At 43.4% G+C, this 72,089-nt stretch overlaps 1 protein-coding gene across 1 annotated transcript; it reads right to left on the bottom strand.

Moving 5' to 3' along the window:
• Positions 1–12,730: 12,730 nt before the first annotated feature.
• Positions 12,731–53,332, bottom strand: LOC8052696 (disheveled-associated activator of morphogenesis 1). The gene is made up of 23 exons (XM_029972493.3): positions 53,069–53,332; positions 52,764–52,853; positions 50,134–50,202; positions 47,940–48,028; positions 46,199–46,334; positions 44,983–45,180; positions 42,322–42,536; positions 41,375–41,441; positions 40,263–40,380; positions 39,335–39,464; positions 38,184–38,310; positions 36,607–36,729; positions 35,282–35,462; positions 34,461–34,576; positions 31,927–32,043; positions 31,141–31,338; positions 30,022–30,128; positions 29,849–29,937; positions 26,246–26,460; positions 20,896–20,957; positions 17,626–17,818; positions 15,838–16,008; positions 12,731–14,039 (listed from the first exon to the last, which is right to left on the bottom strand). The coding sequence occupies exons 1-23, from the start codon at positions 53,300–53,302 to the stop codon at positions 13,713–13,715; spliced, it is 3,372 nt and encodes a 1,123-aa protein (XP_029828353.3). The 5' UTR covers positions 53,303–53,332; the 3' UTR covers positions 12,731–13,712.
• Positions 53,333–72,089: the final 18,757 nt, after the last annotated feature.

Here is a 72,089-nt window from a genome sequence, read left to right as displayed (position 1 = left end):
ACTTGGCACGGGCCACGCGAGGAAACTCGCCGCTCGCAGCAGGAGCAACCCGCTTGCGCGCGCGTCCGTGTAGATGACCGCAGCCTCATGCTCTTTCCTAGCTTGCGCAGTTTCTTTGTTTAATGCGAAAGCATTAACTGGTCATATGAAGCGAGCTGACGTCATCAGTTCGAAGCGCGAAAACGGCACCTAGTTTTCGCGATCCCCATAGGAGCGAAGTAAAGCTGATGGATTTCGCCTTCGGTTCCATTGGCTGGCGCGCGTCGACGGGGCTCCCATTGGCCGCTGGGCTCGTCAATTTCCACGACCGCTCACCCCATGGCGCTGCGTGTTCATCAGCGCGCCGTTAACATGGAGCGTCCAAGGTCAGCGTGCCCAGGGGAGCACGCGCGCTGGCCGGCGACGAAAAGTACGTAGCAGACGAAAAAGGGAGCGGACAAGCGGCTTGCATGCTTTCGCATTCACAACTCATAAGAAGTGCTTAGGTGTACCTCGAGTTTTTTTTTTATGCGAAAGCGTTAACTATTTAATGGAGCAAAGCCGGCGTCGTCTGTAACTAAAAAAAAAACGCGAAAGAAATGCCCATTTTTTCATTGGATGAGCAAAATGGCTCCTAAATAGCCATTGGAGACCGATTCATGAGAGCGCGCGCTCGGCCGGCGCTTTCGTGTCAGACGTTGCCGAAGGGGGTGTGGGCTGCTACCACTTCACGAGAGTGCACGCTCGGCCGCCGGGCGCAACCTCGGCCGTAGCGAAACGTGGCCGTCCACGCCAGTACACCGCAGACGAACTAAGGGAGCGGAAGGACGACATTCACGCTTTCGCAGTCACAAATCATCAGAAGTGTTGAGGTGTCCTCGGAATTGGAATTGTTTCGCTGGCTCGTCAGGGGTCGTGACGAAACTTCCAGCGCACCACGGCGCAGCGTTGAAGTTTGGGTTGTGCTGGGCAAAGGGTACAACACATCGGAGTTGGACGCACACCCTCGCAGCGCCATACTCTCCAACCCGCAGTTTTATCAGTCTCCAGAGGCTTCCAGGAGGCGCAGCATGTGTCGACGGCCACACGCTCCGTTGTTCGCATTTCATTCGAACCTCATAGTATACGTACTGTTGCAGTCAGCGTTACTCGATCAACTCAGTTGGAAAACCCGCACGGAGAGCGTGATCTCTTCTCGTACCCCTCAGCCGGGCTCAACGCTGTTTGAAGCGCCAACCTTCTTGCTCGCTACAGGCCCGTTCACACGATGCATTTTTCTCGCGCATCTAGTGTCGCGCATCTAGTGCCGAGTCCGAAAAGGACGCGCGCCCTTTTCGGACTCGTTCAGACGGCGCAACTATTTCGCGAAACTACGTTTCGCGACACTAGATGCGCGAGAAAAATGCATCGTGTGAACGGGCCTTACGGCGAATCTTGCAACAGCAGTTAAAAGCACGGCCAAAGCGGGGCAAGAAGGATGACGCTTCAAACAGCATTTCCGAATCTAGGGGTTATCAGCGGAAACTGCCGTGTGTCAACGCATGTCTTAGAAGGGAACACAATCTCCGTGGGAGTTTGCCGACTGAGTTGATAGAGTAACGTTGGTTGCAGCCGACCACGCAGCAATTGTTGTGGCTTTTTTGGCGCGGAATAGCCATCTCAAAAATTACAGCGTTAAACTCTACTGCCGCGATAACGCACAGCTAACGATACGACTGGCTGAAGCTTTCCGATGAAACAGAACCATATACCGCTAGAGGTCGCCCCGGTCGGGGCTTGAATTTGGTCTGCCCAGTTCCTATCCGGAGCGTAAGCTCGTCTGCTTGTTTTGCAGGGGGTTGTCATGACGTTTGAACGCCGAGCCCTGATTGGCTCCGATTGGAAGGATAGTGGGTATACCTAAAGGCAGCTAGCATTGAAGTCTTCCCACTATCCTTCCAATCGGAGCCAATCAGAGCTCGGCGTTCTGACGTCACCACAACCCCCTGCAAAAGAAACAGACGAATTTGCGCTTCGCATTGTTGTGCACGATAATGTAATACAAACAAAGGTTGCCTCAATATGGGTCCTTCTAGTATTATGAAAAGACGAAGTGCACTTTTTTACTTCTGTTAGCACACTTTCTACCAGCTGTGTGGGACTATCGCAACAGTAAATAATAAACGTCAGGTTAGGGTTATTGGATGGGTAGATGATATTGACTATGCACTTTGTAATGGGCGGTAGCTTGCGCCACATCGCCTGAAAAAATTGTTTCCTCTTCTTCTCTCTCCCCCCCCCCCCCCCCCCCCCCCTTCGTTCCCTCTACATCCCTGCAACTATCACCGGGTCAGAGGCATGAACCACCAGGCTGACCTTTCAGGGATCGGGCAAATACAAAATAAAAGAAAAAGGAAAACGCACCCCCGCCTTCTCCCAACGGCGACGGCGTCACCATTTTTCCTCTTGTCAACCTTGTTCTGGTTTTTTTCCAAAACCCAGACCCACCTAAAGATAAGGTTGAGACTTTAGGCCGGAGCCTCGAGGGAGGGAGTCCCGATTTTCCTCTGTCCTCCCTGTCTCCAGTTGTGCTAGTTGTTTTTACCAATTTCAGTTTTCACTAGACTCCTCCCCCAATGCTCTAACCTCCTTTTCGTTACCTCACCCCTTTTATAATCCGATTTTCCATCGTCTCCACCGAAACTCAGGGCCCCCTCTCCGTCTGTTCTCCCTTCAGGGAGGGCAGGTTTAAGCCTCTTGCACCTCAAAACCAGGTGTTGAATAGCTTCGCTCTCCATTCCACATATCCAACAAACTGTACCTATATCTTCGAATTTTGGCCTATAAGTCTTCGTTCTTAGTACCCCTATTCTGGCCTCGAACAATAAAGAGCTCCCCCGAGATTTATCAAACAAAGTTTCTTTCCTTATTTCCTGTTTTTGTAACCTATACGTAGCTAGAGCTGATTTCTCCTGCATACTTCCTTCCCACATCTCTCTCTCTCTCTCTCTCTCTCTCTCTCTCTCTCTCTCTCTCTCTGCATCCTTAACTCTGTTTTCTACTGACTTCGTTTCACTGCCGGCTGTAAAACTTTGTTGCCGAGCTTTCCAGTCCATTTAGTCCAATTTGTGTTCAAGCTTTTCATGTATAGGAACTCGTACACCTTAGCTGCCCACCTCATCTGTTCCATATCTGTTAGCCTGTGGTCAAACTTTACTTGTTGCCTCTCTGCTCTCAAAAGATGCCCAACCCATATCCCCCTGTACCCCTTTATTTCGTGTGTTACCATGTGCCCTTAAAGCTTACCTGCCTACACTCCCTTGCCTTACCCCTAAGCTTGACTGTACTTCATATTTCATACACAAGACTGCATTACTGAAAGTCAACTCTAGCTGGTACTATATTACTCCCTTCCATACCCCCTCACAACTTCGTATTTATTAAAGTTCCACAGATTGCTTTGTGTTTCATAATAGGCGAATTTCTTTTCCCCTTCTTTATTACAATATCTTCATGTTCCTTCAGATATTTTCTTCCCTCATTTAACCACACACCCAGATATTTGTACTTTTCTACATGTTCTATTACAGTTTCTTACATCTACAGAGGTTTTCCCTTCGTGTCGTTATGAGCTAGTATCCCAGGCTTGTCCCTACTGAAGTTTAGGCCGAAAGTTCTCGACTCTCTGCTACAAGTACAATGTCATCTGCATTCATCGGCCCTGGTAAAACTTGAGCTACTTTTTTCCTTCCCCCCGTGTAAGTCAGATCAAATCCCAGATTGCATTGCTCTAATATTTTTTTTATTTTCTTTCATTTGACTAAGGTATATCATAAAGAGCAAAAGAGACAATGGACAGCCCTTCCTAAGTCATCTTGTTATTGCTTCTGGTTTTGTGGTTCCGGCTTCCCAAATTATAACTACCCTGTTATCTGCATATATCGGTTCTAGAAACTTAATCAAATTTGTATTTATTTCATACCTTTTTTAGTTGATCCCTGAGTTTTGCCTGATTCACATTGTCGTGTGCTCCTTTATGTTAAAAAATGCCAGCCATAAAAGCCTTTGCGTTGTCGTTGCTATCTCTATGCACTGCGTGATTACGAATAAGTTATCATCCAACCTTCTATTTCTTCTGAAACCATTTTGGAGCTCTCCCAGTATCTGCTTGCCTTCTGCCCATTCTTCTATTCTTCTCTTTACAATCGGCATAGCTATTTGGTAGATTACTGATGTTACTGTGATTGGTCGGTACGATGTGATACTGTCTTTGTCTCCCTTACCCTTATATAATACTCTAATCCGGCTTAGTTTCCAATCACCGGGTACGTCCCCTCCCCTAACTATTTGGTCAATCACCTGTATTAGCTTCAGTTTGCTTATTTTGCCTAACATTTTAATCAGTCTCATTGGTATACCATCTGGGCCTGTTGCAGTTCGAGCCGGGACCTTACCTTCTGCTTTATCCCATTCCCCTGTGGTCATCTCAGCTAAATTTCACAATACCCCTCCTCTTGTGCTATGTTGTTGTTACTGCTCCTTAAAGCCTGATTTGGTTCAGTTCCAAAAAATCTGCTTTTATTGTACATCTAATGCGTTCTCGTGCCTCTTCCCCCTCTATCGTTGTCCCATGCTGTGTGGTCACTACTGTTCACATTTCTCCGTTCTCTTCCCCTGTGCTTGAATATGTTCCCAGAACCTTTTTGCAGCAAGTCCCCCCATCTGGATGCAAAAGTAGCCTTTCTTTGCCCATCTGTATTCTCTAGATGCCTCCTGGCGTCGCGCCATGGCTGCCTTAACTTCTTTATCCCACCAACTTTTCGGCCTTCTTCTTCATTTCATTTTCATTTATTATTCCTTGAGGGCCCGTTAGGGCATTATACAAGGAGGGTCAATAACACACTAATAATCATAGATTAAAATAAATTAACACTCACAGAGAGGAAGTCAGCATACAGATGAATCAAAGAACAACAAATACAAGTAGTTATCAACATTACACAATATTATTCATATTTTACGGTATGCACTGTAAACAGTAAAAAGAAAGAAAAATATTAGCAGATAGACATGTTTGTAAGTTCCAGGTAATTGATCAGTTCTTCGGCAAATCTATCAGAGTTAGTTTCGGTTACAACGCTATCGGGTAATTTATTCCAGTCCCTGATTGTCATGGGCAGTTAGGAATTATAAAATGATACAGTTGAACTAAAAATCGGGCGAACTTTGCGGGAGTTATCATGGCGGAGAGATATGCTGTGGGGTGGAAGGAAGAGGGATGTTCTAATAGAGGCATTGTTATAGTATAATTTATGAAACAGGGCTAGTCGAGAAAGAATGCGCCTAAATGAGAGTGCGTGAAGGTTAGCTTTGCTTCTTAGGCCTGTTACGCTAGTGAAACGAGAGTAGTCTGAGAAAATGAACCTTAAAGCTCGGTTTTGAATTGCCTCTAATTTCATAACTAGGTAATGCTGCCATGGGGACCATACAGAAGACGCATACTCTAGACGAGATCTAACAGACGAGATCTTCTTCCTAGCTTAACTTGGTATTTCTCAATACCCTCTTGAAAATACTAAGTGCTCGTTCGTCCATCCTTTTCTGGTTGCTTGGATACTGTATTCTCAATTCGCTTAGACGCTTCTTGCAATTACACATCACTTAAATTAGTGATATAATCCTTTCGATTTTGAGTGAATATTTCAGCTTTTAATGTGCCAAATGTGATCTTGATTCTCTTATGGTCACTCCCTAAGCTCTTCGTGCCCTCCTCATCTATTTCCATGCGTCCTAATTTGTTGTATAGCTTCCGGAACATTAAACAGTAGTCAATTGTTTAGTGCGAGTTGTTTCTTTCCCATGTTATTTTTCCGTCACATTTTACCTCAGCGTTACCCAGTACAAGATCAAGGGCTTCACAGAACTCGTCTAACATCCTCCCTGTTGTATCTGTATACCCATCAAAGTCTTCTAAGATAATTATTTCCTTTTGGATGCCAGTCTCTCTAATGCCCCCTGATATACACATTGGGTGTTGTGTATTTTCGTCCCTTGCATCGGTCCCTGTTTTCAGATACACAAAACCGAGTAGTGTGTCCATTCTCCCAATATTGCCTTTAACTCACATGTGTTCCCTGCAGCTTTCCCGTACCTTTTCCCAGTCTTGTCATTTTACCAGCACCCCCATTCGCCCCCTCCCTTCCGTTCCCCTTTACTCCAGTTGCATCCCATCCAAAAATAGCCTGATACGTATGGTGGTTCCTCCATTCGGACCACTGATCTCTATGACACTTGCTGGATCGCGCATTCCCGCTTGGTGGCTGCAGCGCGAGTATGGTGCCTGGAGCGCGGCTCCAACTGGTGTGTTTAGCGTCCTACCCCGCCGATACATCAAAAGTGGTACCGAAGTGGTAGCATATGACGTCACAGAAGCCGGCGTTTCATGCTGTTGCATGTCGCGATCCTGGCTGGCAGTTGGTCGTAGAAATTCTGGCAAAAAGCACAAGCGAACGCGAGTGTCGCTGTCGTCACGGCGTCCCAACTTCCGGTTGCTGTAGCTTCCGTGGATTGTCACACTGGAGAGCGATCTGCAGCAGAACAGGCGTCTGCCACTCCCACCACCGCTGCTGGGACGCCGCCAGGGTCGCGACCGGCGACAGCATGGCACGTGGATAACGTCACCAGGTGGAAAAACACTCCAGTCGGAGACGCGTTCCATCGGACGGCCATCTTGCATGTCGAAATGCGTTTTTGGAGCATTGCGAAGGCTGGCGGCAGCGTGCTGAAGACACGTTTTCTACTCGTTCGCCGTCATTCGCCGAAGAAGTTCTTTAAAATTCTGTGTAGGCCATGAAACTTGCCGTTGAGAACATGTGGCAATTTTTAAGGAAGCGCAGTGCTGCAGGAAAAAGGCGCAACACGTCGAAAGCAAGTTTCGCCGATCTCGCGGCGTGATCAAAGCTTCCTTGGCACTCCAAAGCGCTGCGTCTCTGTGCCTTCGCAAGCTTGGATAGCGATCAAGAATCGACACCGTGCGTTCAACTCAAACCATGGAGAGTGTCTGCAATTTAATGGTGGTGTAATATAGGTGGCGGATTATACACATTTTCGCGTTTAAAAAATGCTTATCATATCGGAACAAAAGGCCTGAGGTACACCTAAGCACTTCAAATGAGTTTTGAATGCGAAGGCATGAATGTCGTTCTTCGCCCCGGAGCCGCTTCTGATCCTCTCGGCGCCGCGGACGGCGGCCGCATGTGATCTTCTCGGCGCCTCGGCCAGCCTCGGCCGTTTCTGCTTCGACGCGGGCACGCAGCGCCATGGGGTGGTACCACTGATCTCAATGACAATTGCTGGATCGCGCTTGCCGCTCCCGCAAGTGAAGCCACCGGGCCTCACTCGCTTGGGATACGATTTGCCGTTTTTGCTAGCCTTTGCTGCGGTTTTCCAGCGTGCTGACGACACGTTTTCTAGTCGTTCGTCGTCATTCGCCGAAGAAGTTTTTTGAAGACTCTGTGTATTGTTGAGACTTGCCGTTGTGAACACGTGGAAAAGTTTACGAAAGTGCAGTGTCGCAGGAAAAAGGCACAACGCGTCGAAAGGAAGGGCTGGCGGCGTGTTCAAAGCATCCTTGGCACGCCGAAGTGCCGTGTCTCTGTGCCTTCGCGCGCTTGGATACCGACCAAGAACCGACGCCGTGTGAATGTGTTTAGCGAGTGCAATGTGCGTGAAGCCGTATCAAAAGGTACAACTCGTCGAAAACGTGTCGCCGGGGTCGCGGCGTGATCAAAGCTTCCTTGGCACTCCCAGTGATGCATCTTTGCGCCTTCGCACGCTTAAATACCGGTCAAGAATAGACGCCGCGCCAAAGTTCTGAACGTGTGTCGCGCGTAGATGCCTTTAGATCATTTATATATATCGGCCACGGAGTTCTGGATCGTCCAGCTGTTCCGGTGAGTTGCTATCAATAAAAGGGGGAGATCTGTACGTGTTCTTATGTACTATATTAACCATGGCTGTGTTTCAAATCTACTCTAATAGATTCCGTGGGAGCACGAATAGGGCAACGTTGTGGAGCCAGGGGGGTTTTCGAAAGCAAAAGTACAAGACGGCGAGAATGAAAATCTTTGAAGCGCGGCCGATATGGTCGTGTGCAATCTGTTGACCAATTACAATTAGGCGAGCCGCGCTCAAACTTCAAGTGCAATTAAGTAGGTTGATAATAAGCCAGCACTGATCAGTGATGAGGAGCTGTTGTGCACGGTATTGTGTAAATCGTCTAAGGACGAAAAAAAGACGTACCTTCTCCCCATCTTCCGTCGCTAGTGGACGCTGGATTAAGCTCGTTCCTAAACCGCGAGAGGAAAAGAGCTGATCCAGAGGCACGAACAGCTTCACGCACATTGCACTCGCTGAACACATACACACGGCGTCGGTTCTTGGTCGGTATCCAAGCGCGCGAAGGCACAGAGACACGGCACTTCGGCGTGCCAAGGATGCTTTGAACACGCCGCCAGCCCTTCCTTTCGACGCGTTGTGCCCTTTTTCCTGCGACACTGCACTTTCGTAAACTTTTCCACGTGTTCACAACGGCAAGTCTCAACAATACACAGAGTCTTCAAAAAACTTCCTCGGCGAATGACGACGAGCGAGTAGAAAACGTGTCGTCAGCACGCTGGAAAACCGCACCAAAGGCTAGCAAAAACGGCAAATCGTATCCCAAGCGAGTGAAGCCCGGTGGCTTCACTTGCGCTGCAGCGAACAAGCGGGGAAGCGCGATCCAGCAATTGTCATAGAGATCAGTGGGTGGTACTAATTGAAACTGAAGCGCGTCGGCTTCATATCATTGCCGTTTTGAGTGGCTTTCTGCGTGGTTCCAAAGCTGGGGATGCCTCAGATCGCGGCTTCGGAAATTTTTCTGCCGTTTGGCGCGGCTGGTGACGTCGGCTCGCTCCAGGAGACATTTAATGCTTTCGCATTATTTATTCTTCGCGTAAAACCTTCAAGCACATCCAGGGCTGTTTATAACCGGATTTATTTATACCCTTCATGGCCCGAAGGCATTACAGAAGGGGGTGGGCATAGCAACAATATACAAACAAAACAAATAAACCTAACAAGGGAGCTAAACAGGACAAAAAAATATATGATTTGAAACAATACACACACAAACAAATTCACTTAACAAAGGAGTTATAGAGGGTAGAAAAAATAATTGTTAACAGCTGTTCGAAAATCGGAGCTCTCGGCAATCTCGACTACAGCTGCGGGAAGGCGATTCAAGTCCAGTGACGTTTTAAGCAAAAAAAAAAAAATGAAATATTGATGTGTGACAGTGAACAATGGTCGACGCGCGATGAGATATAAGATGGTTGTATTAACAAAAGCTGGCGCATTGACGTGTTCAGATAATAGATCTTGTAAAATAAGCACAAGTGTGACATTTTCCTGCGAAGAGTTTACGTTGAAAAACCACCCATAGCCTCATAGACCCACGGCAAAATTTTGGAAATTTTATGGCACCCATAAACACGTACCCCGATCTAGCAGTTGAACATACTTGAAGCTCTCTGGTGTATTTCGGGTTTTTATCGGAGCGACACTGATCTCTGCTGCTAATAGTATTGAAAAATAGTTTGCCGTGTTTTTTACAGCAATCGCAATACAAATCTCGGCTCAGTTTTGCGTAAAATCCTCAGGATTTGATACGGTCACGTGTATTTGGTGGTCAAAATTGTACCGCATGGGCGGCAGTAAGGGTGGGGGCGAAGGGTCAGTTTTGCCCTGCATATGGGATACCAGTTCCTTGTTGATAATAACGGGTAAGTAACGCCCATTTGTTTTCTAAAGTAACGGTGACGGTGTTGTCTTACTTTTGCAGGACGATAACGAAACGGAGTAATGTTTTAATTTCTGACAAACTAACAAGCAACACCATTTCGGTACTTTTTTTCGGTAATGGGCAAAACACTGCTTCATAGGGTTGATGACTCCACAAGTTGCATAAAAGAAGCTTCCCCGTCTCGCCCATTGTAAAAGATGAAAAATAAACAATGTTAAGTTTTCATGGAGCCGCAGAATCTTTTTGCCTTGCCCGATGGGGCACAAGTTCTAAAAGATATACTTTTGGACCAGCAATCCACCTTTTGCCAAATATGTGCTGCCATCTAGACACGCGACTTGGTTCGAGACCAAGTTTGACTAGAAAACAATGCAAGCGGAAGGCCCCTCCGATCCGTTTGACACCCAAAATGTCCCGCTTGCCCATTGAAACGCTGTGACCTAGAAACGGCCCTCCCATACTTTGCCTCCGTGTCCATCATGGGTTATCGTCGACCCGGAGTTGATACAAGAAATCATGAAAAAGGTCATGTTCTGTGCTCCGTCCTATTTGTTCATTCTTTCCTGTGTAAATTGAAACTCATCAGCACGCTCGGTTTTTAATAGTTCTGCCTGTATTTTTGAGTATGTCTTGTCTAAACCCCAATTGTGCGCGGTTCCCAAGTCTTCAATCCGGTTGCTTTCCTGGAAGCGGCCCTCTTCAAATCAAAGATGAGTTGTGTGCTCCGTCCTATTTGTTTATTCTTTCGTGTGTTGACTCAATTTCCCCCTCTCCTCGGTCAAAAGGAAGAGAGGGAGATGGTACCAAACCATTTACTCTTGAACAGACTTTATCCAAAGGTCCATTCTGAAACTGATGGATTCTCACATTGGCCGGCTTCGGTATGACCAGGTTTTGTTCCGGTAAAGACAGGACAGCACGGCTGCCTAAAGCAATGGCCAAATTACCCCTTTTTTTAAGGCGAACGAAGTAATGTGACTTAATTTTGACTTTACGGCACAACATTCGAGTTAGCAACAACGGAACAATGAAATTGTTCTGCTGTTTATACAGGTAAACTGCATTCTTATTTTTAGTGTGAAGTCAATCTCATTAATACACACGAAGAGTCATACACATATGCAAGGCTTTATTGTACATGTCTCCAAAGGCAGCACAGACAACAATCAACTCCAATATGTCGCCAGCAATAGACACTGACTACTACTGCAAGAAAAAAAAAACGTATCTGTCAAAGTGTATACAACGGATGCCTAATAACTGGCATCCACACAGCACGGTACAAAAGGTTAGTGAAACTAGCTGCCTGACTTAGAAATCCGACACACCAGCACTTGCTGGTTGTATAAAGTAGCAAAAAAATCGGCTGCGCTTCATGTTTGGACTAGACACTGGGCATTTACAAAAATTTCGATGAGTGATAGTTGTTAGTCGTGATCCCCATCGCGTTATAAAAAAAGAAGCAGAATTATATCAAGAGAAGCCACAAAGGCAAAACATTTTAAGGCAGAAATTTGAATTACAAAAACGTGCTGCCCGACTGCGGTAGCGATGGTTGTAAGTTCGAAGTATAAACTGGCTGTTGCAAACGCAGAACGCACTTGGGAGTTTGTAGTTTTCAGGTCGTAAGAGGCGGTCTGCAGAGTTGCATATCAATGTAAGTTACGGCAGTCATTGAATGACACTTGGGTGTGGACTTCCAGAAACTGTTTATGTTCATTTGTGTACTATGTATATACCAAAAAACACAATTTATAATGCTGTTGTCCAGACTGCTATAATGGAAACTGTTTTCACAACTTGTGCAAGTGCTAACATTGTACGAAATCATACTGCAGTAAAAAAAATGTTATCTTCATAAGACATAAAAGGAAAGTTTGATTTGTTTTGATCATAAACTGTACTTCTTGAAGGCCTGTAAGTATCTCAAGGTGTGACTTCGTTGAAGGGCAACACTGTTTTTATTTTTGTTATTGTTGAATGAATTCACAAGTTCTCAATTGGCTTTCCTGTTTCATTTGTCCTAATCAAGTAGTATTTCGTTTTCTGTCAGACATTCATTTTGTCTGGGCCTGCTGGATGGTCTGGCCGTGAGGGGGCTGTCATTTTGTTAGGCATGTCAGTGCCTTTTGTGACGGCACCCCAGACAACTGTCCTACCTCGACGGTTGTCTCAATAAACTTTGATTGAACCGTCCATTGGTACTTCATACTTCTCAATGTAAAATTGCCAATCATCTCTAAATGTTGAGAATTAAACAGAATTGCCCTTTGAATTCTTCACAAATTAATATTGCACAAATTCACCAAAGGAATGCCTATTTTGCCACACCCTCTCAGATAACCATGTGTCAATTTAATTTGCTCGGTGCAGTGAGTTGGAAACGGACTACAAGATTGAGGCACAATATAATTGTAAGGCAAGTAATTTTCAGAATTTTTAGATAAACAAAACACAGAAATAACCTTTTCTCGTACATTTTACCTGCATAATCTGTTTAAAATAGTAAATTGAATAGGGTTTATTCAAAATGTGAATTCATCGAGTAAGGTAAATTTGATCAGTAAATGCAGTTTCAGGTGAGATAAGAAGCATGAGTGTCCCTTCTTGTTGTCACTAACATTTTTTTTGCAAGACTGAAATAGAAGGTTACTGACAATGTTAGTAAACAAGGCATGTTTTGCATTTAAATTTTTTTAACTTTTGCAAAAAGGGGACTCATTAATATTTAAACATTATTTATTTAAACAATATTATTAGTACCTCATACTACGAGAGGATGACGCTACAATTCTAGTAGAATACAGAAAAAAATTAAATGCACACTAGAGAAAAACTAAATAAGAAATTAATGCAAGTTGTCCAGACCAGTCAGTAAAACTCCTTAAGAACAAATACAGCAAAATAATACACACACACAGAACATATATATGGCTTTCACATACAGGAAGTGTTTTATTTACAAAAAAAGAAAGCAATTGTAAAGGTCTAAGAGCTTATAATCTAAATATGCAGATGAATAAACTGTGTATATGAAATGACTACATTAAAATCTGCTGAACCATATTATTAGTGGCCTTTCTTTGAATATTTCATTGATAGAATTTATTCATTTACATATCTAGATTATTTACAAAAAGTAAGACAACGTCCCACTTATCCCCACATAAAGAAGTGGGTACTCGGCAAACCTGCCTAAAGATGAGCTTCTCATAGCAGCGTACTTCACTTTGCTGTTCATTCACAAAATAAACAAAAAAATAATGTTAAAACTATCTACAAGAAACATGAGACTATGTTATCTCGAAACAACTTTTCCTTCAGTTTTGCAACTTGCCAACACATTTCAAAACACCACACGGGGACAGATTACTGAGATTCCTTCTTTCATGTTTCGTAATGGGAGCACCACAACGGACACTCAATATACTCACACCAACAGCTCGTAGCAAAGTGACGAATTGAAGCAACCACGGCTAAAGCTCATCTACATAGCAAAACAAGATGCCAAGCTACCGAGTGCCCAAACTTGCCGCTACAGACTAGACCGTATGACTTAAGCTTTCACGAATCAATCCTGTCTCAGCTAGTGTCATCGCTGAACCCGCATTTCATGTTCGATGCACTCTCATTTTATTCGGCAGTCAAAGGGCCATAGCAGTGACAACACAGGCACTGTTTATCTACACGAATGAGCTGAAATAAAAACTCTTCTCTCTAGACATCGAAGAGTACCAGACTCCTTTAAAAATTCCTGAAACAAAGTTTCGGCATCGATTGTAGTCAGACGCCAAAAGTCGTGAGGCGCACGACGATAAAATGAGCCAGCCGTTCCCAGAAGACCACCACAGCCTGCCAGCCGGTATATCTACAAAGACTTGGTGGAGGATTCAGATGTGCGACAGCCTAAAATTCACGACTTTAGCTTTCGCGATATGATACGGTCCCGGCTGCTGTCGTGAATTGCTGTTCCTCCGTTGACGATGTGTCCGTTGTCGACCACCATCGACGGATTCGATGCGGGGCTGGTTCCCCTGCGTCGGTTGCGCCTCACCTTGGAAAACTCGTCGCCGAAAACGTCGCCCGTTCGAAGGGCCGAAATGAGGTCGTCGAACTCTCCTTTGTCGTCGGAACTACCGTTCATGGCTTTCACTCCGTTCAAGGTGCCACCAAGATGCGTGCCATTGGCGCGCAGAGCTGCCAGACCACGTAGAGCTGTGCCATCCTTGCGATCTTTCTTCTGTGAATAAAAGGTAGTGTTGCAGCTTCATTTCTGGTTTCCGAGAGCCTACTGATCATGTAAATGGGGAAGTATGCCTAAGCGGAACTAATGTCTCACTGAATTGTCAGCGTAAATCCTTAGGTAATTACAAAGCGCCCAGCCCCCCCCCCCCCCCCCCCCCCCCCCCAGAAATTTTTTTTTTTTTTGAGAAAGTAAATTGTGCAATGTGTCAAATGCTTCTTCTCCACCCAAATGTGGTGCTAGCGGTTCGAAGCATATGCCCAAGTTTCAGAAATAATGGTTATCTTATGCAAACGTTTTAAGTGATTTTCTGAAATTTTCAATGAGAAAATGGTGGTCATAAGAGCCTTTGAATACATGGATTCACTTACTGAGAACGGGCCCCATTTTCCCAATGAAATTATAATGTTTCAACTTTTGGATGAAACATTGGTTAATTCTGAAACATGTCATCTGGTTCAGACCGCTAGCGCTACATTTCGGCGGAGAATGAGCATTCGGCGCTCTGTAGTTTAGTTTTCTTGTAAAACAAACACCAAGTTTTCATTTTGTAAAAAGGGGGGGGGGGGGGGGGAGGCACATTGTATAATTCAATCATCTTCTATCCTAGAGATTTTCAAGAGGTTTACGGTTTAGTTTGTTGACTTAGAGGAAGTTCCAGTTAACAGGCAAGAAAACCGTTTTGAAGAACTGGTAATTTAAGAAAAAAAAGGTTTTGTAATTTCCACTTATTACAGTTTGATTTCAGGGATCTCACTTCGATAGATATCTAGAGGAGTCAGTTTCTTCGTAAAACCTGTGAAATATTATGAAATTTTCACAATGTTTGCTCTGTGCAGTGTTCTAAGAGCTTAGATGTTTTTCTCACCTCAGTATATTAAGGTTTATTTCCCACTGTGCACTGCTGATCTATTGATAAAAAGTACAAGGCTGGCTTGATTTTTAGATCAAGCAGTAATAACATCTATATAAGAACATCAATAACCAGTAAATTTCCCATAACATTTGAAGCCTGAATTTGATACCACACTTTCAAGGATATTCCTTCAAAATTACACAGTGGTGAGTTGGGCTAGGGCCTTCAAATTAATTTCCAAAAGCAACTGAAATTAATACTGTATGGCATGACAATGACACCAGTAGCACACTTCAAAAGGTGAGGATGGCACGAATCTACAGTACACCTTGAGTGAGGACAAAACCCTAGTTAGCTTTGAAACTCACTAAATTCCTTAAATGGGCGCTCCGGCAGATTCTTGAGTTATCCAACCTAAACACATTTTCAGAATAGCCATGCTTCACTCTTTCAGCCTACTTGTCTCCAAATTCAAAATAGTTATTTAGAAAATGGCCAATGGAGGTGATACCAAAGCCAACATTCAAATTTTCCCGCAATTTCCGGTGGGGCGGCGTCACATGTTGTATTACTTGCAAGTCAAGCGGGCATCATAAAAAAAAAAAAAAACATATTTCGCGCATGTGCTGGCGCGAGCTTATTCAGCATTCATTTTACACCACCAGACTTCCTCTAACCCGTCGGGAACAAACTGTAATGTCCCTACTGTTCCCACATATTACTACATCTGCCGTCACAGTTCTAGTTTCGTCAGTAGAGCGAGTCTCAGCCTTTCAGACCAAACTTAAGACTTCAATACCTTCGCAAAAAAATTATTGTGACTTGTTTTTTTGCGTTACTGGTTCACACGTGTCTATTAATGTGTTGAAACAATCTTGAGGCAAATCAGGGGCTCTAAATTTTGTCTTAAAGAACCAGAGCAGAGTAACATTGGTCTACCTCGGCCTCCTGCTTGGTGCGACGCTCCTCGTCCTCCTTCCGCCTCTTGAAGTTCTCATTGTCGTTGCGGGCTTCGCTGAACGACGTGAGGAAGGAGTCGAAGATGCCAAAGAACTCATCAGGAGGCATCTGCAGTGGATCTTCGCCAAATCTTCGCACAGTCTTTTCGTACTGCATCAAGAAATAAAAGATGTGCTGAGCTTGTTGATCATGTTCGACTGAATCATAGAGACACGGTTGTGAACAAAAAAATAGTGATGCTCAATCACTGACAGACATGATTTGGTATGCAAAGGGTGTTTAAGGAAACAAATGGAAGGGTAGTGTGATGTGAAACGTTTTCGAACCCTCCCATAAATGAGAATAGGAATGACTGCAACTTTCTTCAGAAAGAAATACTGAAGTAGCTGTTATTTCATAGGACCACCTAAGACTATTTAAGAGAGGATATAGCATTTAGTCGTTAATATTGTATATTCTTTTATTGAATATTACCTCATTTTAATGGATAAAGTAGTAATATGGTTACAAGTACTACACCTATGTCCGAGCATTTCAATGCATGATGTACCCCCACAAACAATATGAGCTGAAGCGCCCCATTCAGCCTTTTTCTGCGTCTGAGGTCCCCACATGAACTACTGTCTCTTAAAGGGAGACACTACCTAGGGAAAAAAAATTTTGGAAAAAAGTTCATTTTGAAAAATGCCGTATTTACATCCACCAACATCTTGAGTATTCCCAGAATGTTTCATTAGTTTACACTGCATAGTTAATTTTTTATAAATTTTATTTTGTCCAGCGGTGCTATAGAAAAGGTAGAGGTTAGAGCACTTTGAATGCATTTTTCTCCATTCCACTTTTTTGGCATAAATTTTAATTTAGGAAAACTATTGTTTGTTAATGGGACAAAAGAAAAGACTTACTCATTGTTTTGCCTAACTCAAATTTTATAGGCAATGTAACTGTGGAATTGTTTTTTAAGGGGGGATGCTGGTCTAACTTTTTGTTTTTTATAAAAGATGCTAAGATTTGGTCGACGACATAAAAGGCAAAAACCTTATTTGATTTTTCACTGCGGGCTTAGCATAAAATAAATTACTTTTTGGAAATTTTGTTTTCACAGTTGCTCTCTCCAGGCATTCTGCTGCAGATCTAGTGAATAAAAACATTGGATATTATATTAGTTTTTTAACTATAGTTTTCCTGCAAACAAAGTCAGTGTGTTCCTTATAGAAACAACTATATTTTTCTTTTACAATTCATGTACACAGATGAAACTTTGCACTGCATTTTTACTCACAACCGCCAGTATATACTGTAACTTTCATTCATGTTCAGCCAAAAGTTCAAAAGTCGACTCTCTTGGGTAGTGTCCCTCCTTAAATTGTCAAATAATGGAAAGTAAGGACGCCCAACTTCGCATTCCATTCCTAGTTCGAACCACAGCTCTCTCAAGAACTGGCCGGTATGCCAAAGAAGATGAACGACTGTTTCAGCTCATTAACATGTTATCCGCCATAGTACCTCAACAGTATAACAAGATTCTAAGAGCCAATTTCGGGCGATACGTGACACACGACTCCAAAGGTAATTTTAAGTTCAGTGCGACGCCTCACTGCGAGATATTTTTGGCATTTGTGACTAAATCCTCAACATCTGAAAACTTTAATATGCTGAAGCTGTCCTTGTAGCACAAGTTAAAGATTGATAAAGGCCTCGACTTCACACTTCAGTATGTAATATTTGCTATTCCTAGTGCATCACCCTGACGCAATTGTAGCTTACCCTAGACTTCATGTCCTGGAAGCTGTCTTCCAACTCGGAAAACTTGTATGTAGCTCCTGTGATGAACTCCTTCATGACCAGAACAAACTTGTCCCCATGCTGAGCAGGCTGCCCGCGCAGGAACTCCAGCTCCCGTTGCACTTCGCTGAGGCCCGTCTTCAGGTCCTGAATTTCTCTGCTCAGTTCTCCAAGGCTGCCAGACAGAAAGGGTACTTTTCAAGCAGGGAAATCTGACTGTTTTGTCACATACTTTGCTGTGTCTTTATAGTCAGTGATGGGTGAGGAATGAAGCAGAGGTTCGACCTCGAGCGAGTGCTTTCTGCTTTACACAACGCTTCGTCACACACGCAGCTAAAGTCTAGCAGAAGATAACGAGAATTGCTGAAGGCAGGCAAAGCGTTTACTGGATTCTTAACTTGTCCCCGACTATAGCTCTAGATATAGCTCAAGCTTTAAAAGTGCTTTATCGAAAACATATTTTGAGACGTTTTCAAAAGAATCCTATGTGACTACAAACACACACAAAATCCTGTTTTCTTCACATCCTAGTGTGAGCCCACCAGATGCTTGAGCATTTGGTGTACTGACTTTGCTGTGTAATTTTTGCACACAAGGGGAAAACAGTCTTTTAGATAGGGTGTCACTATGGGCAGGTTATGAGCCTCAAAAGCTGAATTCCCAGATTTTATTTATAGAGACTCAATCCTTAAGAGCGCAGCTCTTAGGCGCCCATTTCCGGCTTGAGTGGCGCCGCCGTCTGTGTAACCGCGCGCGTTGCTTTGTGGGCATTTCCCCACTAAAGTTAGTGGGGAAATTTTCCCCGCTAAATTTAGTGGGGAAATTTTCACTAAATTTAGCGAAAACTTCCCACTAAATGGAAGGGGAGCAGGAGAGAAGGTTATAGAGGGGCAGGAGGGGCAGGAGGGGCATACCCTCCCTTTCACACCCTCCCCTCCTCCTTCTCAACAGCTGCGCTTTAATTCAGCATTACAGTGAATTATAAACGTCTCATTTTTTTAGGCATGTAGACTTCAAATCCATGGGAAACAAAGAAGTGAGTAGACTTAATGTATGTGCAACTGGTAAACTTTCTTGCTTCTCTGCAGTACACCAATTCATGAGGAAAAGGTAACCCTTTCCAAAAATTATGGCTATGTACAGACTGCAACAGAGTGAGCATGATCAAGCAAAGACATATTTTTGTGTTTTTTATTTGCAATTCAAATGTTGAAATAGTGCAGTGGAAATGACTCATCTAGGAGCTCAGGTTAAGTGGTAAACTCTTTGTGCTCATTAATAACATGGCTAAGTGTAGCATGTCCCCCAAAATACTGGGCGATTCAAGGAGCGGCCAGGCTCTTTAAATCGACCGCAAAATTCGGTTTCTTAACCTATCGCGCTACAATTTTGTGCAGCGTTGCCCACAGATGGTGCATTTTGTTCTGTAAAATTTGCAAAGAATGAACTTACCTGAGGAAAAAGTAAAAAAAGAAAAAGGCTTAGCTCCTATGGAAATGCAGCGAAGCCACCGGCCTTCAAACAATACGGTGCCGTTTCGCACAAGAGACAAGAGATGGCGCAAGCGGTCGCAATGCCAGCGCACCAGAGCCGCTCTGCAACGAACGAGCATACGGCGCCAAGAGCCGGCATCTTTAGCAGACGATTGTTTTGACTCGAAAGCGGCGCGCGTTCTGCGGGCAGTGACAGTTGCAGAAACAAAAACAGGTGCGGTAACAACAAGGAACTGCAATGCAGACGACACAAATACCACGAAAAAAACAGTTAGAATAACCCAACAAACCACTTTTTTAATCGATTATGTGTCCATTCAGTGTGTTTTATTAGTAAGGATGATAAAATAATGCATTGGCCACTGATATGAAAAAAGCTTGCACTGCTTTTGAATTGAGATGGTCCACTAAAGATGTCAGCTCTCGGCGCCGTATGCGCGTTCGTTGGCGGCGTTCGTTGCGCCATCTCTTGTCTCCTATGCGAAACGGCGCCGTATTGTTTGAAGACCGGTGGCTTCGCTGCATTTTCATAAGAGCTAAGCCTCTTTCTTTTTTTACTTTTTCCTCGGGTAAGTTCGTTCTTTGCAAATTTTACAAAAAAAAATGCATCATCTGCGGGCAACGCTGCACAAAGTCGTAGCACGATAGGTTAAGAAACCGAATTTTGCGGTCGATTGAAAAAGCCTGGCCGCTCCTTGAATTGCCCAGTAATTAAGCAAAAATAGCACATTAATATCAGCGACCAGAAGTATCAAGGTGTAACCTTTCTCAAATGTGTCTTTTACTGGTGCAATTAACCATACTAAAATTTCCATTCTCTACTCCCAGTAGAACTATAATCATTTAAACACTGTCAGAAGGAAGTCTAACAATAGCCATGTTTGCCTAGCTTATTCAGAGACTGTGCCACTAATGCCGGCAAGCACAGGTAAGTGCATACCAAACCATTGTTATTTAGACTAAGTGATTTATACAGCAGCATTTAGCATCTTTATTTATCACCATCTCTTGCGTGACGCTCGCTTGATACGCCAGGTCTATGATTTTTTACAAGCCACTTTGGTGTGTACATTCTTTGGGGGGACATGTTGTAGAATGTTGAAAATCTACAGTGTCATGTTCTGCCAAGGTGTTGGACAGTGTGCATGTTATGAGCTTAAAGAGCGATTCCTAGAATTATTGTATAATGAGTAAATTGTACTAAAGGTCTAGATTTCAAAAGAGTAACAGATTTTGTAGACCAGATGCATATGCGTCTGGTTTACTCACTGCTGCTTCTCTGCAGGACACTAATGCGCGAGGGAAAACACGCATCCTAAAAAAGAGATGGCTAAGTGATGGGCAGTATTTCAACTATACGTATTTGAAATATGTACTGAAAATACTTCTGAGTAATTTGTTTTTGTTTTGTATTTAATTACATATCAACAAATGTATGTGTCAAGTGTATTCAAATACTGAAAACAGTATATCAACTGCCGTAAAATACCGAGCAAGTGCCCACTCAAAATTTTAACATAATCACAAAAAAATAGGGTATGGGTGCATGTGAGGTCATCAATTTTATATATATATGTACTGTGCATACTTTTTCAGATGTTTCAAATATTGAGGGTGGGTACTTAGTGCGTTGTGAGTTCTGACACCCTACGTTGTGAGTGTGTAATTAAATATGTGACTATTTTATCAAATTATAGTGCCATCTATGTCATTCTACATCATGAATGTTTAAATATGCTGCAAAAGGTTGAAAACTTACTTGACTTTCGCTGCTTTTTTGGCATGTGGGATGTCTTCTTCCAGCTGAAGAATGTCCTTGAACTGAAAAATAAACCAAAAATGAGCTCCCAATTTCTGTGTGAAAAACCAAAATTTTACCAGAAGTTAGTATATTGTTCAAATGTCAGTGTCCTAAACATATTAATTTTACATGAAGTAGAAGTAAAGTAGAAAGAAGTAAAGTAGATTTTACTAAAACAACAGATTATGGCTGACTGCCACATGGGCTCCACACACATTTGATGTGGTTTTAAGTTTGCCTGTCCAGGAGTAAAATCATAAAATCATAATCATTTCATACAATATAATACATCATATGTTTACAACTTAAATAAGCATTCTTTTTTCAAATGTTACTGACTTTACTGTCAGAGTGCTAGCTGTGGTCTATATAAATGCAAGTGTTTTAGCAATTAATATAAAATTCTGAGGTCTAAAATGTAAAAGAAATAAAGGACCTAGTCTAAAAAAGTAAAAACAAAATTAGTAGTTACAAACAATCAAGTTTCACATCTACTTGCTCAGCAGCCATAAGCATATCACGTAAAACATACACCCCCAAAACAATTTTTTATTTGTGCAGCTGTTTTATACTAGTGTTTACTGACACTGCACGACAGTTAGTACAAACATGGCACCTCCTCACATTTCACTGAAAGAATATGTTGAGAATCACTAAAGTTTAGCCATGTGCAAATAGCACATTTTGATTTTGAAGGGTGTGTGGTTTGGACCAAATATATTTTAATCTACTATTGAATAACCTTAGCTCGACGTGAGCACGTTGATGAAGTTAAGTAAGACAGAAAGAATAAACATAGGAATAGACAGAACAGCACCTCTTTTGTTAAAACAAATAGCTTCATCAATATCATCTGTTGGGCTAGTTGGTTAGACATGATCAGATAAAATTAGCGCAAACGACAAGAGAAGAGAAAGGTAAGAGAGGACAGGACAGAGCGCTACTCACAACTGACGTTTTAATAGAAAAGACAAGAAGGAAGTGAAGCATTTTTAAAAAAATAAAAGGAAAAGGATAACCCAACGAAAATACGCCCGCGCCCTAGGTTGTCTTTCTAAAAGAAGAAGAAAAACGCCAAAATCGTGACTACCTTGGGTTGCTGTACTAAAGGAAGAAGAAATAAGAAAACATCTCAGAAAATAAGCTAGAACGTTCAGATGTTGAACACTTCGTCGGACCTAATGTGACACAAAAGTTAAAATTCTATCTTCATGTACACTACACAATTCTTGCGGCGTATGGATCGTTACTGGTTTAGTCCAAGATAGTGTAGTTCTTTTGGTGAAAGGGTCACCGAAGGGGCACTGATGCAGGTGTTCCCGCGCGTGATGATGGCTTGCGCCTTGAAAATTTCTCTAGCTCTTTTTTCGCCGTAACGCCTCAGCACTTTGGTGTTGTTCAGCAAAGGCGAGCAGTGACAGTCTCGTACATGCACGGCGAGGTGTCCTGCTGGTGACGACTTTAGTGCAAGAGCATGTTCTCGAAGACGGTCATTAACACATCTTCCTGTCTGGCCCACATACACATTTCCGCATGTTAACGGTATCTCGTAGATTACACCACAGCTGCAGTCCACGTATTTGTGTCGATGGTTTACTCCACAATGTGCATGTAGTATCTGCGTGTTGTTGATTTTCGGACAGAGCTTCTTCAACTTATCCGGTGCAGATAGCACGACTTCAACATGGAACTTGGAGGCCACCTTCTTTAAGTTATGCGAAATACGATGAATGTATGGTAGGACTGTTGGTCGGTGTCTTCTGTCCCTTTCTTTGTCTCGTTTACCGCGTGAAGTAATCAAACACTCAGCGACTTCATACAGCAGGGAACTCGGGTACCCAGAAGACTTGAGTCTTTGCACTTGGGCATTAAAACTATCACTTGCTGAATGTGCACAAGATTTCTTTAGTGCTGCTTTCAAGCAACTGGTAACAATACCTCGTTTTATAAGCTTGGAATGGGCCGAGTCAAACTGTAAAAGTCCTTTCTGGGTTCGTGGAGAGTACATCCAGCATGTATGGTCTTGAATGAACGTCAGCCTGAGGTCTAAAAATTGCAGGACCGCATTCGCTGGTGTCTCATAAGTAAAATTGAGGCCCTTTCCTCCTTTTAAGAAGTCTGAACGTATGTTGTTGATCATTTGTGCCTCTTTGTCATCCGGGCTGCATGTAAGTAGAACCAAGTAGTCATCCACGTATCGAAAAATACGGGATATTTGTTTGTTAGACGTTCTGTTGGCTATCTCTCTATCACATTGAGACAAGAAAATGTCGCATAAGATAGGAGCTACACATGACCCTATACAAATGCCCTTCTTTTGTATGTAGGTCTTGCCATCAAAAGTGACCAGAGTGGCAGAAAGGTAAAAGCTCAGAAGTTCTAAAAAAGATTCAACCGGCATGCCACATTGGTTTTGAAAAGGAATTGAACCGTTTGCTTCTATGCATTCCTCTACTGCTGTAAACAGCTTATTATGTGGGATCGAATAAAACAAGTCTTCCACGTCAAGAGAAAACCCATAACGGGCTGGAGTGGAATCTTGCTCCAGGTAACAAATTATCTCCTCTGAGTTTTTTTACCAGAAATGGATCATCCAGATGAAGATGGATGACTACTTGGTTCTACTTACATGCAGCCCGGATGACAAAGAGGCACAAATGATCAACAACATACGTTCAGACTTCTTAAAAGGAGGAAAGGGCCTCAATTTTACTTATGAGACACCAGCGAATGCGGTCCTGCAATTTTTAGACCTCAGGCTGACGTTCATTCAAGACCATACATGCTGGATGTACTCTCCACGAACCCAGAAAGGACTTTTACAGTTTGACTCGGCCCATTCCAAGCTTATAAAACGAGGTATTGTTACCAGTTGCTTGAAAGCAGCACTAAAGAAATCTTGTGCACATTCAGCAAGTGATAGTTTTAATGCCCAAGTGCAAAGACTCAAGTCTTCTGGGTACCCGAGTTCCCTGCTGTATGAAGTCGCTGAGTGTTTGATTACTTCACGCGGTAAACGAGACAAAGAAAGGGACAGAAGACACCGACCAACAGTCCTACCATACATTCATCGTATTTCGCATAACTTAAAGAAGGTGGCCTCCAAGTTCCATGTTGAAGTCGTGCTATCTGCACCGGATAAGTTGAAGAAGCTCTGTCCGAAAATCAACAACACGCAGATACTACATGCACATTGTGGAGTAAACCATCGACACAAATACGTGGACTGCAGCTGTGGTGTAATCTACGAGATACCGTTAACATGCGGAAATGTGTATGTGGGCCAGACAGGAAGATGTGTTAATGACCGTCTTCGAGAACATGCTCTTGCACTAAAGTCGTCACCAGCAGGACACCTTGCCGTGCATGTACGAGACTGTCACTGCTCGCCTTTGCTGAACAACACCAAAGTGCTGAGGCGTTACGGCGAAAAAAGAGCTAGAGAAATTTTCGAGGCGCAAGCCATCATCACGCGCGGGAACACCTGCATCAGTGCCCCTTCGGTGACCCTTTCACCAAAAGAACTACACTATCTTGGACTAAACCAGTAACGATCCATACGCCGCAAGAATTGTGTAGTGTACATGAAGATAGAATTTTAACTTTTGTGTCACATTAGGTCCGACGAAGTGTTCAACATCTGAACGTTCTAGCTTATTTTCTGAGATGTTTTCTTATTTCTTCTTCCTTTAGTACAGCAACCCAAGGTAGTCACGATTTTGGCGTTTTTCTTCTTCTTTTAGAAAGACAACCTAGGGCGCGGGCGTATTTTCGTTGGGTTATCCTTTTCCTTTTATTTTTTTAAAAATGCTTCACTTCCTTCTTGTCTTTTCTATTAAAACGTCAGTTGTGAGTAGCGCTCTGTCCTGTCCTCTCTTACCTTTCTCTTCTCTTGTCGTTTGCGCTAATTTTATCTGATCAAATAGCTTCATTAGGCACCTGCATCCAGCCCAAGAAACCCAGAGATGAAAAGAAGGAGGGCAAAAAGCGGGAACAGGAAAAAGTGAGGGGTGGTAGGGGAGGATGAAGGTGACACAGACAGGAAAATTACTAGCGAAAGAGGTGCTGTTCTGTTCATCCCTATGTTGATTCTTTCTGTTTTATTTATTGAACAGTGTCTCCTATATTTCCACTACCGCAACATACTTAAACGAAAACCCAGCTAAGCTCACGAAGATTGCTCCCAAGCTTCCACTTGTTCATTTCTATGCTGAGTTAATTATAATCCAACTACATTTATAGACTCTAGCCTCAGAAAGTGCTGTGCCTACATTTCGATGGCAAGTAAAACAACACATTTGAGATAAACTTAAACCTATATAGAGACACGCAGCAATACCTAATCAAGGGAATCTATAAATCCTCTCATATGCAAAGATCCTTTCTCAGATCTCGAATTTAAGAAAATAAAAAGGCCAATCTTGAATTATGAATGCACGCTGTCAGGATATCCCTGACATATACTCTTACATAATAGCAACAGCTTAATTGTGAAAAGTTTACTGTAGCTTAGATATCAACATTTACAAAGGCCCTTTCTTATTAAATACACCAGGCTTGCCCGTGCACCATATCCCCTTGAAAGTGTGCTTTCCACCCACTTTCCACTCAAGCATTCGACTGCAATATTTATACTTTTCTAAATGTTGATCGCGGCGGGTTAACCCCGTTTAGCGCGCTTCTTACCGAGCACCGGTGCACTGCAGAGAAGCAAAATCCACGGGTGTTGCTTTTCTGCAGTGCACCGGTGCTCGGTAGAAAGCGCACTCAACAGGTCTAACACACTACTATCATCGCTTAAAAAAAATATGAATATCGCAGTCCATCTCGAAGCGAATATTGATTAGCGTATTATTTAAAACTACATGTACTATACGAAAATTCGAATATTCGCCCAACCAAGTACACTATCTAGATTGATACTCAAAATAAGCCCTCTCCACCACACTAGTAGACCTGAATAGCCTTTATTCTAAAAAACAAAATAACTGACCATCACTTGTCAAATTTTGTTGTACTCTCAACATCTATGTGCACACACTTTCTTGATTCACAAACCTTTGTCACCACAACAGAATAGAAAAAACCTGTCTCCTAAGCTCCATTTCACACCAAGCCTGAGCGCAGTCCATGCTACAATTTGATGAAGTCAATCAAGCGCAGCACCAAAAATGTGTTGTCACGACGTTTACTGTCTTTCTGCGCTTGCTGTCATTGGCTAAACTAATCAAGCAAGTATGAAAAAGCTCCACAATAATATTTCTAAAAATAAGGTCGGTAGTTTCACCATGCAAAAGCCACTACTTACCTTCTTCTCGAGCGTCTCAATGAGGTAGTGCAGCAGGGTGAAGTTGCGGTTGGTGCTGGACTTGGTGTCTGCCAGGTGGTTGAGGCTCGAGAGTTTGAACCCCACAGCATTGCCTCTCTGTCCCCGGTTCATGTAGTTCCCAAATGCCAGGACCACCTCGAGGAGCTTCTTGAGCCGCTTGCTCCGTTGCACCTCTTTGGAGGCCTCGAGCACAGCTGAAAGTGTTGGAAAGTCTCAGTTTTGAGGCCATTCATGATGGATTCTCGAACTGGGTGCTCGAGACCCCAGGGGTCCTCCAAAAGTAGCCACATGGGTTCTCCTAGCTCTCGAATTTGCTCAACCATCCCTTCCACATTGTAAAGTGTTTTCTCAGTTTGAGAATAATTTTAGCAGCCCTAAAGGTAACCCATTAATGCATAACTAAGCACCAAAAACACTAGTACATATGTGATAGGGGTTCTCAAGATATCAATCTGAGTTTTATAGATCAATCAGAGTTTTATTGTTTCCCAAACAGCTTTAGCGGCCTTTCTAGGGTTACGCTTCACATCATAAAGCAGCACCGAACTAAACAAACTACATGGCAATCCTAACCATAATACTATTCTTGAACTTTTTAGGTAGGGGTTCTCAAGATCAAAAAGCTTCAGAACAGCTGGCCTACTAAAAACACTAGGATTATTTACTGGCTATCATTGAGTATTCTCAAGCCCTAACAACTGCAGTCTACTGATGTAAATTATTTATGGATGTCACAAAACACAAAGATAAGAAATGCAACAATGCGACTTGATTTTAAGAATTTTGAACAAGAGATGATGATGATGATTGCGACAGTGAAGTTACAGAGGCTACAAAGTGTCAGAAATTTAAGTCAGTGAAACTTGCGTCAGTACTGCAATTCCTAGAATAAATCAGTCAAAAATTTAGAATATAACAAGTACATAACAATGCAGTTGCTGTTGCATTGCAGTAAAAATTACTCTGCTAAGTTCATCATAAAAATGATGCAACATGGTCCATTTGAGCACTCATTCGAAATTGCATGTTACAATAACTATGAGTTTCAAAGATTCATGACCGTACACAATTGCCGAAAAGATAGACCGGGACAAGAACTTGACGTAAACACTAGCGCATTCGCAACTAACATTTATTAAAAAAAAACAATCCCTTATATAACCATGAAGAACGTCAGTCATACTACAACCGGTGTAGCCTTCTATCAATAAATTCACATTCTTTTGTCATGAATGTGTCACTTGTACACCTTGTGCCTTCGGCTTTAATCTGAAATGCCTCGTATAGCTTTCTAGATCCTTTATCTGGTAGATGTCTTTATTCATACGTGATTTTGTGTATTACATGTTGTAATAAGCATTTGTTTTTGCCACGAATGTTCTAAAAATTGACTGAATAAAATTGTATCTGCAGTTACACTGTCCTATTGCAGCTCTCACTCATCACCCTATTTGAAGTTGAGCACTCTGAAATGCTAAACTCCCCTAAAGACTCAAACTTTCAACTGTCATAAACTAATGCTCTGAAAAACTCTAAATTTCATAAAAAAAGTTCCAAAAAACTCTTTTCGATTTTCCTCGAAAATAAGCTCTGAAAACGCAGTATCCTACACATAGGGTATATGCCGATTGCTGATTTAGCCGCCTCCCATGCAAAGTCTTCACAAAAAGCCTGCATGATAGACATTAGACATATAAACCATGTTGATTTAATGTGATACTAGGGATGAAGGTAAACATCAAAATGCACAGAAGGAACAAAAAATAGACAGGACGACGTCTCAAACTCTGCTAACTTGTTTATATAGTTCACATTTTTATAAAATCCCCAACTCAAGGTATTTACCACCAACAGAGAAGGACAAAGTCTATAGAGGTCAAGTGCAACAACCTCCATCACACAATGTAATAATGGCGACAACCTTACAGGTCGACAAGCTAAGGCAGCACCGATTCTCCTTCAAACTTCAACAGAAGGATGATTCCCCCCTTCTATTTTGGACACAGTTCCCACTTCTGACACAATAATGCCCTCTCCACCTAATACCCGCAGAAAACCCTGAAACGGCCTTCGGGCCAACACAATGTTGGGAAACAAAAAAACAAACAAAAATCAAACAAAAAAAACTGCAAAGCAACGAGAAAAAAACAAAGGAAAGGGCCTTACAAACATTTTGGACGGTCAGGACATAAGCTCCCTGTTTACTCTTCAAGACAACAAAACCACACGCACACACAAAAAATTGACATTACATTTTTAGCAAGTTTTTTTAATTGTCTGTTTTGTAAAGTCTTCGGTCGGAAATGCATTTGAAAGGTTGTGTCCATTATATTATTGAATCGGTAGAAAGACAGTGGAAAAGGGTGATCAGTGTAGAATATGATGACAGTTTTATCAAACAGAAATTAGAATTGTTTATCAAAGGCAGGAGAGAAACTAAACAGAATCCAAGGAACTGCTTTGCTGTATTCCCCTATTTTCATAAGATTTTCCACAACTTTGAAAAAATGTGGAAAGAAGTTTGGAATGGAGAAGGTCTTTAGTTAGAATTTCAGATTATGTAAATTAACACCATTTAAAACAGGTGTGAGTGAATGCAAAAAGGCCCATAGGGAAAATAGATATGTTGTGTGAATGGTAACATTGTGTATGAAATACCATTAGAGTATGGGTTTAAGTATGTAAAAGTGACATCACGCGGAATCAGTGACATATTAAATGAATGTATAAGAGGAATGTGAAGAGCAGTGCACAACGGTCTGTTCGGAAACGGAAATGATAATAAGGAGAACAATGTAAAAGGAGTAGTAAGAGAAACTGTGCGGTCAAAATCTCTAGGAAATTTTATGAGTCAGGCTTTGCTAGGATTCCAAAACAATTCAAAAGCTATTTATAAATGTAACGCCAATTTTTGTTTGCTTGTCAGTTTTGTTGTGTCTTGAAAAGTGAACAGGGAACCTATGTTCTCATTGTCTGGAATGTTTGTAAGGCACCCTTTTTTTTCGGGTTGCTTTGCAGTTTCTTTTGTTTCTCAACCTTGTGTTGGCCCAAAGGTCCTTTTGGGGCTTTCTTCCAGGGGTATTAGATAGAGGGCATCTTTCGTATCAGAAGTGGGAACTGTGTCAGAATAGAAGGAGAGATTGGTTTGTTCAAGCTTGAAGGAGGATGGGTGGTGCCTTAGCGTGTCGACCTATAAGGTTGTCCCCATTCTTACATTGTGTGATGGAGGTTTTGGCGCTTGAACTCTATAAACCCCGTCCTTTTGTGTTGGTAGTGATGAACTTGAGTTTGAGACTCTATAAGGAGGTGTACCAAATAAACAAGTTAGCCGAGTTTGAGATGTTGTCCTGTCGATCGTTTGTTCCTTCTACATTTTGATGTTTCTCTTCTTCCCCAGTCTCAGGTTAAATCAACATGGTTAATATTCCTCAGCTCACCTGCACCCTCCCTATATTTTCATTAGACATATGTCTCATTCCCTACATTTTATAATAGGTCCTGAAAACTCTGTAACCACCAAATGGTAACCTGCTTTTTAGGCATCTCTTTAGACATGTTCAAGGAGATATAAAATCAACTCACCAACAATCTTGGGCTTGCAGTCTGCAACCCTTTCTTGGAACTTCTTCTTGTAGTACAATGTCTTCAGTCGTTGTTCATAGTGAATAATCCTAAAGTGACAATGCAGGAATATTATTTCTTGTCTGAATGTTATAGTTACTATTACTGAAGAAGTTAGCATATGGTGCACTTGCCTGCTGATTTCATAGAGGAATCTGTCAGCCTTGGCCATGTTGTCCAGCTCTGTGCTGTGTTCTTCCAACAAAACTTTTTCCTCAGGGCTTGGGAGAAACTTGAGCAACTGAAAACGGTGACAAACAAAGGAGGAGACCAAAAAAACTTTGAAATGACCACAGGGACATTTTGAAGTATTTACATAGAGGAATAGGCTTTTTAAAATTGTGGCAACTATAGCAGTATATTTTGTTTCAGCTGTTAACAAAGTTGCTTGAGTCTCAAGCAATCTTATCTCTAAAGGCCCGTTCACACTCTTGCGACCGACTTTGATTGAGAGAGACCAGACAGGTTTTTAAGCCTTTTGCGACTTCTTAGGACCGGATGCGATGCAGCGGAGCTGGTCCTAAGAAGTCGCAAGAGGCTTAAAAACCAGTCTTATCTCTCTCGGTTGAAGTCGGTCGCAAGAGTGTGAACGGGCCTTAACTTTTTTTGCAAAGATTGATTAGGTGGAATGCTTTTCCCATATTGCTGGCTTTGTCACCCTGCACAACTCAGCATGAGAAACCAGATTCATAAAAGACTTCACAATCTGTGGATCTGTACAAATGAAATGGGACATAGCAGAGCAGAGATAAAAATTACATTTATCAGTTCAAAAAATGCCATTTGTTCACAGTTTTGTTCTTAATTTGAAGCAATTGCAGATTAATGAAACTACTGCATTTATAAGTAGTGAATATTTATTTTCCACACTCTTAATAGTAGTGCTTGAAATAATAAAGCAATACCAGAAAGCTATATTTCAATAAACCCAAAATCCGCAAAGCTAGGTTCCATATTCTTTCTACATTTTTCTGTTCCTGTTGAGACTTTTGATACTATTATGATGAACAGAGCTACAGGAAGGAGGAAATAGCTAACTACAAAAAAACCGACAAACAGTGTTTTTTCTGCAGTTCCAAGCCTAAATAGGCTGCACTAAATGCGCGGCACTCACATTAGTATAATTGCACGCTCCAAGCCCTGGGGTGTGTGAGAGTCACTGAAGCTGGGGGCGTGACAACTGAATGACTCCCCTGCCATTCTGATCCCATCGGTTACTATAGAAACAATTTAGACAAAGGCTGTCTGCCAACCTGTTCCACCATGTCCTTGGGCAATTGGTCCTTGGAGTCCATAGAAAGAATGGCCTTAGAGATTTCCTCATTTGTGAGCCTCAGCTTGGACAACAGGATGGTGCAGTTCTGGGCCCTGCGACCGTCGATCAGCGACAGTTCCCGTACCCGGGGACTCCTGGAGGTGATGGTAGTGATGTCCTCCAGAGACCCATTGGCCTGCAAAGAGGATGCTTACAATTTTCGCACAACCAAAATTAACATCTTTCGTGTTTTCTTAAAAAAGGTATGCTATTTGTTGCCTGGTCATTGACCAGAATCACTCGAGCACCATGCTTAGGCTGTCCACACTTTTCTTTACTGTTGTCTTGTGCTGCATGTTGGTAGTTCATCCATTCATGTTACATAAAGTTTGCTTATGAACCATGGGGCACTAATATCTTGTTCTGGCTGTGGTTCTGAAATGCAGTTTTTTTGGACTGTAGATACAGTGTTGGAAAATCATGGCACTATCGTGTTGCTTTATCACAAACTGTTTTAGCAAACGGGAGCATGGAAGGCCCTTACCACACTTTAGGTTTAACATGACAGCAACAGCTAGTGACAACTGGCAACACTGGTTTTATAAATATGGCTGAATGGCATTACTCATCAACTGCGCACTATATAGCAATTATTCCGGATAGTTATTAGCAAACAAAAGCCAACTCAATTAAAGGCCCTAACACCAAAGAAGCCCTATTTTTATTTACAGAGCGCTTGTTTTTGGCTCCCAGAAATTCAACCCGAACAGTGAAAGGGACTCACCCCACAACCAAGCTGTTTCTGGTATGCTGAAAATGTTCTGTCAATGTCTGCAAGGTCAATGTCCTTGTACATCTTCATATCATCCAGCTCCGTCCACACCGTGCCATCTACTCTCGTCTGAAAAATGAAATCAAACAATATATATACACAAACATGCAAACCTGACGTCACGCCACAGCGGTGGTGCTACTATTGTCAGGGCACGTGTACAGACGTTTTACTTCACATTGCTCTGGTTCCTGCACACGCGCAGCACCTACACCTCATGCAGGAATTGCACATTTGCCCACACCTCGTGTGGGGTTGTTTGCAGCACGTTGACCTATAGGTACTAGTTGTTGAAAGAAATATAATACAAAAAATTGTAGAGCAAGACTTTTTAAATTGTGTTACCTTAACTTGACCAATAGACTGATCTCAGCAAGCGTTCCTCGCATGCGTGATGCCGCCATAACTGTACTTCATAGGAGGCTGGCACCAGCACATGAGACAGCTTGTGCCACCTTGTGCTCTGCTCGCACAGATCGACCCTCAGCGTAGATGCCATGTGTGCAGAAAGACACCAACTCCCACAATGCCTGGCGGCAGGGGTGGCATAATGAAACTGGTTGGGAAATAAGTCTATTGAGGCAGTGTCTATAAGCTTGGTCCTTCTACTTTCTCACAGAGCACACATACAACCAATCATAGCGTCCTAGGTAAAAAGCATAGCAAATAACGAGTTGAAGAAAATTTGTTTTTTTGCGAAAATGCTATCTGCAAAAACTTGAACACCTTCAAGAGAGGATGTTCTCTTTTGTAAGTAACTGGGCTTCTTCTGTTGATTGCAATGTCGTTAATAAAAAGAGTCTATTACTTAAGTATGGTATGTTGGTAGTGAATTGCACCATTTGTTTTGTGGTGACTAGACGCACCGATAAGAGAGTCCAGTCTCGGCAGCAGAAAAAGAGAAAAAGACGCGTGCGCTAGCTGTACGCTCACGAAGATCAGTTCCTGACGAGACACCACTGAAATAAAATATTGTTTTGGAACGTCCGTCTCCTGCCTGTTTCTTTCACCACAGTTTAATCCAAGTGATTATTGATTAACACTAATATTTACAAAATGACACAGCAGTAGATGACAATAAAGTCTATGGGAAAGACTGTGCATCACTAGCACAATTCACATTACAGATTGCTTAAAACTTAATGGGGTACGAAAACGAAATGACGAGAGCATGAGCTTTCTACCCCTCGCTTCAAAGTCGGCCAGCAAGAAGCGCAATGCGCATTGCATTCGTGGTGTCAATAGTTCATGCATGGCCAACGTTACTATAGTTGCCAGCTTTGCCGCTTAGAGACGTCAACGTGTGACAATCTCGCCTAGTAGTAATATCCGAGGAGTGCATGCCCCATGGCCAATACTTAGCTTGCCCGTAATGTCATTTGCAGCCATGCCAGTATTTTAGGTGCTACAATTAAGCGTTCGGTACAGTGTGTTAGTTTCACACCGGAGTAGTAGTAGCTCGAGGGAACCAGTAAGTAGAAAAAAAGCATCAGTACCAAACAATGGTGACACTTGCAAGATATGTATATGAGGTATATTCACTGGGTGCCATATTTGAGTGCAGTTTACATATTCACAGCGCATCAGGGGGGGTAGAGATGTATGGTTGGTTTGGCAGAGGTCCATGCATTATTTGATCAAACTTTTACCTAGCGTCTGCAAAGAACGGCGATCTTGATAGTGAGGAATGCACATTGCGGAAGCACGGTAAAAGCTTTAACATATAAAACGTAATGAACGCGTTGGCGTTCTTCGCCAAGTAACATTCATGACTAAGTAACTGCATGAGCGAGCCATACTACCGCAAACTGGTGCTGCTTCTTAGGAACTCATGACGTGGCGGCATTCTAATGGAGATTAACAGGCTGCAACCAGATGCAATTTTGAAATCTGTTCATTTGTTTTAAAATTAGTTTTCTTGACTTCTCTGCCAGCAGGCCGGAAGCACTAGTCAAGGCTAGTGTTTCTGGGCTGCCAGCACAACATAGACCATATCTCAACAAAGGAACAAGTACAAGCATTTTGTTTCCTGACCCCCTTAGGGCACACCAACTCAAGTGGTACCAGAACACATGAGGAGCAGCTACTGTTGAGGACAGCAAGGTAGTCACTATTCTCAGTCATCAACCAGCATAGACAATTGCAAGCATGGCACCCTGACTGGTGCCCCATGCGTGCAAGCACGTACAGCTTGTGCGTGACCACAGCCTTGGCAAGCTTGCAATGCATGGGCTTGTCTACACAAGCAAAACATGTGCCGGCGGCCAGTCACCTCACTTGCATACATCTACGCAAAAACACCTAGTTTTTGGGTTTCTAAACTGTTTCAACATTTTAATTATTCCCAACTGATGTTGATTAGGTATATCCTTACATAAAAATGTTTATCTATTACACAAGATAAATCATACAAATTAGAACATACTTCCCAATGACTGAATGACTGAGCCATAATATCTACAAATGACTATCCAGATTGCACATACCTCTGGCAGCTTGGACCAGTTGAAAGACTTGAGAGGGTTTGTAGGCTGCGGGATGTTTTTCGTTGCCCTGGTTGTTCTTGTCAGGGGCATGCATGGTGGAGGCGGCGGGGCAGATCCTGCAGTACAGGCAACAAGATTCATGAATCACAACGAGAACTGACATTCTAGTGAACCAGACCCTGAGAATGCCACCATCCGTTGGTGAGCAGCACCAGCTTGTCACCTATCTTCGAAAACTCAGAAGTGCAAAAGACAAGTGCCAAAGTTAAAAGGATTGCAGACCTTGTCTCTAAAAAAATAAGCATATTTAGGTTGGAATTGAAGCGAGTCAGTTTCCACTATATATTATGTTTTCCTCTATGCCCATTGCTAGTTGAAATATCTGGTTCTGTTGTCCTTGTCTTAAATGTTTCTTCTCTCTTCAATCCTGATAGTGTATTTTTGTGTGTTCCTAATCATAATACAATGATCTTGAAACTGCTTTCGAGTTCCCCAGAAGTCTTTGCAGTTCTTATCTTGTTAACTGAAACATATTTGCCAAACTTGGCTTTTTTTAGTTTCAATTTAAGAAAGCTAGTGTAGTGTGTAGAAATCAGTGCAAAAAGAGAGCCGCCTATCGGGCACCTCAGAAATAACATTGCAACTGCAGCAAGCGTTTTTGTTAAATTTTCTTTTCTCCTCTCCGTTTCATTGAAACTAAGCCGTGTCACCATAGTGTAGCATGGAACTTACTGCAATATGTAAGTCTAATCGTGTGCTCCTAAGATGCTACAGCAACACAAACGTGCTTGCATTTTTTACTCTAGAAACTTTTGGGTTACCTGGCAAAGGCGGGGGGGCTGGCGGTGGAGCTCCATTGGACGGAAGTGGTGGTGGGGGCGGTGGGGGAGTGGAAAACGACCCTGTGTAGGAGGCAGAGCCAGCTCGTAGGCGTGTCTCGTCCGACACACCATTGCGAAGACTTCCGTCCCCAAGACTCTTTTGCCGCCGCTCGCAATCCAACTGCCACCGAAACCAAGAAAAAAAAGTTTATAAATGTCGTGAGTGGCATTGCAAGCGACCGCCGACTGCAGCGCCACGACGCGCCCACGCACAGAGTACTCTCGCCCCGGGGGGCCAGCAGACGAGAGAACGGCGCAACCATGCAAAGACACGGCTGTATGTCGCTGACCGCACGTATTGCCTTTAACCCGCAGTCAAACATTTCTTGTTATACCTGAACAACAGCTACGACAATAAAGCGACAGGTAGAACCTGTTCATAGGATTATGAGGCTATAATGTCTTTGAAAAGCCTTTACTGTAGCACTAGTAAAATAAGATACCGAGCATATGCTTATGTCCTAATGAGCGCCCTCCGGCTACTGTTCAAACACTTGGTAAGTCAGCAAAGGACACACTAAGTGCCCATTCCAGGCTTTTGAGCCTATGTTGCTAACCGAAACGCACTTTCACGTCAGCAGCTTCTCCGATCACACTAATGCAAAGTGGTGAAGCTTGACACACGAGCGCCGGTCAAAGTGGTGAAGCCCACCTTCTCATGTGCCCCTTGTGCACTTTTGCTCTCAGACCTAACAAGCCCCCATGCCGATGTTTTTACAAAATTATCTTTCATTTTTGTGTGGGCGCTTGCTTAATATATTTAAGTAGCCCTATGGGTCTACCACAGTACAAAAGATAATAAGCTTCTCCTTAACGTCAGATCTGCTGTCGCATCAATTGACAGAAAATGACACAAAATTTCTCATAAAAACATTTTGACCAATTTTTGGCAGTCTGTTGGTTGCACCTTCCATTTGTTCTACGAGTAGTGCAAGTGTACAATTAGACCAATCTGTAAAACTTTCAAATCATGGAAGTTCAAAAGCATCTCTAAAATAATTTTAGAGATTTTTAAAATCTCAAAGTTACTACTACTACTAAATATATGCTTTTGATTAGTTGCTTACAAAAAAACTGTAGTCTGTGTTAGTGCGATGCCAACAGGTCCAGAACAACATTTCTTGGCATTTCCGAGGAGAGAAGGAAAGCGCATGCACAGCCTTAATCAGCACTCCAAATGGGAGGGGGCATGCGTGCCCATACTGTTCACTGCATTGCCCAAAAATAGTTGTCCCCGATTATACCCAGCTGGGAACTGTACTCACGGCCTGAGTGATTTCTCGTATGCGATACTCCAACTCCTCGATCTTTTGCTTGTCCTCCAAATGCCCGACCGTCTCTCGTTCCAACTTGTCTTTCGTCTTGGCCAGTGCTGCCTGGAGATCTTCCTAGTTGAGGGAAAGTAACCAAGACCGTTTAATATAAAGTCGGGGTGACAAGGGCATAGAAAAGTGTGGTACAATGTTGCACAACACTGGCGAACATCTCTTCTAAAACAGCATTAGAACAGTTTCAAAGTGAAAGACCAAATAACTTCACAACATCTTTAGTCGTACTTTTGAAAGAAAGATTGGCCCGAGTTGAAAACTTTAAATACCAAACTCTGGTTTGCACTGGCTGTACATCTTTATTGCAACTAAAACATTGCAAAACTATGATGTCAAAGTTTTCGAGTTAAACCATTATCAAAAGATTGACCGTATTTGTTGTGCTCAATATATGTTTTGCAAAGGAACATACGGTATTATATATTTCATGTACAGCGGTAATCACACTTGCCCATAACGCGAGAGCACGTGGCTTTCTCCGGTGAGCGCTATTTGGTGGCATTCATGACAACTAATATAGTCACGCAGGGGAACATGAAACAACCCGCTCTATCGGGGCCACGGGGGCTGTCGGACGCGGGAGGCTGTTACCTTGCTCTTCGCAAATGTCAAAGCCTTATCAATAGAGAACAAAAAAATTAAACCTGAAGGTTTATTAACAATGTCACCATCAAGAAAAAATAAGATTGCAGGGTTGTGCCTTCAGAATTTGCCGGCGGCCCTTGAATGAGTGGGTAGGACACTCCTTGAGCGGAAGTTGCATGTTACACCATGTGACTAGTAGATTAGTTTTCGCGAATGCCACCAGTTGAGCGCTCGCCAGAGAAAGCCACCTCTTCCACGTTATAGGTAAGTGTGATTAATTAATGCTGTACACGAAGAAACAGAACGAAAAGTATACAATCTTCAGCTTTAAACCTACAAAGCCAAAAGAGGGCTCACAAGGTAATTTAAGAGAAGTGGTAATATTGCTAATAACTGCTCATTTTAAATATGATTTGAGGGCACATCAATTTTTAATATTTTTGTGAAAGTAATGCATGCCATCTCCTGCCGAGTTCTTTGCCTGCAAGCACTGCTGCACTGCAAAAGAGTAGCAGGTTAGAAGACTAAATCAAATTGTTCCAAGGTCTATGGAAATGCTGCCTGCCAAAATGACAAAGATAGCCCAATGGACTTTTATAAGACATTAATGGGACATTACAACATCCCAGCAATATTCCCAGAACCATGGGCATAGTTAGATTTTTTTCAGACACTATCTTAATGTCTTTCTTATGTTGTGGACAACTTTCCGATATATTAGATACTTGAACAGTCATCTTGTCAATTCATCAAAACTCTGCAGTGTATACCATTGTGGAGAATAGTATTTCTTGCCAGCATGCTATATGTTTAACACGGTGAAAGGTTACAACTTCAGTGTGTTCATATCAGGTCTGTATGTCTCCGATTCTCTATGAAGTTATTAACAACTTATTTGCTGCAAGGTGTTAGGGAAATGAAGATAATACCTTTTCCTGCGTGCTTTGTTCAAGCTCTTGCTCCTTCTTGACAATCTGCGTTGCAAGATCGATGTTTTCCTTCTCAAATCGATCAGCATTCTCCTTGGCAACCCTCAGTTCTTCTTCTGTGGCAAGTCTGGAACAAAGTCAAAACTTCTTAAATATTATCCACCACTTTAAAAAGGCTGAGAAATGCAGGGGATCCACATGACATGAAACCCAATTTTTATGTTTGAAAATATTGGCCAAAATCCAAAATTTTGGCACTAGCCTTCTTTTCAAAAATAAGTGACAATAATAAATTTATAACACTGATAGTGTTGGTAGTAATAAAGACAATACTTTTATAAAATTTCTAAATAACTTATATCAATAATATAGTTTGAAGCAATGTTGGTGATGGAAAAGCCTGTATGTATCTGTTTTCAGTATCCTTTCTCGTCAGCTCAACCCAGCAGAACAGAAGGCAGCTGCATATTCAGTACATAGGGGCTAACATTTACACAACCATGTTAAAGTAGTAGCAATCACGTGTTCCCCGCATCCCTATCTAGGCCTAGCTTAGGCAGGCCATGGGACGTCGCCATGGGGGGCGCGTCCCGGATGCGAGAGCGAAGCCGTATCCCCTTGTGGACGACTTTCCCTCGTCCTTCTCGGTGATTTGCCGAAGGCACACCCCTCGGGATCTTGACTTGGACGTGTCCGCCCCTCCGGGGAGCCAACCTACATTCGACCCACCCCGGGCGCGTCCATTCCCACAGGCTATATAAGACGGCCCTAACCCAACGGGCAGGACTCTCGCTGGGGGAGGCTCTGCTCGACGGAACCTTCCTTTCCTTACTTGAGCCTCTCCCTCCGTGATACTGTCAATAGCGACAGCGCGGACTACGACTGGCGATCCTGTCAAAAGAAACAGCGCCGTCATCTCCACCATTGTTGGCCCTCGGGCAAACGTGTGGCGTTGTCGTGAAATAAACAGGTCATTATACGGACCCAAGGAACCTTCTGTGTTTCTGAGTGGTACCCCACAAAGGGGAAACCCAAGAAGTCTATAAAATTAGGCTTCTGAAAATCAAATACTACCTGCTTTTAGACATAGTAGCATAAAGCATCAAATAGCTCAGATGAGGCACAGCTGCATATGAACTATAGGTACTTACTCTTTGAGTATTTTTGAGACGTTGATGTCAATAACTGCAATGTCATGATCTTCACCCTTCTCTCCTTGTACCACGATTTGCTGGACAATGCGGTCAAAAAGGATCCAATGCTGCGGTGATCCACCCAGATCTGGAACAAATATGTAAAATCAGGTAACCATGTGCTTCATGTCAGCAAATAAAAAAAAGCGAAGGCTGCTGGAACACCTTCTTTCCTATAGTATAAATCTTTGAGCTCAGATGAATTGATGTTAAGGTGCCATAGCTTTAGGACAATGCTTCTATGTGTGTAGCTGAAAGACCTGTGAGTGTGTAGCCACCTCCAGGTTTCTCTGTACACTTAGGGGTTTGATGCTGCAGTGAGATCAAAATGGAATATTTGTTCATTTTTGATCTTGCTTTTGTGGTGCACACTAAAAGAGAGTCATCACAGTTATCCTACTCTAGACACGGCACAACTATTTCATAGAAATATTTTACCTGGGAAAGTGAGAATCTAAATGTATCCTTTTTTATCTAAATACACATTGGCTCCAGATGGCATTGCTGTCTGATTTGGCATCCTGCACTTGTTTTCAATATTGCAGATAATGCTTTAGTGTATAGTACAGGTTTTCAAACCGACTCATGAAAGATTTGTATATTACTGGACAGATAAAAATATTATTTCCATAGAAAAACATGTCTACATTCTTTTGTATCATCCTCGGGTGACAAGGAAAATAAATAAAAACTAAAATAAGATAAATTAATGGTTGTTCCAACATAGATCTTTTAAAATTGGGATATATCAGGGCAACTACCAAATTGGCGAAATTGTGAATCGATCCTGATTGGCTCAAGCTAGTTTTGCTGCTTTTCATCTAGTACCTACATCAAGAGCAATAAAAAGCTACAACTCTTATTGTAATAGGTGATGAAAACTCACATGGAATTAGCAGGGTATGATGAAGGAGTGAAAGGAAGTGTGGGTAAGCTGGCGTGAGCGAGAGCTTCTTGTTCACAGCCTCGACCATGGCCGTGCAACTTTTGGTGTCCACGTGGGCCTGGTTGGAAAAATTCAGAGCAAGCAGACCATATTATGACAGGTTGTAATACTAAAAGAAAGCTCATGAGTATATATGTTAAACTTATTGCTGTACTTTCATTGATAGAGTCCTAGCATGGTATAGCAAAGCTTTGCATGTGTGCTCATCTAAAAGGAACTTTTTCACAAAACAGGAAAGTATGGTGGGAAAAACCCCATGTGCGCAGGCATGCCACAGCTACATTTTAAAGCTTTAGCTTTATTGAGCCAATCAGCCTCAGGAGCCGTGTAAGCGCGAAATGAATAGACCAGTCGGTCCGTAACTGCTAAGCGATTTTTAAAAACCGCGACCGGTGCCAGAGATTGAACCCTGGTTACCGGCATGGAAGCCAAGTGTGCTGCTGACTGAGCTACAAACCCAGCCCAGGAATGGGAGGAGCAGAAGCAGGTGGTGTAGAGCGAGTGCACAAAACGAAAAGGGGCGGAAAGGGCAGGAAAGCGTGCTTTCCCTATCTTCGGGTCCCAGAAAATTCAGCACAAAGGCTCTGTATCCAGGTGGTACTGAAGGGAAGCCTGTGCAGCGTCACAAAGAGACAAAGGTGTGACATAATCTGTTTCCATACAAAACCCTGCTTCAGGCACCACCTGAACTAAGAGCACCATCCACCCTATAGAGCTACTGCATTTAAATGCATTTTAAAGGATGACCAAACATGCAGCCAATTTTTTTTTTCTGTTTGTTTTTGCATGTCTATTCCATTAATTAAAAAAATATATTTAATTTTAAACGCTTATAGACGTGGCTCTCGTACAAGCTTATTTATTAATAATTCTTTACTTAATATTTTAGTGACGTGTTTCTTTGTTTTACTGTGCACTCAATTTTTCCATTTTTGTGACTAACTGCTTGCTTTTCAGAAAATCTTACAGCTTGATCTGTGTTACTACATGCCTTGAGCTGAAACACTGATAGTGTTTCATATGTGGAGTGAGGCTTTTGAACGAGATCTTACCATGTCAAACTTTCGGCCCAGCTCTTTTTCATCCTCAAACCGCACCATTTCAAAGATGTCAAGATGCCTGAAATAACATCAAGAGATAAAATGCTCGTCATTATGTCGCCGGGCATACTAGGCTTTTGCAGCAGTAAAACATATCTAGCCACATGCTTTCTTAGTTAGGTCGCTGGCCTTGGACATCTACACACAAACCATTGAAGTACATTTTCAGTAGATAATTTATCATTATAAACAGGGTTCCAGGAGATTAATCTTTTTATGTCCTGTCAGGTGATCATATCATAACTAGGTTTCAGTTGTAGGAAGCAAAACGGACTAATAATTAGTAAGTTCATATCAATAATAAATTTAATACCTATTTTAATATTTAATACTAGTGTCCTAAGGAGCTCAGCAGGACAAATGAAAAAAGGGTCACCTCTCTCTAATGTTATTTTATTTTAATCAGCTAATGAAAGCACACATTTATAGGCTACCGTTCAATGCAATCAGCTGAAGTATTAGTTGTCAAACCTAAAAGCTGACCAAACGAAAATTTGTCCTCACACTGACTCAAAAACAATCAACTCTGGAGGTAGGCTTTCCCTCACAGCCCAGTTGTACTCTGGTAAAGCAATATGAGTTGCTGTGCATTTAGAGAAAATGTGGGATTGCTGCTGAAGGAAAAGTGCCATTTTACACCTACTTTCATCATCATCTACACACTCGATGATAAAAATTAACTTCCCAAATTTGTTATAAAAACAAAAACTCGAGTTTATTTTTCAGACTTTTTTGTCCAAAATTTTGTATGGGTATTTATATTTTATACCAATAGCAGACAAAGTGACCTATATGGGCCCAAAATGCGTCTTGGATCGGATGGGATAATGTTGACTAAACCAACTTGGGGCCCCAAAACTGATCACCACGAAGGCTTCTCACACTGTGAAAGATCTTACCTGTCGAGGGTCGCGTTCTCGTGGCTTCTGAGCTTCTCGATGGTGGGCTGAATTCCAAGCATGAGGAACTCGTAGCGGAGGTGAAGTCGAAACTCCCAATGGTCCTGGCCTGGACCATAGTTGAGAATGGCATTCACAAAGGACATGATGGCAGTCTTCAGGTTCACTTCGTCCTTGTAGATACCCGTGCTGCGATCCAGGTCGTTGAGAACGGTCTGTGGAAAGATGATGAAATTGACCCATTACACGTTAGTGAATTTGTTTATATACTGGTCTATTTATTTTAAGTACTACCGTCCTTTCATAAGAAGCCTCACAGAACCGAGCTTTTGAAGTAGAAACAATAAAGCCAGTGATATAAAATGTCTTTTACGAGTTCCACATCTTTATTATCTGGGTAATCATGCGAGGCAAAATTCATGAAAATTTTTTATGCAGCAACAACATAGCTGCACAGTTCGTTAGTTAGGCACATTGTAAGCCATGCAAAACTTACAATCATTCCGCTTCATGAATATGAATTTCCTTTTAGGTTTTGTCAATGCCCATTTTTTGTTTTGTCATATGCACATTTTTTGTTCCATTTGCCTAATTGGACCTTTGAATCTCTGTTTAGGTAGTTGTATTGCCATTTCTCGTAATTTATAATCCAGCTCATGTTTCTTTTATTCCACGCCCAAGTTGTAATGGCACCTGATATGTCAGAAAGACAACTGAATGCAATAACAAGCTCTCAAACATTTATTTTTAGTCTTAAAAACCTCTAACATGCCAAAAAAAAATTTTACATGCTAGGCATTAAAATGGTGTATCAGGACATCACCAAAAAATTGCTTCGCTTTATAGTTGCATAGTTTTTTTTATAAAAAATAGAAATACGAAGCCCAATTCAAAGTGCCCGTCAGTGCACTGTGACGTAACAATGTACCGGAAGATGTGAGGGCGGTCAGAAGGGAGGCATTGTCGTAAGTCACATGAGTTGTATCACTCCTCGTGCTTACCGCGACCGCGTGTAATTCTTTTTTATATTTTTGTTATTTTCTGCATTTTCGCGAGCAATCCAAGCAGACAAGGATTCTTTTATTTGCTTTTCATCGCCTAATGTTGCCGTAAAGGTAGAAGAAGAAGAGTCAGTGAACCTAGTAAACAAGTTCTGCTCATGTTCTAGTCAAAACACATACTTTATGCTCGACATTTACTTGTACTTGGTACACTCACCAGTTCGTATTCTCTAGACGGTACACATCTTCAGCCTGGAGAGTATCCGATAATTTAACAACCTTGGTGTCTGAACCTTCAGCAATGCGGTCGGGCGTGTCGTATGCTAGCAAACCTAATTTCTGCAAGCGATCTAAATTTTTTTTTTTTTTCAAAACTCGATTGTTTGTTTTGTGTTCAGTATGGCTCTGTACCATCGGACTGATGGAATGCACTTATACACTGGTTTGTACTCGCAACGCTTTCATCATTGACCTCCATCACATCGATCCACTGACTGATCGTCCTCAACTTTTACAGTACGCAAACTAACCAACGGTGCAGCGATAAAAAGCTAGCGAAACTGAAACTTCGTATTCTACTCGTAAAAAAGACCAGAATAAAAAAAATAAAAAAAGTCTTAAACACGGTCATGGAGAGCCTGAGGAGTGGAACTCACGTGACTTCCGGTGAACCCACTTTTAGTGACATAGGTCGATGCCTCCCTTCTGACCGCCCCGACACCTTGCGGTACATTGTTACGTCACAGGGCACTGGCGGGCACTTCGAATTTCTTTGGCGTGTCAGGGGCCCTTTAAGATGTCAAGGTAAAACAAGTTGAAAAATATTCTATGATCTTCTACCAAAGATATGTAAAAAAATTTAATTAGCACAGACACACCTATCGGTGGTCAGCATATTGCAAGGTCGGTTTACCATTACACGATATGTACAATGCAATAGAATTTGCCAAGCACTATGTAACAGGGCTACTAATATTTTCCAAACTAAGAGCAGCACTAGGTCACAAAAGGTTTCCGAAGAACTATGATGGATACCTTTTTACAGGGTATCTCAGTCATAGGTTATGAATAATCTGACATAATTTGTTGAGTAACATAAATTTACAATTCCAGTACAGGCTAAGGTTGGTTTTTCAGTGCGACACTTGTGTAGGATACTAACCACCTTGAGTCTTACTGCTTCGTCTGTAATGTTTTCACAACTAGATTAGCCAAAGGACTAGAGAAACTTCAATGTTTTGTAAAACTAAGCTTGAGAACCCATTCCTGTTTGTCAGCTTTATGTGTCGGGCTTCGTAACAAAGTGAACCACGAGAAGACGTCAGTTGCCCCTGGCAGCACACATGCTTTAGCGGACGTCCTCAAGATGTCTCAACTTTCTGAAGACATCATGGAGATCTTCACAGACACTTGCACCACCTGGGAATGTTGTCTTGTTTTCTTAGGCATGTGTATACACCTATTTTAGTGCTTATCACCCAGGCAAAAAATGCAGAGTCATAGGGTTGCCAACGCATGCATGGAGTCTGATATTCTGCGAAAAAAATCTACTTTACGTGCTCAAAACGTTCCCCACAGCCCAGTAGACAAGGATGGCATTGCGCTGAAGGTGAATATTGGAATGGTTCGTAAACACCGAGATGTTCATGATGTAACATACCTGAAACCGTGTTCGTTCACAGGCATGCTTCTGGAAGTGCAGCATGGCTTCCAGGACCTTGCGATGTCCCCCTGGCACCAGGCACATGGCACCGAGGATCTCGAGGACTGCAATCTTGGTCTTGATGTTCTCAGTGCTCAAACTCTGGGCGATGGTGTTGATGGCAGTCGGGTGGGCCAGCACATGGGCCCTGCCATTCTGTAGAATTCAAAGTGGGACTTGTAACAAAATAGTATCAAAGTCAAAGTTTATACCACACTCATCAGTGGGTGAATTTCAGAGTGCATAGGGAAATTAAGGCTATCCATAAAAGAATGATTGTTTGGTTAGCATACACCAAATTTATAAACGATTTTCAGCAAACATGTCATTTTTAGCGACAAAATAGACGAGTTCTTTAATTATTCCATGAATGCTTTGCCCGTAATATTTTCTTTTTATCTTTTGGTAACTTTTCTTTGCAAACACTGAAGTGCTGTCACAATTTATACAGAACGTTTGAGTGCCAAATGGCTTCAATTGTTCAATTGTTTTGGTGCTATAATTTTCAGTTCTGAGCACACAATTCTAAACCACATTGTCTTAGAAATGTTTGAAATAGCAAATAAAAGTAATAGCAAGTCTTTTTAGTTTCACTGTATATTTTGGTTCTCCGTCTGCCCGCAGTGCAAGCATGCTTGTACCTTAAGATGTTTGGCTCCTTGGTTGTTAATATTCACAAGAATCTGCATATATGACTTTTGCATTACCAGAAGAGAACACAAAAACAAACTTCCAAGGATGTAGACAAGTGTCTCACTATTGTCATATTTGCAGGCTAAGTGTATGTACCACTAAAATCACAAATTTTTCTCTCTATAACTTCACAGTTCTTTGCATAATTTATTAAGATAACATAGTATATTTCTCTTTCTCTAGGACAGTAAATTCATATGCTGAAAATGGTATTCTAAAGTATCAGCTTTAAATTCATGTTGCAATGGCACACTAAAGTAAACATAAAAATCTAGTTCAACCAGGTGGCACCAGTAAAACTTGCATCTTAACTTTAATTCTTAATAAGGCACATCGTAGTCAATGGGCTCTAGTCAGTTATTCTTAAGAAACTTTTTTTAAAAATGTATTATATCACTTGTACCAGAAGTTGCAAATTAAAATATCAAGCAGGGTTGCCTTTCATAATAGAAGTGCTTTTCAAGATCCTTTGCGATCTCACCGAATTGTTCATGAGAGCTTTGACACAGCCGATGAGGGAGGTGTGGATTGGGCTCTGTGCGGTGTTATAGTCCATTCCACCGAGGAAGTTCAGCAGGCAGGACATACCATCCTGGTCCAAGAATCTGGTCACGAAACTGAAAACCGAGAGAGAATGAACCGGTTTTTTTAGCCAACATAAACTTCAGCACCATGTCACCGGTACATCTCAAATTCTGGTTCAGCAGGCATTTTCAAACATTTACTCATCTTGATAGCAACGTTCGGTACTGAAAACAAAAATGTGGAGAAGCACCACAGGCATATGGTAAACCAGTTGTTTAATAAAATAGATTAATAAGAGCAGGCAATGATTATAGTGGAATCTTTCTATTGTGAAGCCAGATTTTTAAAAAAATGTCTTAATTACATTAGTATTTCACATCCTTGTACTGGTAGTACAAGCATATTACAATGACTATATCAGTCTTAACAAAAAAAAAAATTTAACGCTACTAGTCAATGGGCGACAAGACGCTAATTAGGAAGCTTCTATGAATAGTTGACAATTATGTCTTTTTGTTTACTTTTTTAAATTAAGCTCGCTATATATTTTCACCTGCACTTTATTTTTCTGCACACTCGTTACTCTAATGCTTTTGGACATGGTCACTTTGCTTTCTTTTCTTTGACATGTGCTTGTAATTGAATGTCCTCTGTATTACTTCTGTTACCACCTTAATGGACCCATTTAGTCCATACTGTCTAGACTTGTGCCCGTTACTTAAAAAATGTAATTGATTACAATTACAAATTATCGAGCCTCAAATGTAATGAATTACCGTTACAAATTACTTTTGCTGAAAAATAACAGACTACTTAACTCGTTACGTTACAAATTACTTTCACATTACTTTTCTCATGCAGATATAAATAAAAAAATTAAACATAAAATAGCGTAAAAAGACGGACACAAAGTAAACAGGACAAGCAATATCCTTGTTTACTTCTTGTCTCAGTCTTTTTTTGCGCAATTTTATATGTTTATCTAAGACGACCCAACTAGCCCAGCAACGTACCTTGCCAGGGAATAGAAACAATTTTTATGTTTTCAAAAATGTTCTGCAACACTGCGTTACATTTCTCATACGCCCGTATTATGGTAGTTCTTATAGAAATAAAATATTGTACCTAAGAGAAGAATGTAGGTGCACTCTGTTCACAAGCTGACAAGGCAGCGAAAGCTGCCACCACACTTGCCATCCCATTTGCTTACAGCAACCAGAAATGATCCCAGGTATTCTGCAGACAGCACACAGCTATGGCCGCCAGTAAATACTCCCTATAGTTGCATGCATTACTAAAAAATGTATGAGCGTGAGTGCTCGTTTTTGAGCTTTGGCAGCTTTGTTTGAGCGGATGGTCGCACACTCATATTGCTCCTGTTTCTGTATTGTGTACAATTTTTTTTAAGTAACAAGTAATTACAGTAATTTGTTACCAATATTTTGCAACGAAATTTCATTACAAATAACTACTGCTAAAAAGTAATGTGGCAATTACAACATTACTTGAAAAAATAAAGGATTACCTCCCAAGTCTGATACTGCCCATGACTGTATGAACCTTACACGGAAGTCTACTGCAGATGGCAGCCAAAGCACTTCACTTCACTGAAACTCTAGGGAATAGTGTAACACATATTACTGAACTAGAGTGTGATCCATGAAGCCAAAAGATGAACACCAATGCTCTCAAATGACCTGTTTGGTTGGGTCCGAAGTGCTGTCTTGAGGTTGTCTAAAAGCTTGGCTCGGGTGTTCACTTCTTCCTCCTCCCTGGGAAACAGAAGCTGGAATGAAAAAGTTTCATCAGACCTTCCAGCACCAAACTTTTCAATAACTTTACAGTGTCAGCTGTATTGGGCTTGTACTAAGCGAGTGTCGTGTTTGCAAAAATGAATGTGTTTATCGCAAGTGACTTTGGCGCCAAAAAGGGGTGAGTACCGCTGTTACACTGGCCCTTCAGCTGACAATATTTGCGGTTGAGCAGGTTGAGGTGCAGCGCGTTCGGCCAATCGCGATTACGATGCCGATCATGTGATGGCCCCCCTTGCCACCTGCTCTTTCTCGTCTTCGGCTCCTTCGTTCATTCGGCGCTCTAAGCCTTTGTGCGCAAGAATTGGGCGGCCTAAGCATATAGTGGAGCGGCCAGTGGCTGCTCGACGTCTTAAACGCACCCGTGAGAAAGAACATCGTCAATGTTTAGGCGTCAACGGTGTTACCCTGGGCGTTAGGATGGAGCGCATTCGACGTCAAGATTATGGTGTGCGTGAACGTTACCAAGCAAACAGTGGACATACTGGTGAGACCAAGCAATTTGTGCAGCGCCTCTGCGAAAACTTGTTTGGTGCTACCTGTTCTGTCTATGATCGGTTGTGGTTTACGCGAGACCTGGCATATTTGCCGGTGGCTTACCACGAAGTTCTTCAGTCGTTGTACCTGGACAGTGACCTGACTGCCTCCAAGGTGTGTGCTAAGTGCCTATGCAGCGTCAGCGCGTAGGCGTGTAGCACACACGTTGCAATCCTCGTGCGACGCAAAAAAAGTTGCATCATTGCACGACGCAACGTTACCAAAATGTCCATTCAATCACGACGCAACATCATCGAAATATCGCACCAGCTGACGCTGGTGATTCGTATGACGTCGCGTGATAGTCCACACAATTTTTTGTTACACAAGCTGGAATAACGTTATTAGTGTTGTGCGAATATTTGAATTTTAGAAGACTACCCTATTAGATATCCGCTTAAGGATATGAACTGCGATATTCACACTTTTCAAAGTGTTGATTGCGGCGAATTAGAACCATTGAGTGCGCTTCTCATTCAATGGTCGTGCACTGTGGGGAAGCAATACTCACGAAGTCCACAAGCTTTGCATGTATCGCTTCCCCGCAGTGCACAAGTGCTCACGGAGAAGCCCACTCAACGGGTTAACCTGCCGCGATTATGCAAGACCATGTGTTGTTCGGAGCGGTGTCTTGACAACTCATGTTCATCATTCGTGTTTTTTTTTTTTTTTTTTTTTTTGTCTTTTTTTTGTTAAATTTGAATTTGAAGAAGGAATAGTTGCATGCAGCAAGCAGATTTATAAACCATATCGATTAGGATAGCTATGACAATTATTTCGTTGACATGCCATAGTTTTTAAATATAGCTGTATTAAACTTGGCTGAGCTTAGAAATGGACAATTAGATGTCGGGAACCACCTGCACGAGTTCAGCTGAATTTTCATTTAAGAATTGTGCATGATATTGAAAGGCTTGGCGAAGCTATTTGATATTCGATTAAAAATATTCGGCGAAAATCAGCATTCGCTTCCAATTTGCTTCAAACTCAAAAACCTCTATTCACACATGACTAACCGTTAAGTGTTAATGTTACTGCAATGTTCAAACTGAGCGAATAAAGCTATGTGTTAAATCTGAGCATTACCATAAAGTTAAAGATGGACACACAATGTTAATATGTGTGTTCTATACATTATTATATTCAATAAAAAACTATAAAACATTACAAATAGAATCTTCAAATAATTAACGATAAAATAGTAAAAATGCAGAAAAGCCAGCGGAAGACTTGTCTATTATTAAAACATTGTGAGTGTATGTCCATTCTTTTTTATGCTTGCCTTGTCTCGGGTTGACGTTTAGGGTTGAAATAATGTTGGTGGAACATTATTTGAACCCCATGAACATATGCATGATTTTGAAACTTACCAGAAAATATTTGTGACAAATTTTTTAAATGGTGTAAAAATACTGGTTTTTAAAGGTTGTGCAAAAATAGTAAATTGGTTAGTTTGAACTCTTGTTCAGGTATAGCCTGTAAAGATACAAGAGTACATGGAGGACAATTCTCTTCTGTGAGGTCCCATGGGAGCACTCCTTACCATTGACATGGCATTCACCCGTTCGATGTAGTAGTCTGGGAAATGCGATGACGATGTGTCAGACTGTTCCTGCAAAGTCAATTGAGGATGCCTGTTAGAATGTCTAAAAATAGGGGTATTCACGGGTGCCCATAGCAGAGTCTGGGGTTGCTGAGCGCAAGTAAGCTTTCAATGTTTTTCAACGCGCATTCCACACCATTATGACTACCGTTTTAACAGCCTAAAAGTGTTTAGATCGTTCTAAACACCCGCTGTGAAAAGCACACTCAAATGTCGCGCCCGGTGAGTATGGAGTTGGATAATTAACTATTCATGTTCATAAAACATGTGGAAAGTAATAGTAGTGTTTACAAGAGCTAGTTTTTTTGCAAATAAAAAAAAAAGAAATGTGGCTAGCCTACTTTTTTTCTTTTGGTTGCCTTGAACTGACGTTTTAGTGCGACGCACTGGTGCTTCTCTGCACAGCCTGTGTGCTCCACTGCACACTTTCAATGCACCACTAAGGTGTAGCACGGTGGTTCACCTTATAGGGACAGCAACGTTTTCTAAAAGGTGCCATGAAATTAACTTCGGGCTGGGATAAATGATTTTAGATTGGGACTTTACTAACCGCATATCGTTTAGTGGGCCAAAAGAAAGAGGGTAGAAAGCTAAAAGCCAACTTTTCGGTACAAACTTTTGAAAATATAGCAGACTATTTCGTACCTACTTTCCTTCGAAAGCTCTCCGACTTTTCACTAGGATACATTCGCGGTACCCAAAACACGTCAGCCGACCACAAAACGTGTCAACCGACCCGAGCTCACGCATTGGACACGAGAACTACATCACTGGGATGTATGCGCTCGTCAACAATGCATTCGTAGACAAATGTTTCGATTCGCGTTCGTGGCCAATGAAGTGCCCCGACGGAACTTATCATCACTTGCGAATGACAAGTCCTATGGTGGGCTTAAAAAGCACAGATACGTTAACGTATAAGACATCCAGACATCCGTGTCTCGAATGTGGCGTGCCAGGCTATCTCATTAAATAGACTGATCTCACTAAGCGTTCCACGCATCCGTGACGCTGCCATAACTGTAGTTCATAGGATGCAGACGCCAGTTCACGAGACAGCTCATGCCGCCTGGTGCTCTGCTCGTGCAGAGCTCCAGCAGGGTTGTCGCACGTGCAGAAAGACTACAGCTCCCACGATGCACGGCGGCAGCGGTGGCGTACTTGAACTAGCTGGTGAGATCGGTCTATTGGAAGCCACGCTTAATATGAAGCACAGACGTCACGGTGACTTGTGGTGTAAGCACTAATTACGTAACGTGGCGTAAGAAAACAGGGCTGTGTGAACCAGTCCTCAAAAGCGTACGAAGCCCAGCTTGAGGGCTCACCAACAATAACATCCGTACCTCTAGAGTACAGATACTTTGTGTCCGTTTTGGTGAGTGTCCAAGCGGCACCTCGTCTGGGAATTTGAATACTGATCAGCGTCCCTTTGGAGACTATAAATGTTCTAGGAATAGCAAGCAGATTTAAAACAGTCTGCCCAAATACGGTAGGAACATGAAGCAGAAATTTTTTACCGGCAACCTCCTCGCTATATGCGTTGGATCCCCCGTTTGCAAATCGGCCGATGTCGACTTTGTTCTCTTTTAATCATTCCGAAAGTCGCAAAACGCGGCAAGCGTAAAAACAAAAAAAAAAATCTGAGCGGTTCAAAGGCATATAAGAACAGGATCGAGAATGAAGTCAAAAAGAAACAAAAATAGAAAACGATTGCATACATGACTGCGACTTTTTTCTTCATCTCTTCTTCTTTATTAAATGACAAAAAAAAGAAGAAAAAAAGGAATTGGAGATGTTGGCTGCCGTGAAGGCATGGCAGAGAGAAACGTTCATCGGAAAGTTTCTCTCTGCATTGTGCAAACTGTAGAACATCAATCAAGATGATTTAAATCGCGATTTAAACCACGCCTGTTTTACTCTGATGATTTAAATCATACTTTGCCCGTAAAAATAATTCTGAATATATATATTTTTTTTTTTATTTCACGCTCGTTTAGTATTTTACGTTTTTCAATGGCATTTTTTTTAGCTTTCTTCCTATTATTTGCTTTCTTGGTCAGTTATGTAATGTCCCATCGCAAGCAAATCATAAAGCAAGAGAAAGGTAGAGATTTTGCTCTAGCATGCCAGGATTTACAAAAATTATAAGTTGTAAATTAAACTGCACTTATTTTTAGTAATTATTTTTTTCCGCATTTTTTAGTGATCGAACGTATTAAACAATTAGTCTGATGTGCTTAAAAATGCACCTAGTGATAAGGGATCACTATACTCTGCCTAAAGTAATTTAAATCTAATAACCTAATTTAAATAAAAAGAGTTCATTAAATAAAAGAAATCGGATGTAAATAAAATAAATCTGATTTCAATCAAATGCACCCGCTTTATTAGATTTTTCTATTCTAAACAGTTTATATTTTTGACTCATGGCATTGTGTCAGATTCAACGGTTGACTAATCCAACAAGCGCGTGGTTTCTACCGCCGTGTATGCTTTCGCTTTTTTTTTTTTTTTTTTTTTTTTGCCTGAACATAACGCGGTTATTTCGACTTTTTGACGTGGGACCTTACCATTTTTTTGCTGAGATACAGTTGCCACTTCTTCTCCGATGGAAGGTTGAACATGACCTCCTTCTTTGCCGCCGTGAGATCAAGTTCATCCTGGAGGTGGGGTGCAATGAAAAGTGTTACCTTACAACTTCAAAGGAAGCGCCAAAACGGCCGCCAACAAAGGCTCTTTCGGACACCTTGATTTGCAGAAGATCTATAGCAATGAGGCCTCGTTAGTTCGATAAAAGTTTATGCACGCCCCTTCATGTCTCGGCTGGCCCCAGCCGGCCTTGGAGGTCGCGTTTAATGGAGTCACGGCCACTTACGACCAGTTCGGCGAACTTTGCGTTCAGCTCGGTCTCGTCCGGAAGCGGGTGGGTGGGCGTGAGCAGCGGGGGCGGCGGCAGCGTGACCACGCCGTTCTCGACCACGTGGTAGGTGATCTCGGGAGGCTCGTCGGGGCTGCCGGACCAGCAGGAGCAGAGGCCCCCGCCGCCCGAGGCCCCGCCGACGCCGGCCCGAGTCCCCGCCGAGGCACCCCGGCGTCGCCGCACGGGCATGGCCGGCAGTCCTCCCGGCAACGATAACACCAGTTGCTGTAAGATAAGGAAGAGCCAGATGGTTAACCCCACATTCTCTTTTTAATCGCCAGTCATATTGGGTGAAGAGAGTAAAACAAGTGCTCTATAAAATGGGCCACGTTGACCTATTGTAACTGATAGGATGAAAATGACAGCGAGGTCTTTCAGTTGTCCCGCCTGCAGCGCGAGCTTTGAAAGCATGCAATGTGACGCTGTTTCCCAATCCCAAAATGTTGTCCGTCCGTGCATTTCCCGCTAAATTTAGCGGGGAAAGTGCTGTCACGTGACATCATGCGACATACATTGTGGGGAAATCGATGGCACGTGACATATACGTCGACTCAGTTTCCCCGCTCAATTTAGCGGGAAAATACACGTTTTGTGGCAAAAACATTTTAATTTAGCCAGAAATTGACGTCACTTGAAGTGCACATCAATCCGCTAAATTTAGCGGGAAATTTCAAGTCCGGTGACATACACAGCAATCCAGCTTCCCCACTAAATTTAGCGGAGAAATCGACGTCACGTGACGCATTCAACCATTCAGTTTCCCCGCTAAATTTAGCAAGAACAATATATGTCACCCCCCCCCCCCCCCCCTCCCCTCCTAGCAACGCTTCCTAAATAACCCTGGTTACGTTGCTCCCGGGGTGTTTCACAGCATGTCATGCATAGGGGACATTGAAGGTGAAGGCTGAGCTGCCAATTATTTTATCTTCAGTATAACTTGCACGCGCATCCAAAGCACGGCGGAAGGCAAACCCGAGTCCAGCGCGCACTCTGTCCTCTGCCGTGCTTTGCCTGCGTGCGCACGCTCGAAAGCTCACGAAACGCCGAAGTGCTATATAAGGCAAGAAGCTTGCGCTGGATATGGGATGGCTAAATGACCTCCCTGCCGTTCTAACCCCATCGCTGATTATAGTCTGCTGCAACCTAAGATCTGCAAAAGAACGTATAAATATAAAAGGTTAAAACCGCGAACTGAAACACGTATACGACAAGGACAGGCGCCTGTCCTTGTCGTACGTGTTTCTTGTTTCGTCCGTGGTTCAGTTCGCGCTTTAACCTTTTAAATTGCATGAACCAACTACACCCAACCAAAGTTTTATTGCATAAATATAGCACGCGCTCCTTGGCTTCTGTCGTGCACCTTCTTCTCGCGTGGCCCACCGCGAACCCCCCCCCCCCCCCCCCCCCCCCCTTTGGTGACGCCACTGGCGCTGACACCTCAATCCAAACTTATAATGTTTACTTGAGAAGAAATGCTTGCAATGCGCGAACGGTGCACGCACACGGGTATATCAAACAAAGCCCTTTTTACGTGCACATAAATAAAAGTATATTGGTCCTAGTGAAAAAATGAAAGCCCCTCCCCATTTCCTTTTAATAGTGACGATTACACAAAAAATGTGCTCACGAGCTACGTGAACATGTAAACAAAGCTCCATTCGACCTCTATCTGTTACGCTCAATCTGTCACTGTCATCGCTCGAACTTGTCATTCTACAAATACTGACTGCAGAATCATGGATCTATTAAACATTGCGATAGGTCCTTGCGAAACGATAAATAACTATAAAAAAGGCAAAGATCTAATCAGTTACTGTTCTTATTTTATTTTATTTTTTCATCGGATGGTGACAGACAAACGTAGAACGTCACAACGTAGAGAACTAAACTTCATTACCCACCCTTCAGATTTTTTTACAAAATCGCGCAAACGCCGACCGGCCGCTAGATCAGCGCTTTATCGCGGCGTGAAAGAGCAAAGGGCCGCCCAGACTAGCGAGAAAACGCGCCCGGCGCGCCGATAAATCGGTTAAGCGGGAAGATAAAGGGCGTGTCTCTGCACGCGCTCGTGGCGCTGACTGTGCTTCGGCGCCATTTTGTTACTTGCCGCGATCGGCGTGCCACGCGCGTTTTCTCGCTAGTGTGGGCGGCCCTCAAGTCAGCGAGGCTAGGCGTGTGCCTTCTGCCAGATGCGCGTAGTCTCGCAGACCTGCTGTTTCACGCCGCGATAAGGCGCTGACCTACCGGCCGGTTGGTCGGCGTTCGCGCGATTTTGTTACAAAGATCCGCGAGACTGTACGACAGCTTAGCCTTCGCGTAACGACGAACCGGGTATTTTAAGAAAGGACACCCGATTAAGTAGACTATATCTAGCCTTGGGTCGAATTGTTTTTTCTTGCAGACGTATTGTGTAGAGATGTCCGCGTCCTCTCAGACGCTGAAGCGCGGCAATCAACCTAGCACGAATAGTTCAGATTCCCCAGCGTTCTAACATCTGCCATGCTGTTTCATCTATGGTCACTGACGAGGTGTGAACGGGAAAACGTATCCTTGAAACGGCCGGCCTCCTGCAAGTGCCTGTTAACTAGCTTTGTAAGCTTTGATTGCGCGTACACGATCGAAGTTTACTAAACGCCGAAACGTTATCGAAGCTAGAAGCTAACTCTGGAGGCTGAACGACTGAAACTTCCCCGTGTCGTTCTTATCCTGCCAGTGACTCTGGCCCGGTGTAAAGCCACTAAATCAGCTGCGCTTAGAGTATATCGGCACTCTGTTCCCCGACATTGTTGTGGGCGCCGCCATTTTGGTGCTTGTGCAGAGCAGACGCAACTGTGGATCGTCCTGATTCATAAGTGCGACTTCTTCAGCATTAGATTCACTATTAGGAAGCTCATGTAATATTGTTTGTCTCTATCGCGAACTGTTTAAACTTTTGTTGAGGACGAAAAAACGTTTTCTGCGATTTAAGATAAACCTTCAGATAATTGGCAACCATGATTTTAAACCACAATATAGCGAAGTGTCGTTACTCTGAAGCATAGCTTATTTAGTGGCATGCACTACAGCCCGGTGTACTCTGGTTACGTAGCGCAGTTTAACAGACTATAGTTGTACTCACAGACTCTGGATGCAGTATACCTTGTCCGGTTAGCGATCTACAATCGATGTGAGGTACTAAATACAGGCTACAGCTCAGAAACGTAGATGGTTCGGACTTTACAAACACACGTACTATCGGGTACCAATGAATTGCGAATAGCGAAGCACGAGACCTATTATAGACTGCGCTACATAAAAAAGCTAGGAAATGATAAAACTGCTGGGTGGAAAGGGGCCTGCGAGGTTGTGCACCTACTCTGATGTGCCATACCCTCATAGCCGCTCTCTCCAACCTGCAGTTTTATCAGTTCCTGCAGTTCCCTCGTTGCGCAGCATGTTTCGAAGGCCACGCGCTCCGCTGTTCGCATTTCCGTACCCGATATACTTGACGGTATAGACCTTTGCGAAAATTGCCTTCTGCGCACTGGCATCTTTGTCTGCTGGGCTGTGGAACGCCTTCCGAGCATGCGCTGTAGCTCTGTTGTGCTGTGTATCAGACGCTGCGTATGCGTCCACAGCTCAGTGACTCAGCATCTTTTGCCCGGATGATAAGCGATGCAAAGGTCTACACTGGGGGCCCCCTGAGTTAATCTCACCTCGATCAGTTTTAGCGTTCCCGCGAATTACACACCGCCCCATTTTCAAACGGACTCGACTGGTTGTGACTCGGCAACTTTTTCATTAATGCCGAGACCGAATATGATCACCACAAACAACGCAGCTGTTACGCTCAATCTGTCTGTCGTCGCTCCAACTTGTCATTCTACAAATTTTGTCCGCGCAGAATCATGGAGCTATCAAACATTGCGATTTATTCTTGAGAAAAGATAAACAAAGTATACGAAAGGCGAAGAAACTGCTTACAAAACTTCGTTACGCAGCCGACGCCACGCGCTGATGGTACCAATCAAACAGCCTCAAAAGCGCAAGTCACTGGGCCTTCTTTGTACATGATCGGTTCAGCAAAGATAGAACAGGTACAGAAACATGACGACCATCATATTGGTGTGCTTTTGAAGCTGTTTGATTGGTCCCATATGCTCGTAGCATCCGCTGCGTTCAGACTTAAAATGAAACGAACAATAACCCGTAAGTTACGTAGCTATCTACGATGTTTTCTTTTTCTTCGTAATAACAGCTGCTGGTTCTTTTTTTTTCTGGTAACAATGGTGGACGGGAAGTAGATTTTTTTTAATGAATAGATTTACACAAGGTAAGAAGTGTTTTGTTTCCAAATTCAGGAAAATATTTCTAGTACATTAAATTGAGACGTACGCGTCCACATGTTTAACCAGGGCCTCTAGACTCGTCAAACAGAGTTGAGGCCGAAGTTGACGGAGTGAACCGGTTGGCCTATCTCGACGATGACTTCGCGCTTTTTTCGCCGATGTCCAATCGGCGCGATCCGCGAACTTTCGGCTACAGCTTTGCGTTTGACGAGTTTAGGGCCCCAGGCGTAGCAGGCATCTCGGTATGCCATCAATTATTGCCCAGCGAATGAAGTCCTGGGGAGCATTATCCTAACGCGCAATTGGTATACGCTCCTCTAACACGTGCAACCGACCCAGTTTTATTAAGTGCGTGTGGCAATTTGGGATCGTGTTGGCACGAAGGGTAGCATGTCGGCCGCGAACACCTCTCCATCGTCGCTGCACAAGGACGACAGATATTTCCGTACTTCAAACCAGAAGCTCTCTGGGCGCAATCCAGCAGGGACAGTTTGTCCGCCATTTTTGTCACACGCTCACGGTAGATGCTTTGCTTGTAGAAAATTTTCCTATCAAAGGTGTCATGGTGCAACATCAGGAATATATAGCCGAGCCTCTCGGCGAAACTGTCGTAATACGTACAATAAACTCCTAGCATAGCAACTCCGAAAGTACGGATCTTTGACTTATTACATTTTCCCGGTCCATTGTTCTCAAACTACTCTGCCTCATATATACGAGGGGTGATCAAAACATTCCGGGACTGATTTTGTAGCGTAGAAAGTGAGGGCAGTACAGTGATGCGCGCGCAACAGTCAAAGTAAAGAATCTTCGGGTCTCATTATACCAAAGGGCGTCGCTCTGTGAACATTTGGAGCTGCGCTACAGTTTGCTTGACCACATGCACGAGCATGATGGCGATCTTTCTATACACTGCAAACCAATGCGAGAACGAACACCAATTTTACGTCAAGCTCAGCAAACATAAAACAGATACCTCTAAAATGATTTAGAAGGCTTATGTAAAAAAAAAAAAAAAAAAAAAAAAAAAAAACGTGAGGTGTGCGAGATGTTTTGAGTGGCACTCGCGCCTCAAGAATGGCAGAACGTCACCGAAGTCAAGGAGAGGTCAGATAAAGTCGCCCTACCGATGTTCTGCCTTTCCTGAAGCGTGAGTGCCACTTAAGAAAGTGAAAGCCGTTTACAACTCCCTGTAACGCCAAATTAGAGCGCAGCTCTTGAGGAGGAGGAGGGAAGGGTACTGAGGGTCACGTTTTCTCGGGGGGGGGGGGGGGAGGGGGGGGGGGAGGGGTCACGTGGCGTCGGGAAGGGGGGGGTGGGGTCCCGTGACCCCCCAGAGAAATTATTTCGCTAGATTTAGCGGAGCAATTTTTCCGCTAGATTTAGCGGGGAAAATTTTCTGCTAAATCTAGCGGGGAAATTAAACCGCGAACTCTGAGTTGTTGGAAATAACCACTAATAATTATATTCTCATTACTTGTGCCTCAGTTGTAATTTGGGGTTTGCTATTGTCCCTCTTTTCCTTCCTGCTCCCCCCCCTCCCCCCCCCCCCTCTCTCTCTCTCTCTCTTTCTCTAGTGCATTTGGGACTTGAGGCAACACAAAAGAATCAAATAAATAAATGAATAAATAGACAATAGATCCTTTCCGAAAGTCAGTCAACCCACCCTGTGCAGAGCCAAACCCGACGATCTAATGGAGCCACTACACAGTTTCTGCACACCAGAAAAAGCGGATGTCTCCGAAAGCATATACAGCAGAAAGCGGAAGATGTTGGTACTGTTACGTCACCATCGATTTACGAAATCGAGGGTGCTTGATTTAGCCGAGCATGATCTCCTATCACCGCCATTAGAGCGGCAATATTGGAGCTTTTGGGACTGCCCCAAGGTGACTTTGACTTTCGAAATGTTCGGGAGAGAGAAAGGGAAATGCCCCCCATCTCCCAAACACGTCTCGTGCTCCTCCTGGTTAGCGGGCCACGAACCATCGTTTTTCAGCAAAAACAAAGATCTTCCGCAGGTGACCCATCTCTAGACATGAAAGTACATTAAACATAAAATCACACACAAAAAAAATTGTGTATACCTAACGTATAATAGTAGGTTGACATAATCTCCAACCGGAGAGTACATTGTTAGGACTCCGAAACTCCGGCTGCATGGTTCCAGCGACTCAGAAGGCACGCAAAAGATTGCCGCAATATTTTGAAGAACCGCGGAGCCTGTATACGATATACCTAAGGAGACACTGGTCGACGCGGGGGATGGTTCCAGAGTCGATTTCCCGCTCCTCAACCAGGCCAACTGCATTCCCGGACAGCGCAGCGATCACGAGCGGGTATACGCGTCCATTGTCCAAACCGCTTGCCGAAAGCGAGAAGAAGAAAGCAAAGGACAACAGCCACAGCAACAAAAACATCGCGCCGTACTGCCGACGAACGGGCCGGTAAAGTGGAAAGCCAACTTAGCCGTGGGACCAACAGGCGTGCTTCGAGCGTCTAGACTAATCGCCGCGGCAACCGTACCCAGGACAGGTCGTTGGAGGCATCTAGCACGCGGCTTCGAACGCAGACACAACGAGCGCGCAGTCGTCCCCGTGAGGTTTTGCGCGCCCAAACGGATAGAATGTACTCGCTTTCAGTCGGGCGGTGAGTCGTGAACGGCAGGAAAACGGCTCCTTTTTTTGTTGCTGTCGTTGCTTGTGTATTTGTTAGTTTGCTGTCTTCGATTGGGCAACAGGTGCGGTACCGAACACTGGTCTCCCGGTGTCTTCGAACGGGAAGTTTAGGATGTCTTCAATGGACCTGGGGCGAACAATCAAGGACGGCCTGTACGCTTGTTTCCACAGGACTTTGCCTTGTGGTAGCTTGATGAAAGGGGGTCTTTGTACCGATGATCATTGCAATACTGAGTGTGATGCCGCACACGTCAGTCCCCTTCTGGCCATGGAAGACCTCTTCACAATCATAAATCTATCGACCCTCTTCAATGATAGTGTATCCTGGTCTGGGCAAAAATAATTTACGTGCGGGCCAGCGTACCAAGCTAACTTTAAGTGCAGTCATATAGGGCAAGCAAAGAACGTCATCACGACTTCACTTCCTCTTCTATTGACTCGTAGGCTATAATTCATTCCGTTTAAGAAAAAGCTTCCTGGGGGTCCTCGGTGTGAAAACCAACGTTCTGCCAAGAGGCTTAAATTTTCAAGGCCACGAAGAAGCGACGAAATATAGCTTCTTTAGCTTTATAGTCTCGAAATAATTATGAAACATAGCTTCTTGAAGACCCTAAAGAGGTAGCCGTGCCTTGTATATATGAACCCGGTTAATATGAGTATCCCGGGATGCGTATACACAAATTTATCGGAGGCGAACTGGTCCATATATTTGACTAGATATATTATAGGCGACTAAAACTATGGACGATCATTTGGGGGAACGGAGGTGTCAATTTTAACGAGCCATGACTGTATAAGGCGTAGCTTCCTTAACACCCTAAAGCAGCTTTAGAATATAGCTTCTTTCTAGAGCCGCGGTCGCACCTGAAGCTTGTTTCTTCCTTGTATGAAGGTCTTGTCACATTGGTCGCACAAAAACCGCCTGCAGGCATGCCCGAAGTATAAAAATGTATGAAGAAAACATGCTCCAAACATGATTTAGGCGCGTCCGCACATACCACTGTCATTCTGTCTGCAACAAACACCGTGCCTTTTGTATTATGCACGAGCAGTGTGCCTGCGGCTTTACGGTCTTGAAGAAGCTATATTTTATAGCTTCTTTCAAGTCTTGAAGGAGTTATGTCTTATACAGTCATGTCTCGTTAAAGAAGCACAGAAGCGAAACTCAGCGAAACGTCGAGTGCCACCAAGAGACTCTCAGGAACTTCCTTTTGAAGTCCTTCCTGTCCCGTTCGACCCTGCATGGTTACGCTGCGGAAGACAACGCAAGAGACAGAGAAACAAGTAGAAGAGGTCAGCGTTCCGTCCGACCGCTTCTTTCACTCGCCAGGTGTTTCACGCTCTTTGCCAGCCCCTAAGCACTTCCCCGTGAGTCTTCGACACAACGCACTATTTGATTCGCATACATTTCGACGTGCCGTCTGGTCCGTCACTTTTTTTTCTTGCATAGCGTGTCCTCGCAGTCCGTTACGACGGGGCAACGTCGGGTTTGCACAGACTGACCTCATTCTATTTTACGCCGTAACCCACACCGCCAACGCGAGTTCCCCCTTTCATCGTCGACCGGAAACACTTCCGGATTGGATTGGATTTGAACGGATCTTTCCGTGCCTTGTGTCTCTCATACGTGAAGTCCCCGCGGGTTCCTTGTGTGATGGACGGCTGGCGACGCTCCCACGAGAAACCGTTTTCAAACGCTCCAAACGCCGGAAGTTTTGGCGCGGTGTATACGCTGTCTCAAAAGTTCCTCGGAGCGCATCAAGGAAGAACTCTGCCGTGCGCGGAAAGTCGAGGAACGCGAAGGGTCGCATTGTTGGGTGCGGAGGTCCGTGTCGGATCTTCCAAGTTAAAACCTTTGTATACTTTTCTTTCTCGCTTTATTTTTCTTTTTTATAATAGAGCGCGTAACCAGGATTAGCGTCTTTCGGCACGGACGAGTGAAAAGAGGGAAATGATAACTTAGAAAATTGCGCTGTTGCACACGCATGGCGTCCCGAATGGTACCCGATGCACACAAGCACGTGCAACATGCACGTTGACTTAAAGTCGTACAGACTTCAATATGCACGGGCGCGTGTGCTAGACAGCGAAGCTAGAACTTGTAGCTTCTGCTCGCTCGTGCTTAAAGCTAAGCGGAGTGCGATGAGGGAGTCATCGATGCGTGAGCGAATGAAGTTACTCAAGGTCACGTCACCTTCTACGGTACCACTAATTTACCCCTAATTTGTAATACGAAGAGAAACTCGGAGAGAATGCAAGCGCATGGGGGCGCCAGAGTATCGGGCTCTGATGGAAATGTGATTAGTGGGTATATACGCAAAGGCTGCCTGCCTCTGTCTCTGCCCTCTGTTCGAACGCGTTGAAACAGTGAGTAATGACAAACGCAGCCAGCCTTTATCTCTTCCCCACTAATCATCCCCATCAGAGCTTGGAGCTCCGACATCCACGCCCGCTCTCATTTCCTCTTCTTCCACCAAATTAATTCTAGTCTACACTAGGAACTCTGCACGCGACAAGGCATTTACCTGTCACAGCGACACAATGCCACTGCAACATCGTTACTACAGAAGAACATTTAAAAAAAACCTAGACGCGCGAGTTTTAAAGCATTAAAGGGGCTGTGCAACAATATTAACGTTGAAAGAAATCGCAGCCTGTAATTTTTATCTATGTACCTTGCCTTAAGTGACAGAAAACACCCAACCTTCCTCGGAAATGTTGCGATTTCACGAAGCAATTGGAAATTTAAAAACTGTTTTTTTTACCGGCCTGCAGCCGCACAACGGTGGTCGTCGGAACTACAGGGCGTGGCCGGCGTGACGTGGACGTGACGTGAGCGTGACGTTAAATGGGGAACGTGTAAAAGATTGCCCCCCCCCCCCCCCAAGTTGGGCAATTATCTGCTAAACATAAGGCATATTTTTAGACATCTGGTCGTATTGACATAAACAAATGTATCGAAAGTATCCTACCATTACGAAATATTATTATTCATAGTTTTTGTGGCGCCATCTATCAGAGGTCAACAAAACCATTTCTGCTCTGTGGCGTTGCTCACTTGCCCATAGTCCCGTTGTTCTCAAGTTTTGAGCAGCGCTCCAGGCGAGCAAAATAGAATATTCGGCTCACGTTTCGAACGTGCGTCCCTTACGCTTCCCCCCCAACTACAGTTTTTTTTTATACTCCGTTTCGTTCTAAATGCCAGCGTAGCTGAGGCTGCAATAGACCGATCTCACAGCCAGTTTTATTACGCCACCGCCGCCGCCATGCATCGTGGGAGATGTAGTCTTTCTGCACGCGCGACAACCCCGCTGAGGGCCTGCGCGAACAGAGCACGAGGCGGCACGAGCTGCCTCGTGAACTGGCGCCTGCCTCCTATGAACTACAGTGATGGCGGTGTCACGCATGCGTGGAACGCTTAAGCCTGGTTCAGACAGTTGCGTTTGACTGCGTTTGACTGCGTTGCGGCTTCGAGAAACCAGGACATCCCTGCTGCTTCTATCGCGTGCCAAGACGATTCCTTGAATTGGATTCCACGCTTCATACGAAGCACAGATGTGCCGGTGACTCGCTTTCGGTTCTCGCCGCAACGCAGTCAAGCGCACTCAAACGCAAGTGTCTGAACCGGCCTTTAGTGGGATCGGTATATTGCGAGCTGCGAGCTTTCAGCGTCCCTGCCTAACACGCGCGATCTTGCAGTGCAAGCATCGTTCGGGAGAACATGCTTTTACGAGTAACTTCTGCTTCGCTATCACGTAAAGTGAAACATACGGGCTCACGGAAGCTATAAAAGAGAGCAATAAAATAATACATTTGAAAGGAATGTTTAATGAGACGCTGAGGCCGCGAGCTGCATAATTTTTTTTTTTCTCTTAAAGTCTTTTTTACGTTTTGTCATCGCGCGTCTAAACATGCTGACAGATGCTTGCATGAGGCACGTGCAAAATCGAACGTTACAGCGCCGCCTGGATGGTGGAAGGCAACGCTCGCTGGAGGACCGAGCCAAAGCCTTGCTTGCGAATCCGGAAACCTACCTCCCAATTAAACGTCACAACCACGTGACAACCACATTACCGGAAATACGGTGTGAGAGTTGAGAGTGGCCGCGGGGGGCGCACATTTCATTCTGTTTTTATTTTGTGAAAAAATGAATCTAGGGCACGTATCGAAAAAGGGTTTTCTCTTCCATATTCCACGGGTGGTAGAAATTAACTCCCACACCTGTCGACCTGAAGTCCGACAATTGTTGCACAGCCCCTTTAAATGCTTTTCATCGAATCCCCCCCCCCCCCCCCCCCACACACACACACACAAACCAATCTTAAAATTGTGTCACGTGACATAAACACTAATTCAGTTTTCCTGCTGAATTTAGTGGAAAGATTGATGTCACGTGAGTCGACGTCACGTTACCTATACACTGTCAGTTTCCCTCCTCAATAAATTTAGCGGGGTAACATCCTAAAAGTATGTGGTTCTTTTTCACTCTCCGAAAACGACTGTTTAAAGTCTTCTCGACGGGTTTCAACGAGAGCGCCTCAGATGCTACATCTGATGCATTCTAGAAGGACTTCGGGAATAAAGGTCGCTGTCGATTTTATAATTTCCGGTAGGACGGTGACCGCGCGACCGCGCGTGCACCGCCACGGGCGAAAGTGATATGTCCTCTCGGCGCTCCGCAGAGGTCACGTCCCCAGAAAGTGCCGTCGGCTGCGTGGTCAACCGGAGCACCGGGAGCTGGTGGAGACACGCTCCATCGCGCCCCAGCTAACGACGCGGCAGACAGTGGGGAGGGAAATCCGAGCGCGGGAAACCAAACGCGCCGGCAAAGACAATGGCTCTTTGCGCGCGAAAGCGAACTTGTTATCGGGCGGGTTACGCGAGGTAGTGAACGCTCTTGTGTGCATGCGGATGTGTGCTGCTGTTTTCGCTGCGATGGTATACAGGTCTGCGAGCGCGGCATCCCGACCGGCGCCCCACGCAAGCAAGCACGTGCAATATGCGCGCGTACCTAGGCATCAAAAACAATGTCGGGAACGTACGTGCGCGCACTGCGCGTGTTGGCGTCTTCAGCTCTCAAGACTCAGGACTGTGCAATACTCCGACGTTGAGCGTAGCGAAAGTAGCGTGGCGCAGAACGCGCAACTTTTATTGGTCGGCGAGTAGGAACTCGATATCTGCGATCAATCAGCATCCGTGTGCACTGCGCTACGCCGCGTTCGTTACGCTTGACCTCGGAGTATAGAAAGCAAGAACCTAAACCAAATGGCGCCTTGCGAGCGCGTTCCATCGGACGCTTTTACTTTGATTATTTACTTCGAATCTTTCCTATACGGAGCGTAAGTTCGTCTGCTTCTTTTGCAAGGGTTGTGGTGACGTCAGAACGTCGAGCTCTGATTGGTTCTGATTGAAGGATAGAGGGTAAATCTCAAAGCAAGCTGCCTTGAGTTATATATCCACTATCTTTCAATGAGAGCCAATCAAAGCTCGGCGTGTTGACGTCACCGTAACCTCAGCAAAAGAAGCAGACGAACTTGCGCTCCGGTCAGGGAAGGCGAGCAGGTGCAGCGCGTCTACCCGCGTTCACAACATTCTCTTTGACGCTTGGGTAATGTAACGAAAGGTCTATTGCTCGGGCTTCTTTACACGAGCAGGAATATGGTGGCAGCTACATGCCCTTTGCAAGCGTCTATACGTATCCACTGGACTACCGCCGGGCTCGTTGGGCGCTGTGATGCACGGAAATGGTTACCCGCAAAATGTCAGCACTCGTTTCCCTGAGAGATGTGCTAACCTAAACCACGTAAGGTACTGTTGTTTTGTGAGTAGGGACGTTTAGCAGGTTCTTAAGCCGGAGTTTCACTGCTCGTACACCATACAACAGACCCGCGGAGTTTTCTGCAGAGACATATGAGAGAATTATCTGCGGATATGGCTGAAGCATGGTCGGAGCCTTCCCACGTGCGTATGCTTTGAACACTCCAGCAGACAGTTTTTGTATGAACACTCTGACAGGTCTGTAATACGAGGAAGAAACAAGCCACGGACGGTTTGCGCCAGTAGACTGTCTTTTGTAAGATCCGTGTGACCGCGGTTGTGGCTTGTGCGTTTCAATGTAGCGTATAACTCTCTAATTGTTTCCAGCTCTGAGCCACATGCTTACAAAAACAATTTCGAACGGACAGCGTCAGGCGAACCGGTGTATACGAATGAACCCTACAATTATATACAAGTCGGAAGCAGACGGTATAGCTCAAGACACAACTCGGGTCTCGCAATTTCGGGGCAGCCGGAACAGGCGTTCGACGAGGTTGCAGCCAATTCCAAGCACATGGTTAACTTTTGTTTTGTTTTTTGTTAAATTTCGGGTCTGCTGTGGCACAGCTTCTCTTGTTAGTGGTCTTCGTCAGAACGATGCAGCGAAGCTTTGTCCTTGCATGCCTCCATTGTTAACTCGAGGGTCGGGTTCATTAGCCATGCAAAACGTTTTGTTTCATATATTTGTATATAGGTACGGAGAGTATTTTCATTGTTTGAGACCTCGTTGTGAATGCCGTCTATCTTGTCCACACCCTAAAAACAACCGATGGAAAAGTAGCAGTAAAGGCGAGGCAACACCGTGTTGAAGCACGCAGACGTTGCCTTATCAGACTAAAGGTTGATTCACTGACTCTCTCCTCAGATAGTCATGATATATCTAAGGAGAAATTATCTGCCGCTCTCGTTTACCCACTAGTGACAATACTCGTGTTTTTTTGTTGTTTTTTTTTCCTTTTTATGTGGTTACACGCGTCTCTTTTCTTTTTCTTTCTATTTTCTTTTTTTTGACAAATACAGTTTCAAAAATATCAACCTCAACTTTTGCAGTGGCTTGTGTTCCAAATAACAGTCAACCTTGCCTCTCATTCAAAAAAAAAAAAAAATGAAACGACATTATTTTTTTTTAATAAGATGGAAGATATTACGTAAAACTTCGTAAAAGAGCCATTTCATCTGTAAAGGATGGACTCATGCCGCCCCCTATATAAGGAATATGTCACCACGAACAAACGAACTTTACATACATAAAGCCCCAATTACACCTCGCATATATCACATAAAAGTCATGATGTTGGCTTCAGCCAGGATGAGAAAAGTCTCTGCGAACACGCCTCTAGTATGTTCCAAACATGTTTGCTTTATACCTATGTATGCTTCGAGCACGTAGGTGGATGGATGGACGCAACGGCCGTAGATTGCGCTACCTAGACTAAGTTTGTTTTTTTATTACTAACGTCACAAAATCGTCATGCAAGGAAGAAAAACACCCCAGACAGTTGTCTGCAGACGGTCTTTTGTACGATGCATTAGCAATCTGAGCGAGACTTGATCGGTGCCGCGGTTCCCGTCGCGAAAGCGACTATACGAGCCAGGCTATATTGGGCACACTGACCTTGGCACGGTGAAACAAAATCGAAGCTCTGGCGTCATCGTTGTTGGTTGTAAACGTCACGAAGCCTTGCGGTATGACGTAAACTGGGCGTCAGATATGTGACTCACCACGACGAGCATTCCCAAACTATAGGGTCGATATCATAAAAGGATTCGGTGGAGTGCCCCGCAGAGACGTGGGATGACTCACTGTTCCCGTAAAGAATAGTATATATCTCATCGGTATAGCAACAACACTACGATTTTTTTTTCTCTAAAGATGGGCTTTGTTTTTTGTAAGTAATTGTATTATTAATTGTTTGAAACAGTAAGACGGACTAAAAACCAATTAAGTTTGGCTATTCTTACTTACTCCTTCTCACTACTGAATCTCACAGTTCTTGACGGGGATATATTTTGATTGTAAGTAATATTAACTGAGAATAAAATATTTATATTTATTTTATCATTGCTGGAGCATATAATTCAAAACATTAAAAATCTCTATATAATATATACTTTTAAGAAAGTTAATATGTTGAAAATATGAAGATCAAAGCTTGCAACATAAATGAAAATATATGGGATTGGAATAATCGAAAATATGAAGAGGAATAAATCGTATTGAATGAAAGGGATAATTTTTTTTTATCATTCGCGCTGTTTACGGTACCAGCGGCAGCTATCGAAATTAAAACCGAATCCTCTGCGATGAATCTGAGAGAGAAACAAAAATAAAAAGGATGGGATGTAGGAGTTGAACTCGTAGAGGGAGTCTACGGCATAACGTAGTCTACTGTGTGTTTTCGTGCCTCCGTTACGCACATAAACGGCACTTGCAACGCAATCGCTACATTATTTTTTTTAAATTTGTTTGTGCAAGAACAATTAATCCGTTTTGGATAACTGTTGGTCCGCCCTATCTCTGCCACGCATTACAACAAAATTGTCGAATTCTCGGAATAACACGGATATCAGTTTAAAGTACAACCGAAATCTACTCCGCACTAAGGCTGTCTTTGTTTCTAGTCGTGAGGCCCAGCGACACAGTGTGGGAGTTGTTGATAAATCGTTGATTGTCTACGAAGATTGTGTCGTTGTTCTAAGGCGGTGTTGCTCCGTCACTACGGCTACAAGCATCTCCGCAGCTCGCTCATTTCCGAGCCCACATCCTGTCCATCCCTACTCTCGTTTTCCTTCGCTTTATTTTAGTGTATTTGTTTTTCTCTCTGCTGAAGCTATAATAAATGATTCTTTCCGGAATAATATCCCACCATAGATGGCCTAAATCGCGCATTGACAAACTCCTCAATGATAACAAGGTAAAGTTATTACATGATCGACTACATTTGGACGTGGTTAATACTGTAGGCATAGTTACCAAGTCAGTTTATAAGAGGCGTGGTATGCTTCTGGCCATAAAACGATATCGGGTTGGAATATTCATGACTTTTCGTACCGCCACTGCTTCAGAATATTTTTTGTTGCGGTGAAATTGCGAGGATAAAAGGGGAGTATTTCAATCTTTTTTCAGACACGGGAACCGCGTGAGCACTCGACTTCGGCTCGTAACAATCAATGCCTCGGCGGACACTCGGGTAGTGGTTCGTGTTCAACCACTGCGGTGATGAGAATAGCCGAACTCGAACAATGCCCGGAGGTCAGCACGCGTTTTCTGCTTTGCCAACCCCAGCGCGTGGGTATATGATTAACGTTGTCGGCATAGGACAGGCACCAGGCCACGTGGCCTCTCGTTCTGGCTTCGAGTTGAGAGGAGAAACAATGTTCATATATCTCGATTTTTTTTTTTTTTTTTTTTTTTTGTGACTGCCATTGTTTAGAAAGGCACACTAAAATAAGTTTCTTTGGTTACTAACGCTAGAGAGTGATTCTAAATAGCATTTAGTGAAAGAAGAAAACTCCTTTCATGGCTTCTTTAAGCATAGTGTTCGATGAAAAAGCAGGCAAGGCTGCCGCTGTACTATGCTCCATAGAAACGCCGTTTACTTCATGTTCAGCTTTCGTTTCGGACTTCAGTGTTTTCCTCAGACTTGGGTGGGTATTGGTAAGTTTAACGATGATCTTTTGCAATATTAATGAAGTCGTAGCTTTAACTGGCTTCTTTACCGATAGACCACACAGAAACCAACCATAGCTTTTACTTCGGATTTCCCGAATTAGGAGGATGAATGTGAATCAATGAACAAATGCATTTACGTATTGGAGTAGAAAACTAACATATCAAAGGTGGGAAAAACAGGTCATTAACTCCTTATATTAAAGAGTGCATGCATCTCATCAAAGTTAAAATCTTGATAAATGTGCACCCATGCTTGAATGTAATTATTTGTAATCGTTGTTTTATATATATATATTGGATAGGACGCCACTCTAGAATCTATCGCTATGTCAGTAATAGATCCGGAAATTTGAGAAAGTATCGCATGAAGAGAGGCTTTAAATTATATAAACTGGTTCATAGTTCTTCCACTATATCAATAAAGTAATTTTTGCGAAAAACGTTCAACTCAGCCTACTTGAACACGCTCGAGCTTGACTAAGCTTTTGAGCTTTGTCATGGTATGAAAATTTGTGCTATATTTGTTTTCGCCCTCTCTTGCTCGCGTTACGAAGAGACGATCTTCCGAGCGTTTTGAAGCAATATTACCACGCTCGGTCGTGGTCCGCGCATACCACGTGACTAGAACTAGACTACGTCACTTCCGCTTTCGACGTCAGGCAACGGACCGTCGAAACTATTCCGCGTTCCGCATGCCCTGGTCGTCCTTCCTCGTCATTATTATTCTTATTCGCGCTCTGTTAAGCATCATTTCGCGTCTGCGGTGCGTCGCTTCCGCCTTGATTAGCCACGACGATTTTGTCGTGACTAACAAAAAATTGGGACAAAAACCTCGCGGTGGGAGCAGAAGCTTTTAGTCGTGCGTAGTCAAAGACGTGATGGAAGCACTGACGCTGCTTATATCATATTAAAGTCAGTTGAAGAACTCCCATAGACAGGGGGGTAAAGGTGGGTGAGGAGGAGTAGCAAATCTCGTGCGCCGACATCCATGGGTCCCGAGTGAAAGATCGCGAAAGAAAGCGACAGAACACCAGAGAAAGAAACCAATGTTGCCAGCTGAAGGACGACAGTCGCAATGGTAATCGCGAAGACTGAAAACTCGCAGCAATATAAATAGTGTTAATTTAGCGTTGTAAACTAAATTTTGAGCTATTCTAACGCTTATAAAAAGCAGTATACTCATTACGTTGCATTAACTTCCCTTGTGTAGAAATCTCTGAAATCTGGTGGTCACGCGGTTTCGTATTCCTGGGGCGCGGCGTGGGCGCGGCCATCCGCGAAGCTGGTGATCTCGGTTATCTGGTTTAGTTTAGTGTTGACGGGAGGCCGTACATCTGCGCGCTATGCAAAAAGAAAGCTTCGAAAGGAACGCGAATATCTTTCCACCGGTAAGTTCGTGGATTGTTGAAGTTAGTGAAACTGCTCTGATAATATAATTATATTTGTAAAATCGAAGGTAGTTGGTAACCATGTGTGGGACCCCGAGGGTACAGTGTACTAGAATACTTGGGTAGTGTTGGGACCGGAGCGGCTCGGCAACGGGAGCTTGTGAGGGCGCGTGTCTTGACAGTTCGAGGGGGCGCTGTAGTCGAGTTATCAAAAAAAAAAAAAAATCGCGCAGTCCGCCTTTTTTTTTTTTTTTTACTTTGAGCGGTGCACGTGTCGGTACCACGATTTTATACACTCTGTTTCACCTTATGTTGTACCGCAGCGAAGGCTAGAAGCGCGAGCTCATAGCGCTGGCAGCTGCCCTTAATGCACGGGAGCTTGTGCCGGCAAGATGTGCCCTAGAGCAAGGAGCTCGCGCATGTAGCCTTTCCTGCGGTACAACGCAATGTGAAACAAACTATAGGGCACATAAAAAAAATCGGTATTTTCAAATCTTTTTTTTTTTTTAATCTTGCGATAGGCAAAGGTTTAATGGGCCATGTTGCAATTGCAGCTTTAAAGGGAGCCATTATTAAAGGCCAACCCAATTAAAAAAGTTCGCGAATAAACAACGAGCTTTCAGCGAAAGCAACAAGGCGCTCGTTTTTGTTGTGTTCGTCCGTCCCTTCTCATTTTCTTCCTCAAGCTTAATTATCTCTACCAACCCGCCCGTTCTGTCCTGAGATATTCATCGCTAAAATTTTGCCTTTCTTTGCTTAATTAAAAAACCGCGCGCTGAAAGCGCGAATGAGGTTGTGTTGATATTGATGCGTAGACGAATGACACAGTTGTTTCTGTCCCCTCGTCGCTAACTCGACAGCGTGTCTTCGGTGGACTCGATGGCGCCGCACATCAAGACGACTAAGTCACTATTATACGTATTATTTTCATAACGCGGTTTCTGAATCAAGCGAAGAAAGGCAAACGTTTACGATAAATCTCGCGAACCTCGTTGCCTTCTCGCGAATTGTAGAAATTGTTTGCCTTTAATAATGACTCCTTTTAAAACTCCGATTGCACCATGGCCAATCAAGCCGTTAATAAAAAAGTTA

This window comes from Ixodes scapularis, unplaced genomic scaffold (assembly GCF_016920785.2).
Source record: "Ixodes scapularis isolate PalLabHiFi unplaced genomic scaffold, ASM1692078v2 PGA_scaffold4__175_contigs__length_147842914, whole genome shotgun sequence".
NCBI lineage: Eukaryota > Metazoa > Arthropoda > Arachnida > Ixodida > Ixodidae > Ixodes > Ixodes scapularis.
Note: the sequence above shows the minus strand (reverse complement) of the source record. Positions and strands in the feature narration are given on the sequence as shown.

Coding starts and splice junctions, on each gene's coding strand:
- LOC8052696 (XM_029972493.3), bottom strand. CDS start 53,302: ATGCCCGTGCGGCGACGCCGGGGTGCCTCGGCGGGGACTCGGGCCGGC. Junction 52,854..53,068: donor CAAAGTTCGCCGAACTGGTC/GTAAGTGGCCGT, acceptor CCCCACCTCCAG/GATGAACTTGATCTCACGGC. Junction 39,465..40,262: donor TCATACCCTGCTAATTCCAT/GTGAGTTTTCAT, acceptor TATTTGTTCCAG/ATCTGGGTGGATCACCGCAG.